Raw genomic sequence first — 71,259 nt, forward strand, 5'->3', positions numbered from 1 at the left:
AGGCATGTGATTTCCTTGAAGATAGAAGAGTTAAAAAGAATCCTTTGTATGCCCTGGAGTATTTTGCTAGAACTACTATTTGCCTGGTAACCCCAGGGATTTTATTTTTAGGTAGCCATGGGATAAAAAATAATTAGCTAGATCTAGTTCCACCCCCCCCCCCCCGTTTTTATCCTCTGTGATGCATCACAAATGAAATTTTATCTGCATTGAACCATACCAGCTTAATAGGCTTTCAAATAGTTCCAAAATGTCCCACACCCAAGGTGTTAGAGACAGATTTTTTTTCTCTTGAAACTCATAGTAGGATCCTTTAATGCTGTTCTTCTTAGAACTGAAGTGTTTGCCATCATACCAGATGATGGTGTGTGTCTGCAGCAGGATGTTAAACCCTTTTAGAATAGTAAAATGAAATTAGTCTGTTTTAAAGACCACTGTAATAAAATGTCCGTATCTACCCATAGGATAGCTATCTAAACATTAAGCAGTTCATCTGCTGAATATCCAGTGGCATCTGGATTTGAAAGGAGATCCAGGTCTGCAAAAATGTTGAACAATGTTGATACAGCTTTGATAGAATTCTAGACAGCTAGAAAAAAAAAAAGATCGGCTAATGTTTGTTGTTAAATACAATAAGATATTTCTAAATAATAAAATATTTAGATTGACTTCAGGATATATCTGTAGACAAACAAAAAAATTACTGAAGTATGTTCTTGTCTTAACAAACTAGAAGTGCTGGCTTGTCTTTAATTGATTGTTCCATTCAATGAAGTGGTAGATGGAGCTACTTCACATGCTGAATGAAACTCAAAGAGTGTTTCAGATCATCTAGAACTGGGGTCTTAATGAAGTACAAACTTGGTGTTTCATACAAAAAGTATTTCATAATCCAGCAGAACGCAGTCTGCTTCAACAATGTTTTCTCCATCCTTCAGCCTGAGTTCCATTACATGAGACTGGGCACAGCCAGTGTCAAATGCTGTTGGATAGGAGTGTTTATATTATTTTTTTCCCCCTTCTCTTACTGGCATGTTTTCTGGCAGCGGTCGGACTTAGAGCATGCAAAGTAAAGAACAAATTCTCTCTCTGAGCCAAGAGTGTGGTACTGCTGGCTAGCACTGCAGTGTAGTGCTTGCACTGGGAAGTGTCAAATGTGACTGACCTCTGAAAGAGAGAAAAATGAATTTGTGGGAGCCTACAAGATCCATAGGACACAAGGTCATATATTGATTCATTTTTCCATTGCAAATTCAAATATTATCACTTTTGCTAATAACTTTTTGGAAAGTAGTGAATTGGATGTCAACTGCAAGATTAAGATGCTGTAAAATATGAGCTATTTGATTCAGTACAAGGCACTGGCTACCCTGTGGTGGCTCAGTTATTATAAGTTAGTACTTATGCCAGTTGTTTGAATTTTCTTTCCTTTGAGCAGCTTAAGGAGATAATATCTACTGGGGCATTATGAAGTGCATCAGCTATTATCCATTTCTGAGTTTATTGTACTACTGAACACTACATATTTGACATTATAAAACATGATTTACAAGACCTATGATTATTGTAAGAATTAGAAATGGTGGTTCTGTTCTTTTTTTTTTTTTTTTTGTGGCTGAAGTACTGATGGAGATTTGAGGAACACTAGATCTGCATTTATTGCATACAAGACAATTGCACCTAAATTTTAAAATTACTTTTTTTTTAGTGGATTTACTGGAAAGTCTACAAGAATTCAGCTTGATCTACTCAGTCCAAGCCTATTTATGATTCTTACTTTCTTTGTCTAGCAAAAGCAACTTGGTTGAGTATTTTAAAATATATGTTGGAAGAGTATGCACTCAAAATATAAAATTCTGAACCCAATACTTAATGTATTTTCACTTTGCTGGCTGATCTCCTCAATGCTGAAAGAATCAGGACTTAGTAAGGGATCCGGATTCCAGGAATATTATCCTGATATACTGAGAATTGACTAATTGTATTCTTTCAATTTTCTAGTTGCCAAAACACAACAGAATTTTACTCCCTTCAGTTTTCTAGTTGTCTCCTCTCCTGCAAGACTTAGCAATATGTAAAGTAGGACAGTGGGATGTAATGTCTTTGTGTAAACTTATTCAGAAAACTGTATCATAACCTACTTTCAAGATGAAAAACTAATTTCTGTAAGTAGTGAACTTTTCATTTGGTTGCTGCTAGATTTCAATTGGCATTTCTTAAATGAGTGCATGTTCTCATTTGAAAGTCCAGGGTCTGCAGAAATTTATTCATGCTTTGGAGTAACTGATTCTACAGGTGGCACAGAAGCTTGTTGGCCACTATAAGAGGGCAGAGCCAAGCTTTTCCTCTTCGTAGATGTGTTGGGACTTCTAAAGCTGTAGCTGGATTGATTCATCCTAACACTGCTTGTGGCTAATATATTAATTACCCAGCTGTTCTTCTCTTTTGCAGGAGGTTGTCCTGCATGTGCCTCTGACTGGGGAGCATTTGAAAATGTGTGCTACTATCTTAGGCTGAATGACTCCTGGTCTTACAGGCTGAAACACTCCCTCCTCCTTTTCCTGTTGCAGCAGTTTGTGTGGAAAATGTTAATGTTGTTTTCACGTTTCAGGACAGAAGAGCTGGGTTTTTCAATCCATCTCAGCTAGAGGAGAGGAATGGTGGTTGATACAGAATCACAGAATACACGGAGCTGGAAGGGACCACAAGGATCACTGAGTTTGACTCCTGGCCCTGCACAGCACCATCCCCAAATGTCACACCCTGTGCCTGAGAGCATTGTCCAAACACTTCCTGAGCTCTGTCAGGCTTGGTGCTGTGACCACTTCCCTGGGGAGCCTGTTCCAGTGCTCAGCCACCCTCTGGGTGAAGAACCTTTCTCTAACATCCAACCTAAACCTCCCCTGCCCCAGCTTCAGGCCATTCCCTCTGGTGCTGTCCCTGGTCACCACAGAGCAGAGATCAGTGCCTGCCCCTCCTGTTCCCCTCACAAGGATGCTGTGACTGCAGTGGGGTCTCCTTCAGTCTCCTCCACACTGAACAGACCAAGTGACCCCAAAACTGTGATCCTTCTGCACATACTTCTAGGTGATGTCTAGGTCAGCCCTATGGTATATAATTAGGCTGATCTCATGGAAAAGCTGTTCCACCTACCCTCTCTTCTGAAGAATAATAGTAAGAAATGTCAAAAAATAGCTTTGAGTACAGGTGCTACAGGCAATTTTTCTTGCAGCCTTTTTCTTTTACTTTTTTTTTTCTTCTCTCTTTTCCATTTCTTCATAGAACTTCTGTATTCTGCATTTCTGGAACAACTCCTGAAATAAAAGTAGGCTTGAGATTTTGAGCTCTTTTTCAGTTTTTTCAATACTGCCAAAAGGGCTGAAAATTAAAGCCAGGAGGCCAGAAGAAATTCTCTAATATGTAGGCATGGGCGGGTCAGCTCCATCATAATTTGTTATATAATTATATAAAAGATAGATGACAAAGTATTCGGAGTAGTATTGTTTAAAGGTTACATCATTCTTGCAAAAATTGGGTGTTGTATTTCAGAAAGTTCTTTTAAAAAGGATAAAGAGACATTTGACTTTGAGTCTCCATTGTTTGTAATATCCTCTTTCAGCATGAAAATATGTTCTGTTCCCATCAGTTTTTTTTTCTTTGTTTGGCAAACATGAATATTTTTCCTGAACTGTGAGTAGAATGAAAAATTGTTATTTTTATTGGCTTGAAGACATTGTAGCTTCCCCCTCCAAACAGACTGGCAGATTTATTTTTAGAGTTCTTGTTCCAATACATCTTATACAGTTATTTAATGAAAGTAGATTAGACAGGACCAAAGAATAGGTTTCGTTTAGGCCTTGCCTGCAATATTTGAGGGTGAGCTGTATGTGACAGAGAATGGGTTCCTTCTATCTGTGAATATGCAGTAAGTTTTACTCCATGGTTACACAGCTATCTGCTCAGTGCTCTTGGCTGTCTCCATCTCCCTCTAATCCAGCTCCAAAGGGACTACTTTTGACATTCCAAACTGCTGAGCAGCTTTCCGACAGCTGCTATTGAAATCTTGAATAAAAACAAAACTGTTTTCTTTGCCTTCCTCCCAGATGGGGATCAGGTGAAAAATGGAGCCAATTTCTTGTGTGTGCCAACTCTACCCCAGTGCTGCACCACCAGTGCAGGGGTGGTCACCTCTGATATACTTCAAAGACAGAATTGGGTTGCACTTAGACAGGATAAACAATAAATTGTAAGGGCTGGAGATGTGAGCCCTATGTACAGAGGGGCCTGCTTGGCACTGTGAGTGAGGTGGCCCAAGATAAAGAGCAATCATGGGTGACCCCATCACCATAGTCCTGGACCTTCAAACTAACATTTGATCTACAGGAAAACTATCTTAGGTATCTTAGGTGTTTCAAGGGTTTAATAATCTAGGTGTTAACTTTCCTGCTCCTGGTAATACAGTTAGTTGGGTAAAAGATTAGACACACTGTAAAATACGTGCTGAGAATGGAAAAAAGAAATAAAATTAAAGACTGCAAGTTGAAGAAGATTAGAGATTAGTCTTTTTTTAGTTGAGGGGTTTTTTTTTCAAGAATTCTGGGAAGCAGCTATTTCCTTTCTAATGAAACATTTACAGAATGTTTATGATTCTTCTAGAATGCAGTTTATTTTTTGTGCTTGTTGCTTACTGATATTTCTGGAAATGTCATCTTTCTCCTCTCCACATTCTTCACTGGGGTTGCTTAAGGGAGGTTTCTGTAATGCCTAGGAAAAGGTCTTTGAGAAAGAAAGAACACATTGACCTCTTGTTCCATCGCTCCAATTTATTGATTCTTCCAGTGCAAGATGTGTAATGATGATGTTCTCTCAAGTTTCTGCTTGTAAAAATAGTTTCAATAATGTGTTTAGAAACAGTTACGGAAATTCTGGTTATACTTCATAACCCTGGGACTGTTTGTATTTCCTCAGGAAGTTGATGGTATGCCAAAGTTTTGGTCACGCTTAAGAAGATTCCATTTTCTAAGTTACAATGCTGTACAGCCATGTACTAATGTCATTGGGTTTCTTAATTCTATAAAAATACTTTCATAGATGGAATTTTAAAAAACAATATGACCAGGGAGGTTTAGAAGAGGAAAAAGTGAGGGTGAAGGAGAAGAAATGTTCTGCATTTCTGTATACTTTGGCAAATTACCATGGGGAATGACCTTGAGTGTGCTGAATTCATCAAATCTCCTTTTCTGAAACTTTGCACCTGTAAGAAAGCCACTCTCTTAGTATAGAAGAAATTTGCCTCCTTGCATGAGAATGATACAGATGGAAGTCCACAGGCTGTTCAAGGGCTTTGGACATGAGCATCTAGTTTACAGAATCCCAGGCAAAGAATTCACTGAACTAGTTTAAAACTGGCTGCTAGTTGCATTTTGTTTAACTGTCTGGTTCTACAGTATGTGGATCTCAAAGAGTTGGCTTCCTATTTGATTAACTTAAAAAAAAGCTTCATCCGAAGCTTGAAAATACAATCCAGTTTTATGGGCACTTCTTCATAAAGCTTCACATATTCTAAAATTGAAAAATTCACTGCTGAGCATGCAGCTCTCATGTCCAGGTACTTGTGCCTGTACTTTTTGGATAGAAGGATAACTGGAATATTTGGGGTGAATGAGCATAGAAACTATTTGCTTGGAGGAAGACAAGGAATTAGGGCTTAGCCTTTCCCTGTGTTGCTTCCCAGAAGTCTCTACAGAATTCTTAATGTTTTATTTAAGTTGAAAATGAATTTTTAAAGACTAAAGTTACATTTGTTCTTTTTAGGTTGGGAAAGATGAGTAAACTGTGCAAGACTGCAGTTTAGGAGAGGTCATTCCTGCAGACAAAGGCATCAGGTCCACACCTACCATGGGAAGATGCAGACTCAAATCATGGGGACTTGGCAAGGGCAGGTGAGCAGGAGGGCTCTGGATAGAGCAGATATCTGATAGATTGACAGGGAATGTGACAGCAAGTAAGAGTTGGTGCCTTAATGCAGGTTCACCCTCTGGCCTGTGCCCCTTCAGCTTCTCCACCTCAGATTTGGTAACCCTTCCTTTCTCCCTTCCTCATCCAAACCTCTGGAAGCTGGAACATGCAAAGGCAAAAGAAGGTCACTCTTTGACTCTTACTGTACAGTATACTTACTACTTACAACAGTTTCTGATTAGAGAATCTGTGAATTTAAAACAACTTGGAATAAGTCCCAGTCCTACAGATCTCTATTGTTTTGAAGTTTTTTGTGCTTATATGATGTAATCATGTCTATTGAAAGGTAGAAGTACTGGAGAGTAATTATTACCTCTTCACTTCCTGTAAGTGAAAACTGGGGAATAAAGATAATCTTTTACAGTAACTAGCAGTAGATGTGCAGTTTTGGCTTAGATCCATTTTATTTTGCAGAGTCTTAACTGAGCGCTTTGCATATAATTACACTGTCATTCTGGGGGTGAGTGTTTCATGCAGAAAAGAGAAAAGTTATCCTTCCCCCTTTTGTTTGCTCAGAAGAAAGCACTTAGGGTAATTGCTGGAGGAACAGAAGATGGAGGAGCAGCTTTTGGAAGGCAAGTGTTTACATGAGTAAGGAAGTTGTTGCAAGGTTTCTCTTATGGTGACTTGTTCATGGTGATAAGCACATTCTTCAGTTCTAATAACAAATATAGAGAACAACAGGGGTTTTTTCTCCAGCTGTGGAGAGGATTTGTTTAGTACTATTTTGTTTGCTGAGCTCACTCTTGAGATTCAATTAATACCTTAGTATGTACTTCAGCTACTGGTGACATGTCTTTGCATCCACTTAAATCACGGTGAACTTGTTGGCAACACGTACTTCCTGCAGTGCAGACAGTACTTGTATGGATCAGTGAATGTTTACTTTTTGGAATTCCCCATTTTGCTTGCTCTTGTCAGGAATACAACTTGTGGGATTTATCTTTTCATCCACATCATTGCTTCTTTCTACTTTGTGCCAGAGGGTATCAAATACTGTTGTTTCATGGCAGAATGTTGGTAGTTCCTGCCAAAGGTGAAACAAAGGACAATGTAAATGTAAAAGAAGCAAAAATATAAAAATGTGCAAGAGTGCAAGCGAGCGGAAAGAGGGAAATGTGGGAGAAGTAGATTTGCTGTAATTACAAAATAGTAAAAATTAGGACTTTAGTCTGCTTGTTTTTCAGCTTTCGCAAGCTGCCCCTCACTGCCTTTTAACCACACATCAAGAACAGTAATAAATGCTAAGATAGAAGGTGGAACATAAAGTTGATTTTCTGCCGTTCTATGCCTTGAAGTGTAGAAGTACTAGAGGTGCATGTTCCATAACTGCAGCTCAGAATTTACAGCAGTAACAGGAACCTGTTTGCATGCTTGTGGACATCAAAACACTGCAAAAACCAACTTGGCCAATGCCAATTCTTTAACCTGGAAATCCCAGCATTCTGAATATAAACAGAACTAAAATGTCATCCAGTAATGACTCCTCTGCTCTTGCCAACTCACAGTAGGGGAAGGATCTGGTTTTGGGAGCAAGGTGTGTATCTATCTACCTAGCAGTTGCATTGAACTTGCCTTCCCTTCAATCTGTTGATGAAGATGTCCAAGAACAGCTGGAATGTGTACCAGCAGCTGTTGCAGTTGGGCCCTGGAGCAGTGAGATCCCTCCCACAGAACGGTGCAGGGCTTTGCCAAGCGTCCGCCTATGGGGCTGGACTTTGGCATTTGTGAGTTTGCATTAGCAATGGTTCTGAGGTGCTCGTGTAGCCAAGTCTGAGCAGGAGAAGGGTGTGTGGGAAAGACAGAGCAGGCACGCAGCCTGAGCTGGGGAGCAGAGGGGCAGGGCTCCCGTGTATCACCCCATCTTCAGCCCCTGCGCGCGTACGTGACGGACATCAGAGTTTAGCAAAGTGGTTTTCTCTTTGGGTATGAAATGGCTTCTGCTTTTGGCACGTGTCCCCCCAACTACTGCAATGATACCTTCATATGAATTAGCAGTGTATTCACTTGAATGAATGGGGACTACTAAAAAAATAAAATTGAAAACCTTGTCCTTGACATCTGTCCTTTTTTTTCTAGATTCACTTGCATTATAATCTGCCTGAGACATTGCTAGGAGCCCTAGCTCAATTTCTTCCTCAGATATGGCTATTAAAAAAAGTAATTGAGAAGTAAAATGTGTAGCAATTCCAATTTACTGACAAATTTTGTTATGAGAGCTCTGAGGGTGGCAGAACCAGCACACTGTTCCAAATTGCTGAAATGCATAAGACAACCAGTTTTTGACAACGTGTGCAGTTAGATGTGGGGTACCTGGGGGTGGGGGTGAGTGAATGTAAAAAACAAGTCACTACTGTACATGTCAGACTTGATATGGAACAATGGTGAAATGATAGGCATTGGGATGAAAAAAATGTTTAAAGGGTACATAGGCATGCTACGAAGGAAGATAAATGTCAAATGTTTTACCATATTATTAGAAATGGTGGGGTTTGCTGGGTTTCTACTAAAATGTACGTAACTGAACTCTGGGATTTAAGAAGATTCCCACTAATGTTTCCAGGAATTTTATAAGGTAAATTTTCTGTTCTTTTTCTTAGACTTACAGAAGCTTAGAAAAAAATTATAATATCTCAATAAATTTATATGCAAATTACAGTATATATCTAAATAATTCCAAAAATAACACAAAATGCAGAAAGATAAAAATAAATGAGAAACCACTTGTGTATATGATTTTATGTATATGTTGTTAAGTATTTTAAGGTAAGTTTGATTAAAGTTTTTGAAATTCTCATTGTGAACAGCAGTTTAAAAGGCTATGCTATTGTAATGGAATTTTAAATACTAGTTTCCAACCCATTTTCTATAAATACATATCTGTATATATTTTAATATATCTGTAAAATATTGACTTTACTATCCCAAGGTCGTTTTGGTGGTGATTTTTTTAATGCTTGAGAGGTAAAGGTGCAATGAAAAGGGAATTTATTTTCCACAATCTTTCCATGTTAGTTGTCATTTTACACTGTATAATTTATAAAGACTATCACATGAGCTCTTAGATATTATTATGCTGGCATTTATTTTTTTTTAATTTGAAAGACACAAAATCTTTTAATCCATAATTACTGCTTTTCAGTATAATGTGCTATTGAAGTTTTCAAGCATTATAAAATTCTTTCTTTGTTACAATTACAGCTTTTGTAATAGGCCCTGCAAAGCATAATTAGATTGAATATTTAACAGAGGACTTCTTTTGGTTGTGAAAATGCAGCCTTAATGTGTTTTGAAATGAAATCTCAAACCTAATCTCTCTGGTCAGTCCCAAGCAGTGACTAACCCAGGACACCATAAATGTTTTAATGTACCCTGATGTTATATACCATATAAATATACATCTAGAGTGAGAGAGGTTGTATATCCCTGATGTTACATATTCAGTACTGATTTAAATAACAAGAATGCTAAAAAGGAGAAAAGAAAGAACGTGAAACTAGGAGAAACTTTTTGCTGTATACTGTACCATAAAGTCCCCATCAGTATTCTAGTAGTGAAGTATCTACTACTTAGCAGTAGATATCTGTACAGGCCATTTGAATGGGAGAACATTAAAAAGATAACACTTTTTAGAAGGAAATTGTCAATTTATTATTTTGTGGACATAATCAGTTCTACTATTATATAAGCATGTAAATGAGCAGTACGAAGGTAAAACTAGACAATTTAAAATATAGAAGTATTCTTTTATCTCATAGCAGTCAGGCTTTCCAGCAACACAAAGAACAGGAGCAAGAGGGGAACCAAACTATTCACACATGCTGAGTGCTACTTATGGACAGTTTCTGAAGTGCAAGCAAGACAAAAAGTCATAGAAGGGTGCTGGTCCAAGCTCCTTGTGCCTTTCACCAAGAGTAACGATGAGCACAGACAGGAGGGAGGATTAGCTCCTGGAGAATGGGTGCTGGCTTCAGCCCCAGCTGTGCACAGCTCTGGCTGTGGGCAGTGGTTCCTCCCAGGGCCCTGCTGGTGCTGCAGGGCTGATGGCAGGGCCAGGGCTGCATCAGAGCATCAGCTGTGCTTGCTTTTAACTCGTCCCTGTTCTTCAGGGGCTCGGGAATTCCTCTCAGGGTGGGGGGGAACTCACAGCACAGGCGTGCACAGTCAGTGTCAATGACAGAAAGGTGTGCCAAAGGTGAATGCTGCGGCTGCCACGGCCCTGCTGTCACAAGGGGCTTAGAAATGCATGTAGGAAGAGAAATACGATGACATGGCATTGGGAACCCCGAGTGTCTGCCATACTGGAGTGTTAGCCCAAAAGTCTATTTAAAAACAGGGAGGTTTTGCCTTCTTGATCTTGATGCTCCTGTGAGGAATAAGAAACTAGATAGTCAGCTTATAAAACAAGGACTGGGTAGCAAAATAAGGAGAGTAAATGGCAAAAAGATAGTCCTGCAGGGGGAAACAAAAAATGTTTGTTTCTCTCCAACTTTTTTTAAATAGCAGCCCTACAAACTGTTGCATCACAAATTATAAAAAATAAATACGGAAGGATGGTAGGAAATGGCAAAAGCTATCCTTGAGCTAGCTAAGTGAAATTATTGCCTTCAAATATGTCAGCCAAGGTATAAGAGATTACAATTCAGATATCCCAAAAGTGAAAATGTTTTTCAGTTGCTGTACTATACTGCAGCAGGCTAAGAAAATATTATAAATAGAGATTTCTTTCATTAAGACAGACTTCTCTGGAGTATAGTGTTATTCTCAACAATGATGTGGTCAGATTTGTCTCATAATCATCTGCTTACATGTAGCAAGCAATACCTATAGATACTGCAGAGGTTCAGAATGGTGTGTGATAGGATAGTACACAGCTTGGAAACTGCTCTCCTGGCAAAAGTCATGGCTGCTTTTTAACAGGACCATTTGGACTTGCACATTTGAATCACAGCAGCCTAGAGACTGGAAAGCTGGAGTAGGGAAACTGTAGTGTCCTCATCTTCTCATCTTTGGTGAGTTCATGCTGGATTCTGTGGCACCAGTACTGTACTGAACATCTGTTGTTTTGATTCCTTTGTTTAAATAGATTGAATTAGAAGGGGAGGGGAAAACCATCATCTCCTCCCCCTCACCATTCTGTCCAAAGCTTAGTTACTATGAAGACAAATCTTATTTGTTTCCTGTCAGAAAAGGCTTCACTGACATGGAGCATTTGATTTTTGGAGACTGGTTCTGACTCATTTTTCAGCTACATTAAGATGTAAGATCTAATTATTGTAAATTGCATGCAGGTAGTCTGCATGTAAGCTCCTCTGTAAATCTGTAATAATGCCATTGATTTGGGTAGGCTTCACTGCATTACCTGATATGCTCTGGAATTAGAGGAGGTTAACTGAAACCAAGATCTGTTTAAATTTGTGCTGTTTAGATCTAGGAAACACTTGATTTAGTATTGCTGCTGCAGGAGATAAGTACTGTTTTCTGAGAAGCAGCAGAGAGTATCCATTGAAGGACTCTGTATATTCTTAAACCTAAAGGCAAAACATTTATAATTGTTAAATCCATTATTCTTTCATATCCTATACTTATATCAAGAGGATGTAATGGATACAACCATTTGCATGTTGATGTAAGATGAAAACAAGATCTTTTCTGTAACATCAAAATTACTCTTGATTTCTACTCCCAAGTATTAAAAACCTACTGCCAGTGAATTCTAACACCTCATCCTATGTTCAGAATCCACCAAAATAACAAACACCAATCCGAGACCGTGAGATAAGATCCCTCCAGTGGAACTCAGAGAAATTCTGTCAGATTTTGACCTTTTTCTTTTAAGATCAAAAATTTTTGCAGATTTGCACAAACCTCTGCACATTTTGGCTAAAGTTTATGCGAAACCTGAGAGGAAAAGAATGGGAGAGAGATGGAAATTTGTGCTCTTTAAATTAGAAAACAAATTACTGGCTTTAACAGGGGACATTAGAAAACATGTTTGTTGTGAATCCTAAGCATCACGGTATGAACAGCAGTTTCCACTAACACACACCCACACCATACCTTTCAGACTTTGGTGCAGCCCATGCTTTGAGCAGATGGCTCTGGGTGTCCACATCCCCTGTTCAGTCAGCAGGCTGCCTAAGACTTGGAGCCACACCAAGAGGGAATTTGTGTTACCCAGTAGCCTTCAACGCTGCGAGTATTTTAAAAAAGGAGAGTGTAGCTTATTTGTTGTTGTCATCCTCCTGACCCCCAAACAAGTCCACATGCCAAAGAATTCTCAGCCTGACTGTCAGACTCTGTGGTAACACTTTGGTTACTGCAGCAAACTCAAACCTGCTAAGCTGTTCCACCAAATGTGTGTGCAGGGATGTGTGCACAGATATGGTGGTGGCACTGCTGAGAGGGGAAAACAGCTTCAGATTCTCTTCCCCTCTGGTGCTGAACAGCTTCAGAAAACAATAATGTCATTCTAACACTTGCTACTATTTTTTGGGCATTTCAAGTGATACAGGCAGCTGAGGGTGCCCTGTTGTTGAAAGTAACTACTACATGTTATTGGCAGGGAGAATGAGCCATTTCCATGTGTTCATATTCTAACTCAATTCATACTGACTCTCTTCGTGGTTTATAGGTTTATCACTAATTTGGCACCCAGCTCTGCATCAGATGTTACCACATAGTCATCTTCATTTTTTAGTGAATGTTTCAATTTCCTGTATTTCTTCTGTGCTTTGTCAGCTGTTTTTTTTGACCTGTCTTGGGAGCAGAAATCCGTGAGAGACTTCTGGTTTGTGCATGTGTGTGTAACAGATTTGAATAGTTTTCAAGAACTGGGATGGAGAGAGAGTTAGAGGAGAGGAATGAATTCATTCAGCATTTCCTGGAGGCTCATCCAAGGAATTTCAGCTGTCTTTCGCATGCAGTTTAGAACAGCTGTGGTCTGACTGAAGATCAGTACTTCCCTTTTCTAAATTTGTAGACCATAGACAGTAAGAAGTGTGATGGGGGAACTCTTTTTGGATAAGCAATATAGATTATTTGGCTGTTTTGCAATAACTGGCTTATCATTTTTCTACATAGAGCTTTCTGTGAGTTCTGGTTTGCATCCAGAGGTCATTTCAAACGTGTGAAGAAATTTCTTTGCTTAAATTATGCATTATAAGCTGAAAGTGTAAGTACTAATCACAGACCATTTGTTTCAATGTCTATTTAGTTCTACGGTGCTCTTCCACCGAGATGCCCTGTTGGTCACAGGCTGCTAGTTTTCCAATGGAATAAACTGCAAAGACTTAGATAATCAACATTTTGAAGTTTCAAGTATGAATATTTTTGAAATTGCTACATGAATTTGCATGTTTGTGGCTTGAGTTACATTTTCAGCATTCCCTAAGTATATGTCTTGATTTGGATGGCTAGACAGACTCACCCAGACTGAGCAGCTGTCTTTCCTAGACCAGGCTTAGCCAGATTCACACTGGCAGCTGAAAAGCCACTTATTTCGTGCAATTTACAGGACAATTTAAATTGGTTTTCTTGACAATTAATTTCAACCCAAGTTTTGCCTGTAATTTGAGATCTCTGCCAATGAGATTACATCAGACAAAACTGGCGATTCAAACTTGACTGGACTTTTTTTTTTGACATAATAAATTGCAATGTAAGCTACTACAATTTGTCATTAGCCAGTGAAGTATCTGCAGGTCACTGGAGCCTTGTGCCTCTCAAATTCAGGCAGGGTGTTAATGAAGAAATTGCCTTTACCCCTGGACTGGGGTGTGTCAGGGCCAGTCTGGCAGCCCCATTCTGACACAGTAATCTGAAGTGTGTTGGCCTAGTTCTCATGAAGTTTTATTCTGATAAAACCTCGTGCCTTCCCCACAGCAGGGGAAAAGAGCAGATGGTGAAATTTCAGAGAGGCCATGGAACAGATCAACTTAAATCACATCTACCACTTGTTTGGGACTTTTGTTTGTTTATTGTTGTTTGGAGGGATTGTTTGCTTTTTTAAAAATCATGTTTATCATCACACAATTTTGGAGATAATTTGTACCCTTCATTAATTCAGTAATGAGGAAAACCTTAAAAATTCTGGAGTTCTTCAAGTTATATCTACATTTAAGTAACAAGTTGATAATTAACAAGATGTAAATCAATCTGTTAGATCTAAGTTAGATGCTTCCTAAGGTATGCATGCTAAAAATTTAGAGGAGTATGTTGAGTTTATTCTGGAAATTTATCAGTCTATACAAAACCAATTAAAACTTCAGTAAGTTTATCTTCACTAAGGACAAACTCACCCTGGGCTCTGGAATGTAGGTTGAAAGGGACAGGCAGAGCAGCACTGGCTGGAGATCTCCATTGCTGGCCCAAACTCATATATTCACATTATCCACATGCACCCCTTCAGGTGGTGTGTCACTGGAATATTCACTGTTTCCTTCCCCCTTCCCTGGTTTTTAATTCAATCTCCTAGTTGAGAGAAGACTGGGATTCAAAAAATTAACCAAATGCCAACAAGAGAGAAAAGTAGTGCTCTGCCAGGGCTGGCTGTACGGAAGGGATGGCAGGCATCCAGAAGCAAAGACGAAGTTCTCGAAGCAAGAAGAAAGCTGAAAGAAGCAGCTGGGTAAAAGGAAACACATGAACAGAAAATGCAAGTGTGACACTAAGCCAGGGACCAAGCAGGTGAACCCTCGTCCTGAATTAATGCTTTTAATGTGTGTGTTTAATGCAGGGTGGTGTTTGAACCGTGTTTAGAGGCAGCACATGTGCTGGTGGCCAGTCTATGCCAGGTGTCAGTGAAGAATGAAAAGACAAAAAGAGAACTGTGTGTATTGCACAGCCTCTCAAAAACAAACCAACCCCCACCTCCCATTGAAAAAAACCCCAAATGTAGGTCAATCGTGCAGTAGATCATTATTGTCTTTATTCCCCTCACTTCTAGTATCACTTTTATGTTTATGGAAAATTGGCAATTAGTACATAAAAATTATTTTTGTGTTATGCTACTGGGGCACTAGGAATATGCAGAAATGGTTTTTAGGGGAGAAAAAAAATTATTTTTTGTGAGTAGAGTCACCATCAGCACCTTGATTCTGGATTACCATGTTTTTGACTCAGCTCTTCTGCAGTTTTAAAATCAACTCATGTTGACCATTGTAATTTCATTATTATTTTAAATGGAAGAACTGCATGTTTGAAAGGATAGCCTTATTAAAACATTTAAGATTACAGCTTATCCAAAGAACTGTCAGCCAAATGTAAAAAGTATTGGTTTCAGGATAATTTATGGATGGTTGTAATACAGATATATTCCAAAAATACATTGTATTTACACGGGTATCACTTCATGTTAATGGTTTACTTAGATCCTTCTTTGTCTGTTCCTTTGGCACAGTACTTTTCCAGACAAGAGGGTATAAAAATGCTCCTGCTTTTCACAGTGGTCTGTCAAAATCTTACCTTCTTAAGACACATTCTGTGTATTTATTACAGGTGATGGTACAGCTGGTGGATTCGCCGTTTGAAACTGAAACAAATAATGCCAGCTGGGTTTTCTGAGTCTAAATATTACTCTAAGAGAACCTGACACTTCAAGTGACATGATTGTTGGGGGTTGGTTCTCTCCCTTTTCCCTCTGTGGAATTTTCCCCATTGTCATGCTAAGATACCTGGTGACTGGGCCCTGGTGACAAGGGGGAGGAGAGAGGAGAGGGAAACCCCTCGATATCCAAACATCCAGAAGAGGAAGAGGAAGTTTCTGTCTCTCCCCATTTTCCCCCCTTTGGAGTTTTGCCACCTCAGCCCCATCGCTGCCATCCCATCGCCGGGAGCCATCCTCACTGCTGTGGGACCCTGCCCTGCTCCCTTCTCACTGTAACCTGCCCTCATCCAGCACTCTGCTGATCACCGGGACCCACACCGTGAGCGGAGAGCTCTCTCTCCATCTCTCTCTCCCCCTGGGACAGCGCTGCCATCACCCCCAGCCCTCCTGCAGCTCTGCGGGACCTGCCCGCCCCCAGCACCGGGAACTGCAGCTCAGGGAAAAGGTGCCTGCAGCCAAAAAACACTGGGACTGAGTTACTGTTCTGTTTGTGGGTAATTCCATAGCTGCTGTTGTTCTTGTTTGTCTTGTTAGATATACTAGTAAACAACTGTTATTCCTACCCCCATATCTTTGCCTGAGAGCTCCCTTCATTTCAAAATCATAATAATCTGTAGGAAGGAAGGATCACATTTTTCAGTTCAAAGAGAAGCTTCTGCTTTCCTTAGCAAACACCTGTCTTTCAAACCAGGACAATGATCTTTTTAAAAAGTGTTTTGAAAATCTTTCTGGAAAGGCAAGAAAACCATTTAAGGTTGCTTACCTTACATTCAGGAGTCTTTAGACAAAGGCATGCACGTTTTTAGTTGCAGTACTTCACTTGCAGAGCAAAGGCATCCTTCCCTTGTTCTTTGCCATTTTCACCAGTTTTGCTCTTTGATATTTCTTAAAACTCCTTACTCAGAACTACATATATAGTGTATATATATATGTATGTCTCTATTATAAACCTGGAAGTCAGAGATCTCTCTAAGAAACATTAATTTAAGCATTTCACTAGTTAGTGCTGTACAGGTGTTACACTAGTAGAAAACCAAGACATTGGTGAGGATATTCATGTGTGGTCTCCACACAGTTTAACAGTGCTGGTTTAACATCACATGTATGTAAGCTAACAAGCTGCAGTAATAGCTTTTTCATTTGAATGCTCAACTCAAAGCAAAACCAACAGAGAAATTGAGCATGTTTGAATAGTGCTTATCCTCTATCGAGCTAAAAGATATTGCAACTTTTTGTATCTGTAACTTCTAACAACAGATTACTTCTACTTTTGCCTTCTCTGTGTGATCCACTATTGTTTCTACACCTCTGCTTTTAGGACCAAGATCCCACATTAGTGCTACTGCAACACAAGTACTGTGGTACATGGCTGGCATTCTCATAATCTACAGCCCTAATTTATGAGCTACTGAAATATGCAATTTCACCTGCCACTAAATCTGCCAAGTTCCTCTATATCATGCTGTTTACTCTGCACACATACCAAGTCTTCATCCCAGAAAGAAGCCTGGGTTCTTAATTAAGGGCCAAATCATAAGGACTGCCAACAGCCAGACTGAGAGGAAAGCTGAAATCTCATGTTTATCTGAAATGACACACTAAACCAATGAACTGTTAATAAAAGCTTTAATTTTTTTTCCAACAGAAAGCAGGTAAACTCAAAAAATAATTTAGTCGGTGAGTAGTTTTTCTGTAAGTATCAGCAAACAGTTTACTTCTTATTAAAAGGGCTATACAAATAGTAATTTAAAAAGATGTTAATTCAAAGCCATCAAAAAGGGAGGAAATGACATTTGCTTTGTTTCACATGAATCCCATTTGGGCTTTGCTGTTTTTCTGTGACAAATATGGATATGGGTTACCACCAGAAAACCAGGAACAGCTCTCTGAGCAACCAACCAGTTCCTCCTTTCTTTGGAAGTTGATTGTGTAGAGATGCTAAAAGAGAGCAACTTAGGCAGCAATCTTTGTTTTTAAAGTCTTCTGGTTGTTGACCTTCATGCCCCAACATCAGAGGCTGTAGCTGGGTATCTGTAGCAATACAGTTTGTTGTCTGCTCCTCCACTCAGTAACAACTGATGAGAGAAGGAAACTGATTAATATCAGAACTAAGCAAAGTAAGTACTCAAAAGGACTCAATTTTTCTTTCCTTTATAAAAAGTAGTAGCGAATAATGAACTGTTAATGCATGACTAAAACCTGGAATCAAAGTGCAGAAGCAACTTTGTCTCTCACTCTCCTCTTAAAATTGTGAGAAGTTGTATAGGAAAGTTGCCAAGGCTTCTCCTGACTTTTACAGTGAACAGAAGCCCCACTGAGCATCTTGGACCATTCACAGAATGGTGAAAAACGTGTACCACTACAGTAGCAGAACAGCTTGCTATAAAGGATTATATGGTTTCCCCCACCTACATGTACTGCCACACCCCAGCTTTACTTCATGCTGCTGCTTTAGTCCCAGTAGCAGAAGACTACCTTGGAACATGTGTTTTCTGAGTAAGGTGCAGTGCTGTTCTCATCCCTCCTTGTTTGGAGTATCCCTCAGTTAATCATGCTCTGTTAAAACCACAGAGCTTCTGCTCCCATCATTCCCTTTGCAGAGTGTGGGGACATACTGCAGTGCCTGTGCCACCACCACCCAGACATCAACCATAAACACAGCACAACTACAACTGCCTGTTCTCTTCTGGCTTTTAGCTCTCTTCCAAAACACCACGTGTATAAATCATGTAATTTGCTCTTCAGATTCTTACCCCTGCTTCTGTCCAGTCCACACACAAAACCTTGTCTTCATGAGCAGCCAAGTCATACAGAGGAGCTTTGCAACTAGTGAAAAACAGGTTTGAAGTTATGTGAGCAGTCACATACAACAACTGGTCCCAGGGAGAAATGCTATCCCAACCAAACGTGATCAAGCAGTTACATAAACTTTGAGACTCAGAGTTCAGACATCAACCATCTGTGATGCTTCCTCTGCTTTCCCCAGAGCCAATCACATTAATATTATCCTCTCCTACATCCCCAAAAAGCAGCAACATTTTTTATCTGCTTGCAAACAACCTCAAGACTGAAATTCAATTAGCTGTTAGGTAGAATTTATTATAGCTTCCTTCTTCCATGTGTAGATGCTGCTCAACAGCACATCTTCCAGCCCTGTGGTAGACTACAAGTATTCTTCTCCCTTTTATTATATGCTTAACTTCCAAAACCTAGAGGGTTTTCACAAATGCCACAGGTGTTTCCAGTGAATGTCTCTGACTGCTTTTGCCATTTCATGAGGGGTAGCTCACCCTGTAAGCTTACATACCTTTGAACATCAACCAACACAGGTTTATTTTACCTCCTTGTGTCCCAAAGCTTCACAATGTTGTCCAGAGAACCAGAGATCAGCTGATGCTCGTGGGTAGGTGACCACTTCACAGATGTCACCCAGCCTGTGTGAGAAGTCAGAGACAGGAGAACCAAGGAGCCATCTGAATAGAAAGAGGAACAAACAGAGACAGCAGCAGATGCTGAAACCAGCACTTTGAAGATGTGTACAAAATCCAGTGCGATGCAGTTCAAGTTAAGTGTTAACTGAACTTTATTTAAAGTGAACAAAAATGTAAGGCACACGAGTTCTGGGGAAGAAAAAAAAAAACCCAAGAAATAAACCAAACTGAACAAAAAATAAACCAACCCAAAACCCCTTAAAATATATTTTCTTGCCACTAAATTTCCTTTACAAAATTTTTTTCTTTAAGGCAAGCAAAAAAATTTGATTTTATTAACAACATGTAATATGCTAGTGAGCTTTGGATCAGATTTACAGAAACTAAACAAGTAAATGTTATTTACTATTTGTGGCTTTCCAGTACTGAAACAGCCTACAAAAAAGATGTTTTCAAGGCCAGGCTGGGTGGGGCCCTGAGCAATCTCCTCTGGTGGAAGGAGTCCCGGCCCAGGACAGGAGGGTTGGAACCAGATGATCTTTAAGGTCCCTTCCAACCCAGACCATTCTAGGAAATGTGTCTATGAAAATAAATCTGGTAGGCTCAGTCATAATATCTGTAATTTCATCTGTTTATGAAATATAGTACCATGTCCAAGTGACTACTGTTTCACTATTATGATTATCAGATCAGCCTCAGCCTGAACCTTTAAAAAAAAATCCATTCAGCAAGTGCACAGTTGAACATTCATTAGTAAGTTTAAAAAAAGGAGAATAATTTCTGAATTATCAGGTAAGAAATTCAAACAAGTCTTGCACCAGAATACAGAAAATAGATGTAAGCTTTGTATTTAATTAAAAGCCCCCAAATGGCTGGTTTTTTCAAGCAGAGGGACCAGAAAAGTTTGTGAAATGTCTCTTGATAGGACCAAGTTCTGATTTTGAAGAACCTCTTTAAGGCCATGCATGTTTAAGCTCACCTTTGCTGCGAGGATCCCATAGTCTTATATGTCTGTCAGTGCTCCCTGATGCAAGACGTCGACACAGGGGTGAGTAGGAGACAGAATTAAACACTTTGTTTCCAGTCTGTAGGTAAAGAAAATAATAACTTTAAGAGAGGAGCTACTATTTTACACAGCTTTTTCTCTGAGGTGGACTTCAGCTGAACCTACAGCCAGAATATAGTGATCTCACCAAAGTTGATTTGAGCTCTCCAGTCTCAGCATCCCAGAGTTTAATGGTGTGGTCCCATGATGCGCTGCAAATTTCTTCAGCATCTGACCACAGCACAGAGGAGATGGCTTCTGTGTGGCCAGAGAGGGTTGCCAGGGGAGTCTAGAATTTAATAGTGACACATTGAACAAGTTTGGGAAAAAAAAAAAAAAATCTATTATTTCAACAAGTAAAAAAGTCGGATTATCCTGAGATATACCAGCGGAAGTTTTAAAGTCACTTTCAGCAAACAGGAATTATTTGTTGCGGCTACAATTCTAAAGAAAAATCCTGGTCAAACCCAGAGCTCATCTTACCCTTGTTAGTCCCAGCTGTTCAGTTTTCTGCTTTTTCCGTGGTCTGTTAGCTGCTTCTTCCATTTCATCCTCTTCATCTGTAGGTACTAGCACAGAAGACAGGCAGACTTGAGCTACAGGTGCTTTAATTCCCATCTCCATGTAAGAAATTAAGCAAATATTTATGGTGTCTGCAACCATCATGCAGGTGATAAGAAGATCTGATATCGTGGAATTATCTAAACCAGTAACTCAGATAGTGATGTATAGCCTTACAAACTTACATCTTACCTGCAGACCAGATCTTTAACATCTTATCCCAGGACCCACTGCAGAACTGCACGAACAGAAACATTTTGTTAAATGTTGATCCACACAGACCTTGGAAGAGAAACCTGCTTGAAAAACTAACCAATGGGTTATAACACACAAATAACAGTGATGGGCTCCTAAATTTCCCCCCAAAATTTTTGGCATACATCAAATTATTCTTTTTACTTCCTTTGTAGGAAGAATACCTACAAAATATCTACTTCCTTCATCACCAAAAAGTCTGACTTTAACCTATATGATATTGAGTCAAGCAATAACTCCACCTTTGGTGGGAGTGCTCATAACTGCTGAATTCCTGGGTGAAGGGAAAGAAGAAACCTGCTTTTTCCAAGAACCCTGGAAATCTTTTTCCCGCCAAAACCGCCAGGAAAATTTACACCAAATTTGAAAAAAGTTCATTATGGCACAAAATTCTCATGCATTTAAAGTAAAATACACTTTAAAATTTAACTTGTTTTCTAAATTAAATGATTTTGCGATTCTATGACTTAGCGCTGACGTAACACTCCTAATTTCCAACAACCACCACTAACAACAAGACTGAAAAAAATATCACTGCGCTCTAAAATCGTGATGATGAATACCCACACAAGGACAAAAAAAGGATTTTTGAGGTGCAGCCTGCTAAAGCCCAAAACACAAAGGTTTCTTTCCAAAAGTCACTCACTTTGGTTCTTGTACAATCAACAGCCACGGACTCAACACTGCCAGCGTGTCCCCTGCAGCAGTGAAGGGCTTTCACTTTGTTTTTCTCCACGTTCCACTCCCAGAGCAGGACAGTTTGGTCCATGGAAGCACTGAGTAACAGGCACGATAAACTATCTGAGGAAGAAAAAAGTTACACTCATGCCCAACTCAGCTTTCCAAAGTCTTTATAAATAACAATTCTAATCCTAGGAGAAACAGCAGATAGACAGAAACTCATGTGTTTCATGTTACCCTGCAAGTACAATTAATGTAACTACTTATACACTAGTATTTGCTAATGGAGACTGCAAGGTGGATAGACAACAATCCTCTTAAAGTAACTATACTCATTATTGTCAAATGACTATTTTATGCAAGCCACGACTTCATTTCTTACACCACTGACAGAGAATGAAATAATTACATTTAGATAATTAAACATTCACAGTTAAGGAATGCTAATGTTCCTCCCCCAGTAAATCAAACTACTGCTATTCCCCTGCTATGTGTACTGACCTTGCTTCACCCACGCCACATCCTTCACTACTTCTGTGTGCCCAGCTATTGTTGTGATGGCTTTTCCTTCCACAGACCAGATCCGAGCAGTCTGATCGTAGCAGCCAGTTAATATCCTACACAGCATTGGAAACATCATTGCCTTTAACACCAACAAATGTTTTTATGAAATAAAGCCTCAACCATAAACTTGGAAAACTATTAGCATGGTAACTGGTTTAAAAGAAATAGCTTGAAAGAGGGGAAAAAAAAATCTTTTTGCTACAGAGGCTTTAATTAAAGCCTTGCAACTGAGAGGCCAAGAGTACAGGCTAGAAAGACAAGCAGTGAGAGAGTAGTGCATGTTCTGGCTGATGGGACTTAAGATCCCTTATATAATTTACATAATTCAAAACTTAATTTTTTAGTTTTATCATGTCACCAAAGGTTTTCAAAGCATTTTCAAATCTCTACTTAATATATGAATGTTACCTAGCTGATTGGGAAATGAATGTGAAAATACAGTAGAAAAAGGCCTCCAATTATGCCTCTTTGGCTTTTTTTCAGGAAAATCTCTGTAGAAAGGGATGCTATTCTCTTTGTTGCTAATGGTTGTCACGTTGGAAGACAAGGGTTTAAGCAAAAAAAAAAAGAGAGATTATGAAAACTTGCTTTCCTTTAAGAAAAAGGATACTAAACCGCATTTGTTTCGTTCATCTGTAGAAGCAGTTTCTCAATTTCAGTGTCTATCTGTTTTCTACCTGTGTTAAAGCCACTGTCATGTGACAGTGTAACCAGAGAACTGCTTACAAAAGCAAGTAGCTGACTGACTTGACAGGTTAAAAAAAACAAAAATAAAGCAAAGAGAGGGGGAAAAAAAACCCACCCAAGGGATTATTAAAGAGAGAATACTGCTCTATTTGATATCATGGAGGAACATGAATAAACAAGACAAAACTGAGAACTGGTTTAGTGAGCTACCATTCTTCAGTGGCTTGAACAGAACTGATCCAGTCATCATGGAAGATGCATTCTTCTGGCTGAGGGGCCATGTATTTCTCCACATACTCTATTTCCACCACTTCTTCCTGAGTTAACAGACAAAATATTTATTTAGCAATGTAGCATGGTTTTGGGTTTTTTTAATCACTAACAGTAAAATTTAACAGTAGTGTGGCACAAATATACAAGTTTATTGAGCAAAGGTTTTGGTAGTCAAGTCCTTCGCCACATCAGTAGAACTGAAGGATTTAGAAAAAAAGTGTGAATTACATTGCTTTCGTATTTTTTATCAAATTACTATTAATACCTTGCTGGAAGCAAAAGCAAGTGACTTCACTCTTCTCACATTCCTCCTCTTCTATATTTACTAATACAAAACTGGCACCTAAAACACTTTGCAACGTTTTCTAGAGGTAATATTAAACCAAAAATATTTTTATCGACAAAAAAAATATTAATATTAAAAATATTAATCCCCATTATCCCCCACCGTAAGAGGCAAAAATGTATTCATGACTAAGTGAATAAGAGAAGAATTTCCCCTCTAACAGTACAGGGACAACAGATTGGACAACATTCCTTGCACTGCTCTGTCTGTAGTCTGTAAGCACTGCAGTTCATAATGGATTTAAAAATATAGGGAATTCTCATGGGAAAGTCAGAAAATACGTGAAACTAAGCAAGGAAATCTACCTAGCTGACTAGTGCAGTATTTAAATCCAACTGAAGTAAACTGGCTAAGCCTGTTCTGCTGTCCAAGAAGGGGAGACACTGAGTATGACTTACTGTGGAAATATTTTCCATCTCCATGTGTGTGACCAGTGGCAATCGCAAGAACTGGCCATTGATAAGGAAGTCAAATTCCACATACTTGTGATCCTCTGAAACAAATTGAAAAAAAAATCAGTGTTCAGGTGTCACTATTTATTTGATACCACCAAGAATGGCATCATTTTGTGACTGGTTCAGGAAAATGGAGCCAGGAAGTGTTTAAAAAAGACCTAAACATACACAACCCCCCAAAACCAAACCAAACCACCAAAACCCCAAAACAAATGACAACAAGAACAAAAACCCCAACCAATTACTTTTTTCTCCCAGTTTTAAGTGGGCAGCCCATTACTTCCACTGGATTATTTAAATTAAGAGGAAGGAAAATTTGCTGTTGGGGTTCAAAGAGTTGTTTGCCTCTTAAATTTTAATTTCTCTGTAGCTACATGTGATCAAATCCCAGCGGTGCTTCCTGACTGTTCTGTATGGATCTTGCCACTCGTTACCAGCAGCTAGAGCCCTGCATTTCTGGCAGCAGTAGGAAAACCCTAAGAACTTTTCGTTCATATTTCTCCCTTTGTAATGGCATAAATGACAAAGGTTCTGCATTTTGGCAGAACCGCTGCACTGTGCAATAGTTTTCTGGTTCAAGATTGTTTGCAATGTCACGGGTGAAAAGCAACCTGCAGAAGGCTGAAGAAGCAAGGACCCAGTTTCTTATAGAAAATGGGATCTTCCAGCAACATTGGACAAGCGGCTTTCCCCGGATAAGCTTTTAAGTCGGTCGGCCCATTTCAGCGCTGACAGAACAGCTGAGGTTTTCTTATAGGCTGTTACAAAAACCAGACCTCTGTTTTCATCAGTTCGCGTGCCAGGTTTTGGGCAACGCTTCCCTTCCCGTCTGTGGCAGCCTGGCGCGCGGCGCCGGGCACACACACGCTATTATTATCCCAGCCTTTCTCCCGGGGATGCCCAAGTTCCAGCAGTGCCTCCGTGCGGGCAGCAGCGGGGCAGGACCGGCTCGGGCTGCCGGCGGTGACAGCCCCGCGGGGCCCGGCCCGGGGACGCGAGGGCCGCCCCGCCGCGGCACCTACCGTGCGCTGCCGCCAGCAGCTTGTTGATGAGCTGGCTGAGGCCGGCGGTCTCGGAGGTCGCGGGCACCGAGAAGGGCACATCCTCCACGGCGAACCTGCGGGCACAGCGCTCCGTTACCGCCTGCTGCGCCGCCCGCTCCCGCTCCCGGCCCCACCCCCGGCCCCGGAGGGGAGGCCGCTCACCTGCGGTTCTCGGTGCGGAACCGCGCCGTCAGCTGCGCCGTGGCCGCCATGGCCGATCCCCGCCCGAGCCCCCCGCGTGCCGCGCGCCCGCCGCGCTCCCGAGAGGCCGCGCGCCGCCGCCGCCTTCCCGGCGCCCCCCGCGCGCCCCCGCCCCGCCGAGGGCGGGCGCGCGTGCGCGGAGCGGAGGCGCGCATGGCGGCGGGGCTGCGGCGGCCGAGCCCAGGTGGAGTAACGCGCCTCCGGCATCTCCCTCCCGGGCCGCCCCGACGGGACCTCGCCCGGCGCCTTCCGCCGCTCCCGCCGCGGGGCTGCGGTGCAGAGGGGCGCGGCGGGCGCGTTGCGGGCCCCTGGCAGGTGCGGGAGCGGCTCCCGTCGCTGTGCCGGGCCGGGCAGCGCCCCGTGCGGTGCCCGGGGTCGCCGGAGCGGTGGTCTCCTCTTGGAGTCACTCGGGTTGTGTTTCCCTGCGTGTCGAGCGACACACCCGCAATAAACTGCCTGCTAGGAGTAATAAAGCAACGCGCGGCGGACTTTAAAAGGAGCTGTAAGTGAGTTTGGTGCTTTGGGAGAAGGCTGCTTGCGGTGTGCATACATTTCCCCCCACACACCTTTCTGACAGTTCTCCGTGGCCTCTGGGGAACTGCTGCGGTTTCCCCGAGTGTGGACTCGGGTTCTGGTGGCTCCGCTCGTTGGAGCGGGCGGGTGTGGAGTGTTTGCTGTTTCGTGGGACTCTGAAGTCTCATCTGTTTCTTAAGCGTACTGCGGAGACCTGGCGCTGTTTGTCAGCGAAATTGGCACAGGTGCGTTTTCCAGTTACCGGTGCTGGCTACAAAAAACTGACTTGGGGAAACCTTTTAAGTGTGAGTCCCCAGATGATATCTGTAGTCTTACCAGCATCTGCCTCCTCTTCCGTGATAGAGAGATAATGCTAAATCCCAAGCGTGGTACAAGTTGACAAAACTAATTGTAACTTCTTTACTGGGGAGTATCACTATGCCCTAATTTCCTCCCTGATATGTTTTACTGTAATTCGTGCCCTTGTGAATTTGTGCCACTGTGAATGGTTGTAGAGAAATGCCCTCAGAGGGAGCTTTTTCAGACAATATTTGGATTGCTGTAAGCTATGCAGTTATCTGAAGTCTTCTTATAAAACCGCTGCAAGATTTTGCAGAAAATCCAAGAGAGACTGATGGTGAAGCGTTCTCTGGCTGCTTGCTGTCTGTGTAGAGGTGACCCAAGGACAACAATGGCCCTAAATTTCCCTTTATTTGAGAAAAGCGCTTCCCAAATGGAAGCAGGGTGAAGGAAATGGACCTGTGGCGTTAGAACACACTAACCCATGTGTTGGAGGTGGCGCTGGGGTGCTGGACTCGGGAAGCAGCCTATAAAGTGGTGGGGGTGGAGTTGCGTTGAGGCTACAGAGAATGAATGGCCTGTGTGCTTTGAGGATGCAGCTCATGTTCCCACAGCCCACTGACATTGAACTTCCACATTCCTCCTTCAGCTGACTGTTAAATGTGTGATACGGTGGTGTCACAGCGGGAGTCTCTGTGGTGCTCAATGTTTGTGAAGAGATAAGCGTTATTTACACGTTCATGGCAAAAGATCCGTACGTGTACATAAATGTACAGGATTTAACTCTCCTGTTTGGGGAATTGGTCAGCAATATTTATACAACTATAAAATCTATTAACTGTGTATGTACTTGCATACCTCTGTAGAAGAGTATTTCTTTAAGACAAAAAATAATAATCTTTGTGATTGCATGCAAACACTTAGGTTAATGAAACCTGCGTGGTTAAACCATGAAGTCGATTTTCCAAGTGATGCACATACCAATGGTTTGCCTGGGTTACAACAGTGATTAGACAAAATCATGGGGCAAAATTGTACCGCAGGGATTATTCTGAACACAAATATAAAACTTCAGGTATTCCTGGGCTGCTTATGAAAGGAAGCGGGGTAAATATCATGGTGTATTTGCCCTGCTGCTGGATTTGTTTCCCTGAGCTTTGTTATTAACTATTGCTAAATGGAGGATGTGGAGCTGCCTGGGTCACTGGTCTGTCCCCATCGAGCTGTCCTTGTGTTCTGTTGTTGGGTTCCAGCATGCTCAGAATACGTGTCATCAGTGTCTCTGGGACAAACTCAGTTTATCTCAAAGAACTGAATGTGCTGCTCTTGCAAAACTGCCATCTCTTCTTTACTTCTTTGAACGGAGAGGAAATGGTTGAGTGATGATGAAATCTAGCTTTCTGGGTTTGTGGTTTTTTTTTGTTTTTTTTTTTTTTTTTTTTTTTTTTGGTTTTGTTTTTTTTTTTTCATTTGCTGCTAAGATACTTCAGACATTGTAACTGAAACATCTCGTAATTGCTCTCAGATCCAAAGCTCAAAAATATTTGGTAAACATGAGGTAACTTAATTGGAACTTGGTCTGGAGTGTCATCACTTGAAAATTGAATGGAAAAATAAATCTGCTTTAGATTAAAGTATTAATATATTGAGCATATGAGCAGCTTAACTTCTCAATGTTGTTTGTATCAGCAGGATGCTTTATTCAGCTTCAAAAGCCAAGGAGATGTGGATTTACTTTGCCTGTGTCCTTTATACCTTTGCAAAGGAGAATAAATCTGTGCTTTAAGAGTTGTACAGTTCTTTTTGAAGCTACTCTCTGGCCTGTTGCAGTCTCCTTACAAAAGCTGTAAACAGTTGAAATACCACAGCCAAGAAGGTCCATCTTGGGGAATTTACTTGCGTGGTGTGGTGAAGAAGATGCAGCTGGTAGGAGTCATGTGCTAATGTAATGCAGCCTGCCTTTAAAATAAGTACTGAAGGGAAAAACCATGACTCCCCTTCTCCCTCCTTAACCCAAGCTACAGGAGTTTTCTTCTGTTCAGTTGGGTGTGTTGTGTGTGTAGTCTCATGTATGTATACTCTTGCTAGGTAAGGGCCAAGTTAATTTCCATTTTGTCCTGTTGCTTGTGAATGTTTGGAACTGATCACTGCTTTAAAGGGTGTGCTGTGTGCATGAGAGCATTATCCTGTGGATATGGCAATTCACTGTCCAATATTACCTGTCTGTTTGAAGGTTTGTAATGGGTAACTGAGTATCTTGAAGCTTACTTTGAGATAGGAGATAGATCTCTGAAGTGCTGGGAGCTTTGTCTTTTTGTCTTTCACCATGTGATTAATGCCAAATTTTGTTCTACGTGTCTGGTGGGTTTTTTTTCTGCCCAAAGTATACCACTGTAGACTAACAATAGTAATTTTATTTCATTTAGATGCTGCTTTATAAGCCGTTAAAACAAATCTATTTACTTCAAGATGTCTGCATGACAGAGTTGCATAATGCAAATTCTGTCTGGTGATTATGGAAGAAGGTGACTAATGTATTTATAAAGCACTGCTGGCATGTGCTTAAATATCAAGTGTTCTCTAGATGTGTGTGGTTGTTAGTTCAGTGCTTTTGGACATATTCAGATGAAAATGGTGGGAGGGTGTATGTGTGTATTGAATCTGTGTATGCAGTGACAAATCAAGCAAATTGTCTCATATAAAATGCTAAGCTGTACTGGAGCAACACACTGGAATTTTTCTGCAGTGAGTAATGAAGTGGTAAGGAGGCAAGGGTTTCTTGAGAACTGTGCTGTTGTCTTGCAACAGTATTAGAGCTTGTAGCACTAAATTTGTAAGATCTGAAGGCAACACCTGCTGCAATCTCCTGCAAAAGGCTAAAATGAACTTTTATAACCTTTTCAGGTCACCTTGTAATGGAAGAAAGTGGAGCTGATGATGATGTTGCTATGGAAGGATCTAACGATTTGTTCATAGGCAGCTGTAATGGTGCAGGAGAGTCAGAAACAAATGATCAGGTTTTTCAGGTGAGGTGTGAATGCTTTGTCCTTGTAGATGCTTCCTTTACATCCACTCTGCTGAGTTCAAAATATGCTATTTCATCAATGCAGGCATTTTTTTTCTTGCCTTTAGAGTAGTAAATCGTGTCTTTTAGGAATGTACATCCTTTCCTTGGATTCCTGTGCCATTCAGTTTTGAACTGATGAATATACAGATGTTACATGTAATGACAACCTTTATTAATGATGTGCTGCTACAGTGCTGAAGAAATACATATTTTATTTTGTTAACCCTTTACAAAAAGAATACTTTATGACATGCACTGGAGTAGGAGAGGTTCAGAACAGGTAAAAATGAGGTGGCATTGCTTAGTGACCAAATGTGACAAATAAAGAGTCCAGGGACTCAGGACACCTGTGTATTTATTGAGGGAGAAGAGTCTTTCGTGTATTTTTAAATCAGATATTTCCAGATCTTATTTGGGGAGGTTTCTGTGTGTTAATGCTCTTCTGCAGAATGTTCTTCTAACATGAAATGTCATTCAGACAGTGATTTACTTGCACTTGTGGTCTCTGCACAATGTCTTTAACACAACAGGTGCCATTTGTCTGTTGTTGCTTTTCTGCTGTAGTTCACAGTAGACAGTTTCAGCACAGAAGATTTATACCTGCAGTATTTTTGATGAGGTTGTGTAGGTAAATTCTGACTTTTATGTAAAATTTAGAAACGCTTTTCCTCATTCTTTGATTTGTAGTTTATTAATTTTTGTCGCAAAAACACCAGAGTTGTTTGTGCAGTTGCTGCAAGAGATACAACAAATTGCAGCCCTTCTTGCATTGCCCAAATGACAACTTGATATGTTACTGTACACAAGGACTCCCTATTTTTCTGTTATTTTTACATGCTTAATGTTTGTCTTGTCAGAGTTTCAACAAGTATTTGTGCCTATGGACTTAAATTTAATGCAAATGGGATGTACTCTTAAGAGTTCAGTTCTGCAAACTTGATGAAGATACACTCTGTTTTTTAAAAGATTTTGAAAATCTGATTCTTGGCCTTGAATTAGAGGCTGTGTTGCTTGTGTTTCTTCTGTGATAAACAAGTTTTAAAGTGTGGAGGGATTTTTTTGCTTCATAGCTAAATGCACGTATAGAAAGGCCAAGTGGAGTAGTAGTATGTAGGATTTCTTCTGAAGTCAAGTTGGTGGATATTTTACAATTTTGGTTTTGGTGTAAGTCTTCTCAGTTTCTGGGCAGACTTGAGATGTTTTAAAATGGTAAGTGTTTTTGGGGAGGAGATTTTAAGCAAAAGTGATTTTCTTTTGCCTTAGTAGAGAGACTTCAATCTAGGAAACAGGAATATGAATGCTTTTTCAGCTCGGAAATAGAAAACAAAAGCAGAACTGCTAGTGTTGGCCTCTTGATCCAGAAGGACAAGAGCTCCTCCGAGTATACGGAATAGCGGACTGCTTTTAAACGTTCTTTTTCTTGTTGTTTTGTTTTGTTTTGTTTTTTCTTCGTAGAAGTTGCTACTGAAAGTACATTTTACCGTTTTTCCTCTGTGAAAGCAACTAACGTGCATGGATTCCAGGGATCCATTGTTCGGCCAGAGCGACTCTCCCCCAGCGCTGCCCATCGCAGTCCCCCCTTCGGGCAGTCCTCTGTCTCCGGCCGTGCCGGCGCGGCCGCGGTCCCGCTCTGCAGAGGAGTTTCACCCGGCACAGCAGCCCAGGCAGCCCCTGTGCGAGCTGCAGCCCCTGGGAGCTCCCAGTGCACCCATGGTGAGTGTGTCTGCAGGCGGGGCCGTGCTCACAGATGAGGGAGCTCTTTGAAGAACTCTTTCGTGGTGGTTTGTTGTAGCAACAGCTGATTCAGACTTTATCTCTAGCAACAAGGTGGAGCTGTTCAGTGGTACAGTTCATGCTCCAGTTGCTCTTCTTCAGGTAGGCAAATCCTGTATGCAGCCACTACTAATTTTATTAAACAACTGATGTCTTTTGTTAGTATCAAGCCTGGATGCTGTAGTGTGATAAGATCCTGTATTTCTACTGCTGCTGCTGCTTTCTCTATGTTCCCTGGATAAATCTCTGTATTTTTTGGATGGAATCAGAACATTAGCAGTAAGCTAAGTCCTTATGTCTCACCTTTCCCACAGCCCTCAATTAATTTTCTTAAAATGCTGCTTTGTAATTTGTAACATCTATTTTGTAAAAAAGGTAACTCTCTCACCCAGAGTCCTTTGTAATTATGGGTAAATATACCATAAGGAGTTGTTCAAGTTTTTCAGAATCCCAGGTGATTTAATTTGCATTGTTTTTTTAAGCCCTGGAGCTTTTCTTCTCTCTGCTTTTGCATGAAATGCTGCCCAGAGAGGTCAGTTTCTTAGAAGTAAAGGTCACCATTTTTATATTACTATTAGTTCTGCTAGTCCATTAATGGAGTTAGTGAATCCAACTATGAATGGCTTTCAGGTGTTTGATAGCTTTAATAACAGAGTTGTCTGTTTCAAATAAATGTGTCATTCATTGTACAATCGGATAAAGTAGTGGGTTTTTTTTTTTTTCTTTCCTTAGTTAAAGGCCTATTTTAAAAGGGGAAAGTAATTTTAAGAAATTGACAATAAAGAGACAGTTTTTTATCATGTAAAGTCAGGTGAATAGACAGGCCCTAACTCTAAGCAAAATATTTCCTTTTGTGGTAATAATCAAACCCAGTTGTGCTGCATGATCACCATATAAACTAGAGCCATTCATGCTTCTGTGTGACTGCCTTACAGATGATTGTTGCCAGTCAGTCAGAAAATGGGCAGGTGCTGCATGTCATTCCTTCTACCCAGCCAGGAGTGACCCAGGTGATTATTCCTCCAGGTCAGCTTCTGGATGTGACCAGCACCCAGGGTGAGTTTAATCTGTGGGACCTGGGGGTTTGTGCTCCTGTGACTAAGCTCATCCTCCATTTTTAAGCACCTTGTTTCCTTTTTTTATTCAGTTATAAGACAAAATATGCACTGAATCTGCTTTCTGATTGTGAATCTGGCACCTCACACACCACTTTTTTTTTGTTGGGCAAAAGCTTTGTGAAAGCTTATGAGAGCTATTATGCCCCCTTTCTGAAGGGTATGTGATGTGTAGATTGACATACCAAGCAGAGAGTTGTTTCTTGCCTTACTTACCTTTAATAAGGATATTTGTGCCTTCAGGTGTACCGCTTCAAATTTTCTCTATTTGTTTACTTCATTGTGAATGAAGTAGTTAATTCCTTTAGTGCAGATGGCCCAGAAGAACATTAAATCTTCTGTTCCAGAGATCACTGGTGATGATGCATCTTCTGTGAAGCCAGAAGTGAATCACTTAGGTAGAAATTCAGTTCCCAGTCAAGGAGAGTGAGATGTAACTTTCCATTCATTGGAATGTGTTGTCACTTTTTGAGCATGTGCTGAGATACACAACTAGAAGCACAGATTTTAAGGTTTTCTCTAGAAAATGGACATGCTGAAATCTGAAAGCATTGACTGTTTATCTGCAGTCCTTGCTGGATGGCAAAACACTGTGTACTAATTTGCATTCACAGAGTGAGGCTGAGAACAAGGTGGTCCCATTTTGTTAAACTCTCAAATGCTTTTTAAACTGGGTTGTTTTCTTCATTCTCTCTATAAAATTCCCAAGATTTGAGCACTGGATAAGTGTTCCTGTGGGATGATAGCTCAGAGTAAGAATAGAGTCCTGGTGCTGGGTGGATAGAAGAAAGATTGAGATTCAAGTAATGATCTAGCCCTTTTCACTTTGGGTTGCAATATGGTTTCCTGACCTTGCATTGAAAGACTTTTTCCTACCCTAATGCTCAAGCTTCCCTCCCTCTCCAGCTTTAGCAGGGGTAAAACTAGGTTTGGTTACAGCAGAGTCTTACATTACTTTAAAGCCAGCTGGGAGCCTTTAGGTACAAAATAATTGCTGCTACTCATTGTAAGCATTAAGTTGAAATACTAAATAGTAGTTTTGCATTTCCATTCTTCGTTCAACGTGGGGCTTGGTGTCATAGTATTGGAATACGTGTTCTACAGCAGTGCTACAGATGTCATTTGTGGGGTTTTTTTGTTTGTTTTTATTTTCTAGAGACTTACTGTGTAAAAGACTTTGTAGTGATTTGTCTTTAGAAGACAGTTAGGGAGACTTGTGGAGGTGAAAGAGAATGGAGAATGGCCTGTCAGCTCCTGAGTTTCACTTGTTTGCACATGGTGGTAGTGCATGGAATGGTGCAGACTTCAGAGTAGCCTGCACTACTGCCTGTAGTGTCTTAAGGGCACATCTCTGTTGGAGGAACCAGTGCTTGAAGCCAGAGTGGTGTTAATCCAAGTGCACATTTATGAATCTTCTTATGGAGCTTTGTGTGGATCCATTTCTGTACTGTGTCAATAGCTTACTGCTCTCTCTGGATCAGGAAAAGAAGCTTTCATAACTGAAGGGCAAAAATCCCTCATCTGAAGAGACCTTGTATGTTTATGTTGAGACAAAAATATTGAATGTCTGCTTTTACAGTTTTCCTTTATGTTTTTTGTTTGACTGTACACACAGGCTTCAATCTAAGAGTAGTTTTTGGCTTGTGTATTTCTCCATATTACCAAGAAAGGCTAAAACATTTGTTCTAACAGCATGTCAGATTCAATTACAAGTGGCCTGTTTTTCTTGTTTAAGTGTTCTTTTCTAAGTACTAAGCAGTATCATTACCTCATTTCTTTTTCTTGTTTTAAAAGCAACCAGTATGGGACTTGCAGTTGAACAAAATACTTTGTGCAATCCTATATAGATTTCTGGAAGCAGAGTAATTTGCAAGTTGTTCTGATTATTTGCCTTGTTGTGGAAGGATTTGTAAGCAGTAGCACAATTACTAAAGTCCTTAAATATAAACAGCCTTATCAAGTGTATCTTCCTATGTGTGCCAGGAGTTCAAGCACTAATTCACAACTGTTAGACTACTTTATCATCTAGAAAACTTCATTCCTATGTCAAAAGGCTTGCTTTAACAACACACGTTTAGTCATAGCTTGTTGTTCCCCATTCTACATTCAGTTATTAACCAAGAAGCTGCCTTTTTTTTTTTTTTTTTTGTAAAGATATTTCAGAAGAGAAGTGTGGTGATGGGAGTCTGCAGACTGTGGTGGTGGCTTCTATAGCAGACAGTGCAAGCAGTTACATTCTACATCCACAGGCATCTCTCACCATATCAAAGAAAACAAGCACCAGGTAGGTCAGGGGTGAAAGGGATGAACAATCACTTTGATCCACTTTTAGCACTGCCTTTTTTTCTTACAGTTTGTTTTTGCAATGGTTGTCACAAAATTACCAAACAGAAGTTATGAACCTACAGTGTACTGAATGCTTGGAGGACTTGAATGTAGAAACCAGTGGGGTTTTAAAATACTTTTATTCACTGTAAATTATTTTAATAATTAAAAAGAATATGAAGAAAATGAAGCACAGGTTTTTAAGGCATGTTGATACAATATCCATAGTTTGATCATATATTCTAGGGTTATACATAATACACTAATTTGATTTTGCCTGTAGTTTAGACTAAACTGTTGCTTTTCTGAATGTCTGTATAGACTTGTATTTTTTTATTTCAGGGTAGAGGAAGATTCTTTTCCCATCCCTCTTCAGCCATTGCCACTAAATACACCTGCATGGGCGCGGCGTCTCAGGAACTGTGAGGTGTGCCACAAAGAATTCTGACTTAATGCTTTATCATCCAGCTCTGAGAAAGTGTTTCTATTCCTTGAAAGGAATAATTCATAGCTGTAGAAGTGTTCAAGCTTCCTGGTATGTAGCACTTGTACTGCTAGCACAGTTAAACACATAAAATGCTGTGAAATCCCTTTCTTTTTTGAGAATTTTAGAATAACTGACCATCAACAGCTCCTGAAGTAAAGGAGGTGCTACTGAAAACCTGGTACCTTGTAGTGCTGGGAAGAGGCATTGTGTGCCATGTTAGAGTTTGCTGTTGAACAACAGCGCAAACTTCGCTGACTTCTGCAACTGTTCATGTGGTTTGTGTTATCACATAGAAATCAGAATCCGTGTGATCAGCCAGTGTGAAGTCTGAGAGTTTACTCACCCTAATATCAGTATTTCACTAAGGATTCCTATTTTAGATATTCTTTCTGTTTTTGGTTTTTTTTTTTTTTTTTTGTCCCAGCAATTTAGGTTACTTGTGCTTGTTTTCTCTTTTGTTAAAAATTGGTCCATCTTTATGTTCTGTGATGGCTTTTGACCTAAACAGAACTCTTCCTTTTTTGCATATTGGTAGATGTTTGCAGAACTGTCCTGATGACTAGGATGCTATCAGCAGCTAGAATGCATCCTAAGTCCCTTTAAAGGAAGGGAGGGGAGTTGAGAGATCGACTACCCCTTCCTCCTTACTTTCTCTTAATACTTTTAAAAAGGAAAGCTCAAACTCTGTAGCTGCCTAATCTCTTTAGATATTTCTACCACATTTTTCTTTTCCTGTTGGCTTGGCCTCTGATAACTAGAAGTTGCAGTTTGAGGGACCTAGAAATCAAATTTCTTTCTGTATCTGCTTAGAAACAATTTTTAAATTAAATATATTCATCTATTCCTTTTGTGTTATGCCATTTATTTAGCACAAATGGTACTAGTCTTACATCCACTCTTACACCCACATAAATGCTAAGAAGTCAGAAAATTAAAAGTGTGAATTCTTCCATGGTGAAGATACACTTTTTATAGGATCAGTTTCTTAATTCAGCTGGCCAGTTAGTTCCTAAGGTTCACTGTGTTTTTAGCACTGTGTGGTATATTCTTTCCTGTCTTAACCTCCATGTAGCTTATCTGAATTATTTATTGTTGGTATGATATTATCAGAAGACTTACGATCTGCTTTGTCTCTCTATTGCAAGAAATGTCACCTGCTGTGTTCAGAATTCACACTGGCATTTCTAGAAAAGTTCTTATTTTTAAAGAAAATGAAATAGAAATAATGTCTATTTTAATATGTTCTGTAGGCACAAACATCTCCCTCTGCTGTTGCTTGTATGCCTTAATCCTCCCTGAGCCACTGGAGAGTGCTGGGAAGTGCCTTTTTATTGGGCAGAGACTAGAGACACTGGGATTTTGAGGTGTCACTTATCTTTCAGGAGTCAAAATGCTTTGTTACTAGCGACAGAGTTGAAAGGTCCTACTGAAATTTGGAGATTCAGTTTGGAGAGATGCTGGCAAATACGTCAGCTCACAACTCCCCTCTTTCAGTTGTCTGCCAGAATTGAAACAACCTTAAACCAGTGTTGCGTTCTCTGTGACTGGCACAAGATGTCAGTGGGTGAAGCCACTGAACTGCAAAGGGCACGGACTCCTTTGGCAGTTGGTACTGTGGGCAAACACAGAGCAGTACAAATTGACTGCCTTGAAATGTTCAGCTTACACTTGCTGTTTCTGGACTGCAAAGTGCCTCTGGTACCCTGCTGCTGTGAGTTTCCTCGAGGAAAACTGCAGTCTTGGTGTGTGTACTTTAGGGTAAGCTTTTATGTACTTTGCTGAGGCAAGGCCTGGGGAGAAAGAGGGAATCTCTCAATTTTTTGGCTTGAACTTTGGAGTTAAAAGAACTGAAGAGCCTGTGATTACTTCAAGGTAATTACATTGTTACAGAGTTAATTTAAAAACAGTTCCTTTCAATAACTTATATTTAGTTTTCAGTGGTCTGATTGGAATGCATTTCCTGCATGTATCAGCCTACTGAAATAAAATGTAATTGAAAACTGCATTAATTAACTCTACAAAATTAAGTTAATTTATTTGTCTGAAGAATGTAGGTCTCATTTGTCCATTTTTTTTTTCCTACTTGTGAAGCCAGTAGAAAGCAGGGATCTTACATGTTATATAATTTCTTCTCATCCTCCTCCTCCCCTCCACCAGTTTAGGGAAAATTATCTAACTTGTGCAAAATTAAAGCTATAATAGGACAGAGTGCCTTAACTGGTTTTGCTACTTTTCTGGCACAACAGTTTTATCAGTCTTCTCATCTCTCTAGAATAAGGTCAATGACCTATTTTTAGTGACAGGTATAAGATATGGAAAAAAAAACCTTTTGCAAAGGTACAAAAAAAACCCAACTATGCAAAAAAGCTGGTTTTGCAGCATTTGTTGTGTGGTGGTGTAATCTCTCTCCTGAAAGGCAGCATCCTAGATTTCTGGAAAGAAAGAAGTTCTGGTTCTTCTCAGGCTACTTTGCTTCTCCTGATTTTTTTTTTTTCAGATCAGGTTTTGTTCGGAAGTATTATTTATAACTTCTAGTTAAACAAGTGCCAGGGTCTCTTGCTCCCCACAGCCGTGTGAGTGCAGGCAGTGCAGACCTGGTTAGCTGCTGCAGCAGTGCCTGCAGAGCAGTGAGCTCTGAGGTCTGAGCAGCTCGTGTCTCACTGCCTCTCACCCAGTGCTCACACAGCCCTCGGTGTCTGGCCTTGCATTAGGAGCAGCACTGTGCTGTTCACAGTTCGTTCAAGAGATCTTCATTGGTTCATTGTTGATTTTAGGTCTTGATAACCACAGACATTCTGTTTCTCCTAGATGAGTGTGAGGCAGGTTTTAAGCAGTTGTCTAAAATATCTGTGTAATAATCTTGGAGAGACACTGCTGCTCTTTTGCTGTCGGTATTATTTAAACATCTAGCTGTTCTGTCACTGAAGGTGGCAAAACAAATCTATCAGACCTTAGTACTCATTCACCCTGTGTTTGTCCCACAGATGCACTTTAAGACTGAGGTGGCAGACTACACCAGCTGTTAGAGCTGGTTTGCCAGCCTGACCCTGAGCTGCATGCAACCGTTTGGATGAGAAGTTCTTCTCTGTCCCAGTAATTTTGTTGCTTGCTGTCTGACCTTTGCAGGCCAGCACTGAACGAACCGTGATGGCACTGAGTAGCTGGATAACTACTTTGAGTTAAGTTAGATGCAGTTTTTGTGGAGCTGCCCAGGCATTAGCAGAGTTCATTGAAACCATCATCAGTTTGCATATGGCAAATCTGGTATAGCATGTTTCTGTGTAATGCTGAGAATCAAGAGTGCATCGAAGGTTGGGAGGGATGCTGTGTGAAACTTTCAGTTCAGTTAGTGCACTAAGTAGTTGAGACAGTTACTGGTGGTGTGGGCAGGTACATTCTACTCCAGCCCAGTGCAGCATGTTTGCAGTAGATGCGAAGACAATTATTAGTGATTCAGAGATTCTCTGTGGCAGTCAAGTGAAAAACTTCATCTAATACTAATTTGTCTAATCAGTGACTGCAGCTGAAGTGTGTGTTGGGGGTAAACCACAGGAGTGAAGTTGTCCTCTGGGAATCAGAGTTGGCAGTGACTGTAACCTTTTCAGGGTTTCTTGGTATTTTTAGTCTTGGATGGCTGACAAACTCCTAACCTCAGTGGGGGCTGCTCTTCTGTTAGATCCTATGATAAATCTCTTTATGAGGATACTACTGTGGGGACAGAAAACACAGAATGCCAAAAATCTGGGCCTATGTTCTCACCTGCTGGAGTCCCTGCCTGCTTTTGTTTTCCATGTGTGACTGTGCAGCAGTCAGATGGGTGAATAATCCTATTATTTCCCATCCTTTCCACGCAGAGAATTGGGGACTCGTACCGCGGCTATTGCGTGAGCGAGACAGAGTTAGAGAGCGTTCTCACGCTCCACAAGCAGCAGACACAGAGCGTGTGGGGGACACGCCAGTCTCCAAGCCCAGCCAAACCCGCCACGCGGTTGATGTGGAAATCTCAGTATGTCCCATATGATGGGATCCCCTTTGTCAATGCAGGTAACTAACTTTTATTTTAAGAACTGCTTTCAGAATTTCAAGGTCGCCTCTCAAATGGCCATAAAGAAGAACCTTTGTGTTGTTCCTTAGTTTTGATAAGGTCTAGACACAAACATAAAAAATGGAGCAGCTTTCATACTGCTGTGAGAGTCTGAAGGAGCTTGTTTCCTTTTTTGTGTTTTGCTGTGATTATTTCCTTTTGTCCTTTAGAGATTAGCTAAGTACCATTTGATGGGGGTTCTTGTGATGAGGTCCTTAGGTGGAGGTCCTATCTGCTCTGTCAGGGCATGAAAGTTCTCCTAAGGGTAAGAGCTTGTTCGATTATTCTTGCCTAACTTGAAGATCTTTAGATGAGTTTTTTCCACAGGAGTCAATAAACTATTTAAATTGCAAACAATAAAATAATAAATAAATTCAAAATTCCAAACAAGCAAGCAAGATAAACATAGACAGACATCAGCAGAGAGACTTGTGACGTTTGGGATTTTTTTTGAAATGTACATGCAGATTTCACAGCTTGGTAATTACATATTTAGCTCACGCAGTACCTATGTGAAATTACTGAGAGTTTAATTGGGATATGAAATGAACAGGCTTTACTTGCTACGTAGAGAAGATGAGTGACAGGAATGTAGGTTATATTTAGGGGTTTTTCTTTTTTTTTTCCCTGAAAGTTACTGAAAAAGGGAAATGTTAGCACCAGTTTTAAAGCTTCGGCCACAAACTGTGATATAAAAGAATATGAAGAATAAAATCAAAGCAATTTAGCCTTTTTTCCCCCAACATGCATATGAGGCATCTTTAGTTTCATCTAGATCATTTGGTATCTTGTGGAAACACATTATGTTGCTGTTACAATACTTCAAAAGTTTCTGGGTATATTACTTGTGCCATAGGCAGCTCCTTGCCTGCATATCAGAGTACATAAACTATAAATAAAAGATAACTAAACTTGATGTGGAAGGAATTTGGAAGATGTTTCTTTCTTGATCACTTTAATGCTTAGCTTGTCAATCCCTTTTGTTAGAGGCCTGTTTGGAAGAAGTCACTTAATTTGAGTTTAGAGCACAGCAGTATTTGCTTGAGCCTGTCTGGTTTTGTGTGGGTGTGCTGTGCTGAAACTGTGTTATTTAGGAGTTAAGATTTCTTAACTGCAAGGCTGAGCTTTGGTGGGACAGCATGGTCTGAAGTGTTGATTTAAGCCAGGAGGCTGAAAATGGCTGCTGACCTTGTCTTGTGGTTTGACCCCAGCTGGAAATCACGACAGAGCCCCTCACTCATTCCCCCAGTGGGATGGGGGAGAGAATCAGAAAGGTAAAAGTGAGAAAACTCATGGGCTGAGATAGAAACTGTTTAAAAGGTAAAGGAAAATCCACACACAAAGGCAAAGCAATGTAAGGAATTAATTCACAACTTCCCATCCCCAGGACAGCAGGACACCATCATTTGTAGTGGTTACTTGGGAAGACAAACACTCTAACTTTGAATGTCCCCCTCACTTCCTGCTGCTTCCCACAGATCTATACACTGCACATGGTGCCATATGGTATGGAATATGACTTTGGTCATTTTGGGTCAGCTGTCCCAGCTGTGTCCCTCCCAGTTTCTTGTGTCCCTCAGCCTCCTCATTAGTGGGGTGGGGTGAGAGGCAGAAAAGACCTTGACTCTGTGTAGGTCCTGCTCTGTAGTAACTGCTCTGCAGTAACTAAACATCCCTGTGTTATCAGCACTGTTCCCAGCACAAATCCAAAGCACAGCCTCACACTGGCTACTCTGAAGAAAGTTAACTCTATCCTAGTCAAAACCATCAAACCTGTGATTTCAGCTGGAGATTTTCTCCATTGTTTTGGGGGGTTCAGGCTTTTTATGTTTAATACCAGTATTGTGTTCCTTTGGTAGTTTGCAAGACTTCTCATCCTGTAAAGTATTGGTGCTCATTAGGGCAAAGTCCAATATTTTTCCTTCACGTATGTTGAGGAGTGCTGTGAGAAATGGTTTAAAGTTCTCTTGTTCTTATATGCTGGGAGAGAAGCATTTGCATTGTATTTGCTTGCTATACCTGAGGGTTCTGCCTTCTGAAGAATCTGACAGCAAACAGAAATAACTGCTTCAGAACTCTCATTTCTTCTGTGGTTAGTATTTTACTCTAATGAATTCAGTGATTGCTTGAACAGAGTGCATTACTTTCTGCTTCCAGGAAGCAGAGCCATTGTAATGGAGTGCCAATATGGGCCAAGGAGGAAAGGATTTCAGCCCAAAAAAGCTGGTGAGCAGGAAAGCACCTCTGGCCAGCTGTACAAAGCCACTTGTCCAGCAAGGTAAGAATTATCTAGAAAGCTGAAAGAGTGACTGGGCATCCTAAGAAAGCATTCTTTCTGTGAGCCATAACAGAGCACTTGTTTGGGGTGGTAGCTGATACTCACTGTAGCTCTTAGCTTTATCTCCTTGTTAAGTCAAGACTGATACTCATTTAGAGGTAAAGAGGAAATGCTGTTCTGTTGGACTGAATATGTCTGAAATTTGATAGGTTCCCTGAGTGCAAAGTAGCAGTACATCACTCTATGAAGTACAAGAGGGATTCATTATCTACCTGAGCATTCACGAGTTACTGTGGTGTCCTTTAGTGACTATTGCTGCTCCAAAAACTTTGTCATCTTATTTATTGTTTCTTCTTCAGGCTTTTAATTGCACTGATACCAGTCAGTCATCCTAGTTTAGCACACATATCCTGTGTGCTAAAGGAGTTACAGTTCCTCCTGTTCCTGGGGGTTTTCTCCTTCTTCAACACTAATGGTTTTTTCCTCACCCTTGAGCATTCTCCCGGGTGCTTGTTCAGTTTTTACTGAGCTAAGAGTGTGTTTGATGAATAGTTGCAGCTAGGTCTGTATGTGCTCTATTCTGCATAGCTAGGTGAACTGCAGCCTGTTCACAATTGGACTTGTGCTTTTTCTATACTGAGGGACAAGGGCTTTTGCTGAGGAGTAAAATCACTCTGAGTGGCTTCCAGCTCAGAACAGAAGTGTGTCTGTCTGCATCTATATCCATTAAAGAATTTCACAGTTCTTTTAGAGACTTCTCACACCCTACATCACTCTGCTTGAACTTTTTTTATATTAATGCCTGATACGAAGTAAGTGAAATTTTTGCCTTCCTAAGGACAAAGTATACTGACGGAGAATTTTTTTTATTCCTCCTTGGAAGGATCTATATTAAAAAGGTTCAAAAGTTTCCAGAATACAGGGTTCCTACTGACCCTAAAATTGACAAGAAAATCATAAGAATGGAGCAGGAGAAAGCATTCAACATGCTGAAGAAGAACCTGATAGATGCTGGTGGTGTCCTCAGGTGAAACTTCCACTTTTTTCTTTATTTTCATGAATGAAGCAGAAAAGAGCAATATTTTACTTGGGTTTTGTTGTTGTTTTTACTTATTCGCTTATTAATAATAAAAAAATCCACACTGTCTGTAAGATTTCTGTGGCACTGAATTGTCAAAATTTGGTAAATATGTTAAGCACTAATCTATGTAACTTCAGCAGGTGTTTTCCATGCCGGGTATTGATAGAAATAGTTGTACAGTTTTGGGTTTGATCTAGTTTGTTTTGCATTGAAAGGTGAGAGGGTCCTGAGTTCTGAAAGACATCTTCTTGCTCAGAGGCTGTAGAAACTTCTCACACTGACTAGGTTGTTGGTAGTTCTCAGACTGTTCCCCCAAGACATCAATTCTTTGCTTTTGTTTGAGAATTGCGTGTATAAACTCTCTCCTCCTTGCCAGGTGGTACATACAGTTACCTACTCAGCAAGCCCACCAATATCATGAAATGGAGACATCCTGCTTCCCTCCTTCACCATCCCATCTTTCTATGTCTCCTCCTGAGGAGGAGGAGGAAGTCATTAGAGATGAGAACAGTACGCTGCCTTCTCGACTTCATCCTCAAGTGGCAGACAAGATCCGAGAGCTGGTGTCTCAGGGAGTAGAGCAGGTCTATGCAGTGAGGAAGCAACTGAGGTACAGAGCTGTCTGCAGTGCTCTCAGTCTGTAGTGCTGTATCTACTTTTGTATTTGATTCATTTGCTTTGCAGCTAAAGGGAAGTGCTGGTGCATTACTGAATCTAATTCCCAGATGTCATGAGTCAGTTTGTCCCAGCTTTTGATATCTTTTCCTATCATTGTAGATAGCCACTAAGAGATGCTGTACTCTTTAAAGTTACTTGAATAAATGGGGGTTTTAAATTCCAGACTCTGTAGCAGATGCACAGGGAACTGGCTCAGAAGATCATCTAGTTTGCTTTTGTCTTGTCATTGCAACAAGGGAAAGGAGAAGGTAGCAGTGTCTCTTAGCAATGGGAAATAGCAGAATATATTTGAGTATGCTAATAAATGTCCTTTAACATATGACAGAAAGTATGTGGAAAGAGAATTGTTCACACCTGATGAAGTGCCAGAAAGACATAACCTGTCCTTCTTCCCCACTGTGAATGACATCAAGAACCACATTCATGAAGTGCAGAAGTCCCTAAGGAATGGAGAGATGGTGTATAGTTCAGAAAGTATCCCAGCAACGGTATGTTGGCCTTTTTGTTTCCTTCTGATTTTTGGAGTTAAATACTAGAAATCTTTATTTTTACCACTTAGCTGTATTTCATCCAGAATTCTCTGACTTTATATTTCCAGCAGCAATATTTTCAGTGGAATCTCTGTCTGAGCAAGATTGGATTAAATGTGAATAAAACCTTCTGACCTTATTTGGTATTTATCTCATCAGCATTAGGTTGCTGCTGGTTGGTTGACAAATTACACAGTATTAGCACTTCTTGATGACTGCATGAACTGGAAGCCATGGGTGTAGAAAAGTTGACATGTGGCATAAAATTTTATTCATGGCTTTGTCACTGTCTATGTTTTGAAGAAGTTACTACAACTTTCCAGTAGCTGAAAAAATGGGGATGAAGTGTGTCTCAGGTGCAGTCTAAACTAGGACTTAATAAACATTTTTAATGTATAAATAGTAATAAATGTACTTTATAGTAAGTGCAATGAGCTTGGAGTTGAATCTTCCAAATGCTCAGTAACTCTTAAATCTTGTTCCTTTTAAATAAAGGGCATAGTGATCCTAGTTTTCTGAGTTTTGAGACTATCTGCTAAGAAATGGCTGATTTAAAATCAGCTTTGACAAACAGTACTGTTAAATCATGCTGTGTCATCAGTTTTTTCCCCTCTCCCTACACAGGTGTAGCCCAGGTGAGTGAGTGTGCTTGTTAGTCAAATGGTTTGACTATTTCCTATTTTAAACTCCTTAAACTGTCATGAGCAGATAAGGCAGATAACTTTACTGATAGATACGCAGTGCATGTTTAAAAATCTTTTACGGTACCTTTTTTTTTTTTTTTTGTGAATCAAGAGGTCCTAAAATGCATAATTACACAAAAGTAAGAAAATGTAGTTTTAGACACTGTTTTCCTATCAGACCTGTATTGAACCTGTAGACAAGCATGCATCCTTTCTGAGTACTGAGTTCTTTTTTTGTTTCAGCTGCAGTGGACCACAGACAGTGGGAATGTCCTCACAGAAACAGTGACTGTTGCATTTGCCTCACCACCTTCAGATGGTAGGGCTGCATATATAACCTGTCTGTCTCCAAAAGTGTTTTATTAACTATGTCACAGAAGTTCACTTTCCTTCCAGGAAGGTTGCTGTCATGTTCTGTCAGTCAGGTGAACTTAAGAAGGATTATTTTGCTGTAACTATTTTGGTTTACTTTTTTTTTTTTTTCTATCTGACTGTATGTGTGTAAAAAATATGCGTAGTCATAATGGTGTTGGCAGAAGTATTAAAATTATAAACTTGGCTTTTATTTAGCATCTTCAGGCAAACAAAAATTTTAATGGGATGGTTGTCTGGAAATGAACGTTTTACCTTGGATGAAGGTGTTAATAATACCTGTTTAGAGAGAATTAAGTTGCTACTGAACAGATATGTCTGTCAGGGGATACAGTCCACAGGATCCATCAGGGTTCTTGAGTTTCCAGGTGCTTTGTGCTTCTCATATGTTTAAATGTCTTGCTGAAAGGGATTTCAATGCACATTGAGGCTCCTGCTTCTCAGAAGTCATTGGCCTGATGAGTTCCAGTGCTAGGATCAGGCACTGAACAACAAGACTATATTTCTGTTTTTGGAATTGAGAGCAGTCTTTTCTATTTTTCCTTGATGCTTAGAACAGAAATAGAAACACAGGTGTTAAGTGGCAGAAGGGCTGAGAGATGTTTCTTCAGTTCTTTGTCGTATAACTTCTTTATTAATGTGGCCCCCAAGTATCATCTCTTCCCAGTGGTGTTGAGACACAAAGTGTTAAACTTCTTCCCAGTCTGTTTCAAAACTAGAGTGTAAATGTGGTAGATTTCTATACAAACTTACTTTTATGCATTCTTGTTTGAATGACTGGGGTTTTTTTGAAGTTGTTATGCTGATTTTCCTTCGTTGGAAGTGGGTTCCTACTACTATTACTTCAACCTCAAAACATGTGCTAAGGCAAAATACAGGTGTTTGTAACTAGATTTACTTGCTACCCACACAGCTAAAATTACACATAGGCTAAGATGTTCTGTTGGATAATGGTGACTGGTAGTAATTTTAAAATTAGATTATTCTGCCCTTCCCACCCTTGTTTCAAGAATATTTTGTCTAGTGTGTTACCAAAAGAACTTTTCCTCATGTTTGTAGATGCTTCCCCCGTCGTCTGTTTAATAGGGTTGATGTGAAACTCATCAGAACTATCCCTGGTTTTTAGCAGGGATGTGATTGAAGTGAGATGGAAGAGCCTCATTGTTTGCACATTTTTACACACAGTTGTTCAGATCACGCTGCAGACTTCACAGATGTTTTTCATCTCAGTAGCAGAACCAGCTGGTTTCCCCATGTAACTGAAGCATGGTGATGGGTACATTTTGTTCTAGACAGCTGATAGAGAAGGCTACAGGGACTAAAGGGGCACTGCCACAGTTGTCATGTTCAGGATTTACTGGTGTCAACAGTTATCCTGTGGTTCTTGCCTGAAGAAGTCTGATGTGTGTGTCCCTTTCCCCTTAGGTCAGGGAGTGATGTGGGCCAATTTCTTATTTGTAGTAGCAGGAAATATAAACCCCCAGAGGCTTGGATCACTGCATGAGTTCTCCTCAACGACTTGGTGAACCTGATTTATGTGAAGCAGTTTCATGAAGCATACCAGTGCATTTACTGTTAAAAAAGGCAAAGGTTGGGCTGTGCTTCGCTTGGGATTTTTTTACTTATTTTGGCTGTTGTTGCAGTGGATTAATTTGAACATAATGGTGAAAAGCATTATGTATGCTTGGTGCTTTTAGGGAAGAATTCCAGTGTTTACAACTGTGAGAGAACAAGAGGTTAATTTTTAGACTCAGCTTGAACAGTGTTCCTCTTTTTTAAAGAAGTTCTTGTTTTAGGAAAAAAGGAAACTTGCAACGTGAACAGACTTACTGTGCTTAAGCTTGCATGCCTGTGTTAATATTGCCATTACTGTATTTTTATGGAGAGACACAGGATAGTGGTGCCTTCAACAGCCGTTGAGCTGTAGAGTTCAGCAGGGATGCTGGAGAACACTCAGAAAGAGAACAATTTCTGCTTTCTTTGTTTTACACAGAATTTTCTAAGACAGAGTAGCCTATCAAATGTTTTAAACATCCACCCAGTGACACACTGAACTTTTCAGGAAGCAAAAGTATGGCATTTGTTTAGTTTTCTGCACATTTGAACCAGCTCAGTGAATATAAGCAGAAACTCTTAATTGCAACATACCTTGTCTTCATTTATATGTGTGGGTATGTGTTTGTACACATTTCAACATGTTTATAACTGTATTACAAAAAAGAAGCCTAACTTCCTAAAAATGAGCTTTCATTAATGTTTGTGAAATGGTAGCAAGGAATAACAACATTGACTTTTCAGACTACTCTTTGTATATGCATTTTTTTAAAATTCCAATTGTGCCAAATGGAGACAACTGTTTAAGAAACTGGGCAGTAACAGAACTTGTTTGTGCAGAACTCCCTATCTCCATGTGATACGACTTTCTTTGTAATGAGTAGAGGAGGAGTTGAACTGTTACCTTTTTTCCCAGGGGTGTTGCTGTAGAGTACAACCCAGGGAGAGAACTACTATCTCTTCCTGCCTGTGAACATTCATGTATGCATATGGGTTCTTTGTATAATGTTCAAAAGAGTCTAAATATTTGAAGTACTTGTGTTCAAGAAGATTCTTAGATTTGTACGTATCTTCCAGTCAGTTATGATGGTTAAGAGCCTGCATGTCATTATATATGTTGAAAAATCTACTTCCACTCACATTGCTGGAAACTTTTCTTATGATTTTCTGATAGAAAATGTTTTGCAATTGACCATTCTCAATTTTCTTGCATTCACCAGACTAATCTGCATTCACAGGGCAAGTTCTTCTTTTACCCTCATAACAGTGGAACTCAGAAATTAGAAGCTGAGCAATGTCTGCTTGTGTCTGCATAAAGCATAACCAAAATGTTCTAGGTGCCTCAAGCAGGAAATGGAATGATCTCATGAGAAGTGTTCTTGTAGAAATTGTTATCAGTGAACCTCAGTTTTTGCAAAACTTCAGGAAATGAAGTCTATCATTCTTTCATTAAATAAGAATTTTGAGGATATGGTATAATCTGTAGGCTAAAAGACCTCCAGATAAATAGACTTTGGATGATATTGCATAGAAGTTATGCTAATTTCACAAAGATGGGAAGGGAGTGGTGAGACAGAAAATTTCCTGTGTAGATTTTTATTTTGAAAGACAACCCTTTCTTTTGATACTTGTGTATTTTTAAGCCCCTACTGAGATATAAATATTGTCAAATTATTTGCTGCTTTGCTAGGAATGTTTCACAGATTTATTGGTGCCTCTGGCTTTTGCTCTGTACAGATGCATACAAACTTCCTGCAGTGTTGTCTCTTTGTCATACCCAGTCTTTCTTTAGCATCCAAATTCTGCAAAGAGAGCAGCATGTACATACGTGTATATATATGTCTTCTGTATGTCTGTATTGAGATTGAAAGGAGTTTGTTTGGTTCACAGGGGAGGCTTTATTAAACAGGAGAAGAGATTTGTCATAACTGTCTGCTTCCTCACTTTGGCACTGTAGGGAGCTCAGGAGTGGAGTCAGTCATCACCAAAGCAGAATCCAACCAGAGTGGGGAGCCCTTGGTACCAGAAACAGCTCAGCTGTTGTCTTCACTCTCTTCGCTTCAACCCAAGATATTTGCACAACTTCAGGTACAATCAGATCATTTACAGAACACCAACCATGCTGTGCTGGAATTGCTGAAGGAGCTGATTGCTGCTGGTTCCCTCTCAGCTGATCCCAAACATAGCTGGGTAACATGGACTTTGAAGTAGCTGTCAGCTCTTACTCTGGTTGCTCTTGCATGTCACATTTAGCATATAGCTGTGGTGCAGGGGACCCCACTACTGTCTTTTGACACTTTGAAGTTAGGGTCTCTTGTGAAGACAAAAACAAGGGGATAAAGGCAGTGGGATCTATCTCAAACCAAGTACCTCTTCATTTTCCACATTTTCCAGTAATTTTGTAATGAAAATGCTGCAAAACTGCAGAGAGATAAGACAGTCTTGTTTATTCCTTTAAATCCTTCTCTAGCCTCTTAAGATATTAAAATCCTGAAGCTGCTCCTAGTTCAGAGCTGTAAACTTGCAGGTTGAAAGGCTGTAGGAGAGATAAGAATGTCATGCTAAAAGAGCTTCTTCTAAAGCTCATCTCCCTTCAAAGCTGTCTCTCTTACCCTTTTTCCTTAACTTTTTTGAAAATCCGCCCTTCATATTTCCTGAACCCCAACGAAATGCATGATCTTTTCCCTAGAAATACAATCTGTATTAAGATTCTCTTCTACTTGCTGTTTCCTCTCTCTCTGAGGACAGCCTGGCTCCACCTCACATCATTTTATTTAAAGCACTGTGCTTAGCTTGTAGTGCCCACCTCTTGTGGGAATGGGCAGTACTGGGGATTGATCTGAAACTGAATATCAACCCAAAATTATGTCATAAGCAGTCTTCTAAATGGCTGCTGAATTCCATTGTACTAATTGTTTTCAAGTACTTTTTGAGCCTAGATTTGCTGGGATGGAGTGTTCAGAAGAGTTAATGAGTAGGAAGTCAGAAGCTATCTAGTCAATACAGGCTGTTAAATGCAAACTCCTTCTGCTGTAAATGCTGCTCTGTTGGTACTTCTGCCTTCTCTTCCACAGGGATTACAGCTGCAGTCAACATTTTCCTCAACAAATGGATCAACAGCCCTGCTAGCTGTAAATAACCATTCCCCTCCCAGCCCTGCAAGTCTCCTGGATTCCCTGGGAAGTGCAGTAAGCAGCCATTCTCTAGCACTGAGTCAGGGGCACGTTCTGCAAGCAGCTGCTGGCCTAACACAGGACAGTTCTGCTGAGCCTGTTTTTGGGACTCTGCCTGGTTCTGATCACAGTCTGGTTGCCGTGGGCCAGCTGGTACCAGCTGAAGGGGTGGATGACTCCAGAAGCCTGGAAGGAGGGGTGCATCAGGTTCTCCTGGGAGATGTACAGACTGTTCCAGTACGGATTGTGGACAGCCAGCCAGCAGTCAGTAAGTTTCAGTTTTCTCAATAATATGTGAATATAGAAAATACAGCAGAATTTGTTCTGTGCGCCTTGAAGAAAGGACACGCAGAACAAAATGTGTTGGTAGTGGGGAACTCCAAGGCAGATTTCTTTCAACCAATTCAAATTAGTTTCTTTATTTTTCCATGGTAAAGAGGAAAGACGTTTTGTGTGCAAGTGATTTGGTATCTCCAGACATTTTATTTTTTTATAAATTGGTTTAAATATTGTTACTCGAGGGGAGCCTTACTGCAGTAAGTTCATGTCAACTTGCAATGTTTTAGAGCGCAGTAGGTGACATATCTGGCTGTCAAGTTAAAAAGCAGTAAACTTCATATGTGCCTTAACTATTAGCTTGAGTTCCTGAAATATTTTTCTTTTAAATGCACAGTTACTGGGGTTGAAACGTTGTCAATGGAGTTTGAACTTCACTGTTTGATTTTTGTTTTGTTTTTAAGCTGAAGAAAATACAGAGGGTATTGTTATCTGTGTGAGCCAAGTTAAACAAGAACCAAGAGAAAAAGCATTGTCTATGGAGACAGATAAAATCAGAGACTGCCACAGTTCCTCACCATAGTTCTTCACCTTCACCTGTGAAGCCTGGAAGGATTTTTCAAATTAGAGAACTCCAAATGTCTTGAAAGGAAAGGCAGGTGCTCTCAAAGTACTGCCATTCTTTTAAAATTGTATTATGACATTCAGACTAAGTGTATTTTAGAGTACTTCTGACAGAAAGCTGTTTTGGTTTGACTGATGTGGCTCACTGCCAGCTCCAGTTGCCCTGGTGGAACACCATCTCTCTCTTCTGTTTTCAAGTTTCGAGTAATTTGGATTCTATCCAAATGGCACATTTTGTTCATTGTTTCTGAAGGTCTTCCACAATTTAATTCCTTAGCTTTAGAATCTGGATCACATGGCTGGGTTCACATTTTCTCCTTGAGACCCTTGACTCTTATTGCACTACAGAGACCATAGAATCTGCCAGCTCCAAGATCACAGAATCCAACGGCAAAGTGGATCAGTATGACAATGGTTTTGTGACAAAAGGAAGGTCCAGGATGCTAAACTTGCAAGTGATAAAGGACATGGATGCTTAAGAAAATGCAACTTTGACCTGATCATAAGGTTAATGATGTGAAGATCAAGGAGAGGAAAAAGGTGAGGTTGCCAGGTGAATGTAAGGTTGGATGATAAAGGAAAGTGTGTGAATTGTAGTGGTGAATGTTTTTGACTTGACAGCTTAGAACTTAAGTTCTGGCATTATAATGAGCTTCACTGATGCATTCAGCCTTCCTTTGCAGCACAACTGTGTTTGCAGTTGGTCATAACAATGCAGGAGTCTTTCTCATGGAAAATGATTGATGCTGCCATTTTAGCTTACCCACCTCTTGCTTTGTGCACTTAAAGCTATCAGCTCAGACAAATGTGATTTAACCTGCTGTTGTTTGGTATGTAGGGCTTGTGGATACAATTCCTAACAAAGAGAAGGCAAGAAAACAAAGGACGTAATCAAAGCAATATATCCAAGTATGCTGTCACCACAGCATTCAGAAAACAAGCTCTTCTTTTTCAAAAGTGACATATTCTAAGACTTAAGTGGTCCATACAATTAAAATAATTACCAGGAATCTTTAGAAAATTGAATGGGATAAAAATTAAGGTTTAGTGATATTTGAGTTAAAGCCATAGTAAGTGACAAGCACCGAGCTGTGTAATATGTGACAGATGTTTCCTGAAGAAAGAAAAATTGCACCTGCAAGTAGCTTGGAATCAGTTGAAAGCTGTAAATTAACTGATGCCAACATAGATACCAAGTTAAGGAATTGCATTGTTTGCTTCAGATGTTGAATTCCTAGAGCAACATTCAGAGTAGTTTATATACAGCAATAGGAGCCTTTCTGGTTTTAGTTCCTATTAAGTGGTTGAGAGCTTGATCATAAAATCAGAGTTTCTTTCCTGCATACTGTGTAAGAATTTAGTGTGAGGACTTACTGTTTTTCAGACTTGAAAACAAAGAACCCCAGGAAAATTATTAGTTGATTTATGTAGAAGAGAAAGTGCTGTGACTATCATATGAACCAAAATACTAACATTTTATGTTGTTACATTTAACTTGCATTCAAGCATTCACAAACATCTTCTAAATAGTGGCCATTTAATATTATTTTTCATTTTCTTTTGAGTATTTAAAACTAAAACTTTCAGAAGTCTTATTTTGAACTTGTGTTCCAAATGCCTTTATTTGCAACATCTGTTTGTTAGGTGCTATATCTTAGACTTAATGTACATTAACTTCTCTGAGGATGATGTTGTAAACACTGTTTGTTTAAAGCTAATGTTTATGGGTTAGCTCCCATTAGAATTTTCCAAGGGGATCATGCTCTGATTAAACTAATTTAATTTAAAGCCAGTATTTTATCATGCAGGTGCATAAAACATTCTCCAGTTTGTTTGGAGCCTCTAATATTTAGTATCTATACTGACTTGTTTTATGGTATGCTTTACTCATTTCTGGCTGGAAAAAATCCCACAAGATTCACCTATGGGGTTTATTTATTTGGTTGAGGTTTTTTTATTTTGTTCTATTTATTTGTTGGTTGGTTTTTTTGGTAGGTTGTTTTGCTAATTGTCAGAATATCTCCCAGATGGATGTTCTCTGCTGCAGTGTTAGTTCTGGAGCACTCTGCCAGCAGTCCCCTTGACTTTTCCAGCTCAAAAACTGCATACTGAAATGGGCACCTCCTTCCATGTTGCTGTAATCAGTAATTCTATCACAGCCAGTTTTTCTTAAAGTTTAAACTAACGCATTCCACCCTATATTCTCTTTCCCTATATTGCTCTTTTTTTGATAATTTTTCCTCATAGTTGAGAATGCTTCTTTTCAAAAGAATAAATTGCAGCTACAGATTACCAGCAAGAGGTTATTTCAGTTTTAGTTCTCTTCAAAGCAGACAATACATTTGTGATTGGAGTAAAAGCTTGAGGGAAGATAAGTTACATTTCCATCAGTTCTTGCTTAGTTCCCTCATTAAGAGTTCTGGTTTTAACACCATCCTTTCCACCATGAGCTACAGTCTCATCCTGTGCTGCACAGTATTTCTGACAGTATTTCTGGTTTTGACCTAGTGCTCACAGGTGGAGAAAACACTCCTTTAACCCATCTTGAATTGCAGGCTCTGAAATGAATTTTGTGTTCTATCCTAATTTGTATGGTACTCTGAAAACAATAGAAGAAAAAGTTGGAAGAATTTTAAAGAAGCAATAAAGAATTAGCTGTTTTTAAAAACTGGGGATTAGACTTGCAGTTCTGTTTATTGGAAGATTTATTTCAAATTATTCTTCAGCCAATACTCGTATTTTTGTCTTTAGCTTTCTTGATTTTCACAGAAATTCAGTTCTTTGTCTTCCAAATGCATATTTCTGTTTATTACTGTGTTGTTTTTTTTTAATTTAATGTAATCTTTCTTTTTTGAAGTGTGTTTTACATTTTTTTTGTACATGTTGCTAAAGAACTTATCCCCTATGTCCAGTCTCTAGATTCTATGTAATGCCTTTGTTCACTAATATCCACCTAAATTTTACAGAGGAGACTGCTATGTATTTGAAAAAATCAGAAGTAAATGTTGCCACATTCAGTGGTTAAAGTTGTTTAAGTAGAATATGCAAGGCTGATTTTTCAGAGTAATCTGTGTAGCTTGATGCAAAATAGTTGGTTATTACTTTGTGTTGGAATTGTAGATGTTTTTCTGATGTTTACCTTGTTTTCCTGTGGTTTTTGTGTGCAAGCACTTATTTTGCAAACCTAGAATTCCTGACCTTCAACAGTACTGTAAATGAACAACTGATTCTCTAGTTATCCTTGTTGCTGGTTGTCTGTAAGAGTGATTGGTTGCTTTACAAGAAGAGACGTGCTTCTCTGTGTGCATGCAAAAAGAACCTTTTGGTAAAATGTAGAGGAGGTGTAAAAAGGTGTACATCCATAGCTCTTGTTCAAAGCTGGAGGCCTCTTGGATGGAAACCAGTACTGATAACAAGTGCTTTTTGTGGTACAAAATTACCATGCATTTTTTTTTCCAATATAAGCTCTTACATCTTAGTATCCCATTCCATTTCTGATGCACGTGACAAATGACATGTTTATTTTCTGAAGGGATTTGAAGTGTTTTCTGGAGACTCTTTAAAGGAGTGATCATAAATAATACTGCTGTATTATACAAACTACTAGTACATGTTTGTCAACTAGGACCCCATTCTGTTCTTGTTCAGAAAGGGTTTTAAAAGCATGGAAAGCTTTATGAGGACAAGTACTGAGTGTCTTTGTCCTAATGAGTCTTCCCTGGACAGGAAAATAGGAGCTGTGGGAGTAATTCTCATCAGTAGTCTGGTAGCCTCTGATAGATAGAATAAACCTTGCAAAAAGCATGTATATGATAGCCAGTTACACAAGTTACCTTTGGATGCTTCATAGTTCTAAAATACATATGCAGACATGTACAGATGTATGTACCTCAAAATGAAATGGTGACATGACTATAGTTGTTTGCACATAGTTCTTTAATACCATTTTAATTGCACTTTTCTGCAGTTAAATAATGCAGATATTTTAGGGCATATGTAATCAGATCTTTTAATATGGGTAATTGGAATTCATGTTTTTACTACAACCATCCTTTGCTCTCTGCAGCGCAGCTCAGTTGGTCATTTGGCATGTACTGGCTTCTGTTAATGACATTGTGCCTGTTTAAACAAGAGCATGCTGTTCTAAGCAAATTAAATTTCTCACTCTTCCTGATCATTTTTTTAATAGGGATTGATAAGGCTCATCATGAAAATCTCTTTGTAGTATAAGAGTTGATTTTTGGGTCCTCACTAGGAAGGAACTAGACAACAAAAGCTTATATACTATTGGATCTGCCACTTGGACATTTGTCTAATGTTCTTGGATTTCTATATGAGGGCAGTGTCAATACAGCATAAATTGCCACTGAAATACTGTAAAACTTTCAACTCTCTCACTTGGTCAAATGTTGACAGCTCAGTGGCTCCAGGAAAGATCATAGGAATGCTTCTGCTCTTCAGAGAACATTTTCTGTCTGTAGATAATATTTAAAACATAATTAGGTGTGGCAATCAGGTGGCAGTAGGAGAGCCAGAAGCAGAGAGGTGTGTGTTGGCAGATAAGTGAGAGGGGGAGAAGTTCAGTCCCAGTGTCCTTGTGCCAGACTTAACATTCTCTGTGCTAGTCCTGAAAGCCCCCTTGAAAAACAGTGATTGTCTTTGTGTGCTGACGTAGCTGTTCTTTCTGCTTGCCCACTCAAGACGTTCTACAAGCCTTCAAGGGGCATGGAGAGCATGAAGGTGTGTAAGATCTTTATGAGAGGACCTGCAGGAATGAAACAGAGGAGATTAAAGTTTGATAATATGACTTCTATGTAATGCACTTTCTTTTGTGGGAGGAAGAGGATTTTCCAGTAGAGAATAAAAGTATATCTTCCTTTTCAGAATATTAGTATCACTGCTGATTCTCTCTGGTCTGCTCAACAAGACATCTAGTGTTTGGACAGATCTCAATGTTTTGTGTCCCAAATTGTTAATGAATACCCATTCATACATTGCCATTTTTGCATGTCATACTGCAACTGTAGGCCAGTGGCATCTCCTGATCTTTTTATTATCTCGGTGCATTTTCTTAAAGTAAACGAAAGCTTGTTTTATAAAACAGCAGAGAGCTTTTATCCAGAGTCCTTTCATATATATACTTTTCATAGAGTAAGCTTTAACTTAATAATGTTGTATATTTCTAACCCTTTAATGACCTAAAATAACCAAAGCCTTTTCACTTTTTTTCTTTTTATCCAGAACATGAAGCATTCCAAACTACCCTTCACAACCACCATGATCAGAGCCTGAAAGATTTGGCACTTTTCTTCCTCTGTAGGTGATCTTTCATCTGTGATGTGTTCAGTGTCTGCATAAAACACTGGAATCCATAGTTAACACCTATCCCATCACATGAGGGCACTTTTTCATTTGCATAATCTACCTGGTCACTTGACAGAATGTCAGTAACAATATCTGCAAACCACAGTTTGTTGATTAACATCTGTCACATCAGTTCTAGATGTGGTGAATTTTCTTTGTGCATGGGATTTGCATTGGTTTAGTGAAACCAATATGGTGTCAAAAATGGTCAAGTCTCATGAACTGAGAGTTTTCTGTTGTGAATTTGATCTTAATCTGAGCTCTGTATGAGCTAGGGACAAACTCTAATGCTATGCCCCTGTGTTCTGAAGTGCTTGTTAAGCAGAAGAAAAACCTTCCACCTCCCAAGAATAGCTGCATTTGTGTTTCTGCCTGATGAAAAGCTACTCATAATTATCTCTTGAAGGATGGCTCATGGAATTCTACTTTTCAGCTTAAGGGAAGATAAAGTCTCTGTGTATGAAAACTTGATGGAGAATGTGCAGAGAGTTGGGAGTACCTAGAACAGTCACCCTCAAGTGTACTTAATTTAGGAATAGAAGGAAGGTAGAAGGAATAAGCAACTGAAGAATGTGATGATAAAAGCAGGCATTCTTGCTCTTTACATAGCACTGCCCTTACACAATACTTTTTCTTAAGTATGTTCTTGACAAACACTGATCAGCAGTGAGAAGAAAACAAATCTCAATTTCTCCCTACTGCCAGTTTGTAGCTTAACAGTGCTTCTGCAAATTAATCACAAGTCAGGCCTAAAATTCTGTCCTAGATCTAAGTTCAGGATTGCTCTGTCAGATCACTGTTAAGTCACATAAACTTAACTTATTCACATAGCCATTTCTTTTAAAGCTGAAATTAAATATGAGATAGAATTAGAAATGTTGTTTCTTACAGAGAACACTTCAGTTCTCTGAAGTGTGCAGGTGTTTCCCCCTTGTCTCCACTTTTATCTCTTAGTTCACTATGTATTGGCTGTTTTCTCAGGATCATTTACCTTTGAAAGTACTCCAGGTAAGAGTACCAGAGAGAGAACCAGAAGAGACCAGAGCAGAGAACAGAAGAGGAAGAGAAATTTGCAAAAAGCTGCCTGCAGGAAATAAGAAGGCTCTCAAAGTTACAGCTGAAGATTGCAATTTCTTATGGCTGAAATGGCTCATTTTAGATGGTAAATGTTTTTTTAATATGCTACTTTTTAATTGTTGATTTTGTTGCTATTTATGCTCTGAGCTTGTGTCTAATAAATGCTAGAATGGTTATTGTGTATTTTTCTTTTATCTTCAGTGCACTAGTTACCTTCTGAATGCAAACTGGTCTGATAACTCCATGTTTCTGGCTGCTGACAAAGGTGTTAGCACATCTGAGGTCTTCTGTACATGGAAGCAGATGGAGGAGATGGGAACCTTCTTGACCTTACTTCTGCTGAGAAAAGATGATCTGTAGAAAGAGGGCTTTACCAGTTAAAATCAATATCCTCACAATAATTTGGTGGGTGTACAGGTTTTTCATGTCAGGTGCTAGTGCATGTCTAACTTTGTACATAATATAAGCCATAAAATTACGTCTCACTGGCCTAGCCATATTTTTGTTGTCTCCTACCACTGTACTCAATGCTTTTTGGGAGTGGGGAAATTGTTTTAACATGTTCTCATTTTCCACTTTTCTGCCTTTCTCCTGTTGCCTCTTTCTCATACTCAGAGCAGCACAGAAACAAATTTATCCTTTTAAAAAAACTTCTCTATATTCAGTTTTCCATGTTTTGGGGTTTCCTCTTTGCTTTTTTTATGCTGGAGTTTGATTTCTTACATGACTAAAATGTAAGATATAACTGCATCTTGCTTAAAGAGTGGGAAGTACTGGGGTGAGCTTCACTGCAGAACTCCTCAGAGCAAACACCTGGCACAGGTTCTGCTCCTGCACCTGCATCTCCACACAGGCCAGCACAAACACAGAACTGTGCTGATGACAGCAGCGTCTTGCACTTTGTGTACCAGCACGTTACCAGGACAAAATTATTCCTGTGAATCCAGATCAGTCTGTGGGTCTGCTCCACTGTGTCCCAAAAATGACTCTTCAGGCACAGCTTGAAGGAGAGCACAGGAGACAGCCAGGAAATTCTTAATGTTCAACTTTTAGTTTGTGCTTCTGTATTGAGTTCAGGTGCCCTGGTGTGTGTGGCCCTGTGCAGGACACAGCTGATCCCAGGTAGCTCAGTAAGGAGCCCACCACAGGACACAGCTGAGCACATTGGTGAAGCTGGGGCACCTCTGTGGAGGTGTCTGTAAGGAAGGGAAAAATGCTGCATGGCAGAGAAGAGTGAGGAAGAAGGGGAAACAATCCTCTGAACACCAAGGTCAGAGAAGAGGGAGGAATTGCTTCAGGTGCTGGAGGTGGTGTTTTCCCTGCAGACCACAGAGCCATGAGCAGGTGCAAGTTTTTCTGAAGGAACTGTGGTCCGTGGAGAGGAGCCATGCCAGAACAGGCTTCTGCTGAAGGACTGCAGCCTGTGGAGAGGACCTATGATGGAGCAGCAGAAAAAAGCTGTTACAGACTGGCTGCAATGCCCATATTCCACTTTGCCCTGTGCTGCCTTGGACAAGGGGAGACAGAGAAATTGCGGGTTCAAAGTGTGAAGTTGAGCTTGAGGAAAGAGGGCAACAGGAAGGGAATGTGCTGTTTTAATTTGCTTTTGTTTCTCAGTGATTTAATCTGTTTTAATTGGCAATAAATTAAATTTTCAAATATTGAAATTTACATCTGGACACAAGTCATGGTGAAAAAACCTGATTTCTGTTTGATCACTGCAGGTCTCTATTGCCTTTAATTTTTTAAGTAATCGCATTTTAATTTTTATGAATTCGTTCTGTGTGAAGGAAGTAATGTATCTTGTCTGAATCAGGAATTGCATTTCTGGATGTATTCTAGTTGGGCCTTTCAAGTTCAGCATACCTCTTCACCAGAGTAGATCTCAGGTGGAGAATTAACTCAGGAACATGTCTAATCCATTATATTTCAGCTGGAAAAGAATACCAGCATGGAGGAGTGTACTCTGAGGAGAGGATGCTGCAGCAGTAGAGTCTACTTTATCTGCTCTGGTAAAGCTGTTCTTACAGGTGTTAAGGGTTTGGCATCTTCCCAGTGTTATGTCTAGCAGAGCTTCAGAACTGGGCAAAGTTTGTGGTGAGTGGCATCTTTGGTGAAAGTGCTGTTAACTTTGGGAAGATAAATAAGCAGAGTTTGGGAATGAGATTTATATTCTTGTGCTTTTCAGAGATTTTTTTTTCCTGAATAAGAAGGGAGCTTCCTTTAGAGGGTAAGTTTTATATGTATGTCCTTACACCACCTTTGGAAAATACCTGGCAGTGGACACCAAAGGTGTCTAGACAGGTTACTAGGTGACATGACATGTTTACTGGTTTATAATGGGTGCACTGGAATATAAAACTGATGGATAGCTTCCTAACATTAGCTAAAATATTTTTTTTTGTCCTCTCTATTCACATTTCACTATAAAGAGAAGAGTCTATGTTAAAGGGAACATGGTGGATTGTTAGTTGTCCATAAAACTGTTTATGAACAGTTGGATGAAAAGGACTTCTTTGATAATGTGTTAGATGAGCTTCAGAAAGAATTGCACTGTCATTGTAACTTCAAGTATTTTCTTCCAGTGATATCACTCACTATTGATTATTGTCTTACTGTTTGTTTTCTGTATAATTTATTTGTTAAGATTTTCTGGCCATGTCAGGGCCATGGAAATAATACATATGGCAGTTCACTTTTTTCTTGGAAGTTTTATAAAAGGAAAGGAATTCTTCATTTTGCATTTAGCCACCAGCTGCTCTGAAAAAGTCCATGATTATCTGTGTTCCATAGCTACCAAAAATCTTTTGTGCTGAAGCGTTCCATAAACTTGTGATTTTTCCTTGGATCAGGCAAAGTGAATTTGACATCTTTAAAAAAACTAAATAAAAGGCAAACTACACTGGAACCAAATTTAGCATCTTCAGGAGCTGTGACCTAGGGTTCATCAGTTGCAATTGTAAAAAGATTGATGTTTTCATAGTGAAATGTTTTTATTCATCTAGTTTAATCTATGTACAAAAGTTTCGCTGTTCCTCTTATTTCAGACTTCTGAACACCTTTGAAAAATGAGAGATTGCTAGTGAGATTAGCTAATAACTGCAAAAATGGAAAAGATTCACTGGGGACAGGTGCTAACAAAATGTACCATAAAGTCAGCCACCATAATTGACATTAGTAAGGTAAGATCCTTCAGAGATTAACTATAGGCTAATACTTCTGGTGGTTTTATTCTGAGGTTTTAAACTGATGTTTATTCTGGTCTTGCAAACAAAAGTAATGTTTATGAGCCACTGCAGAAAGAACTGGGAAATAAAGCATTTCATAAAACGCCAGTCTGAGTTGGTTTTGGTTTCTGTTGGCTTTGTCAAGCTTTTACTTGGTGTTCAGTCCTTTGTGTATCCATTGTAGGGTCTGTTTTATCTGATCTCTTATGTAGGGCAAGTTAAGTTAATACTTAGAGCAAAGGACACAAGTACTTCATGGCAAATTATGATATTTCATATATTTTCTAACAAATAGTAAAAGTTGAATATTCTTGATAATTATCAGAAGACATTTGAGAGAGACTTCACATGCTGTATTCACTCTTTTTATCTGTGTTTTGGAAAACATGAATTCCCATTTCTGTGAGAGTTGTCAGGAGATTTTAACAATGAAATTACTAATTTGAAGTGAACTGTAGGTTCCTGCCTGCTGTTAAAATGGTTTCAAGTATGGAAACCGGGTTTGTGTTTGATTTTGTATGGCCAGAATTTCAAAAAGAAGAGACACTGGAGCTGCCTCTGCACTCAGAAAAACACTACTTTTTGGGCATGATGTTACAAAGATCAACGAGGTTTCCAGAGAAGTTTGCCTGGCATGCTAGCCAAGGATAGCATGGTGTGGGGCAGTGATGCTGCCTGCTCTGAAATGCCTGGAATACTTCATGTTCATTATTCAGTGTCTTGCTGTTGACATACCAGTGAGATGGTAAAAAGAGGAGAGTCCATGAGAAATGTTTCATTTAAACCCAGAAACAGAGGCAACAGCTGGCATATTTAAAATTTTTACACAGGTGAGTGTCGTGAGATATTTGAGGAATGAAAAATTGTTGGCTCTCTCTCTCTCTCTCTCTCTCTCTCTAGCATTGTCTGGTAACAAAAGAAAATATGTTAAGCTTATTTGGAGAGTTTCCTAGGATCAAGGATCAGGTACTGCTAATGGTATTACAAACTGGTAATAGTGCTATTTGGGTGCTTTTTTCAGATTTCTAGTTGCTGTCACTTAATTTCTGCAGGGAATTTTTGTCAGTACATTTCAGTGGCATGCTGTCTCCACTATGTTGAAGTAGTATTGTTTACTAACTTAGAGGAATTTTTCTTTCCCATTACTGAGGTGATTTACAGGAAGGTTAGTAGAGCTGGCTGTCTAGATAAAACATAGTCTTCTGGAGATGGAATTATTTAAGACTGTTGAGATGGCAAAACTGGCATAAGATGTTGAGTACTGAGATGTTGAGGATCCAGGGGAACAGTTTTTTGATGTTACCACTGTTGAAGCATAACATTCACCAAGGCTGATACCTGAAGCAGAAATTCTTTTGCACAGAAGTGTACCATCCTTGCCCACAGAGTAAGAACTGAACTAGGTTGTTGACTACTTGACCAGCACTTACTCCAATTCCTTCTTGCTGTTTTACAATGAATGATTGAGTTTTGGCTACCTGAAAAGTGCAGTTTCACAACTGAATACTTGAGTTTTCTTCTAGGTGACAATGAGCAGTGTCAGAAAAAAGAGAAGCAGTGGAAAATACTGAAGGAAGATCTAGGAAAGTCTGTACCACAAAGAAAGTCTGCACCGAAACTAGCCCTTGTTTTTGAGAAGCCCATAGAATATGTTCTGAAATCCTGGAGCGTGACCCAAGCTGGCATTGTGGGCCTGAGTTGAGTGCAAGCTATCACAAACCCAAAACCCTCTCAGCAGCACACACACAGATTTGGTCCTGTCCAGAAAAGAAGTCTCTACTTAGGCTACATACCAAGTTAAAGTTAATACCACATCCCAGTTTAAATGGGTTGCTTGAGAAAGTGGTCTAAACACAATGATGCAGTCAAAAATTGAATCTCCAGGTTTTAAAAGTAGAAGCTGAAAAAATCAACCTGTGTTCAAATCTGTAATTCCTGTTTTCCATTAGAAGGGAAACAGAGGGCAAATAATATTTACCTGACTATTGCTACATAGTGTAATAGATAATAGTCTGATAAATTTGTGCCAGAAAGGAATGTTCATAATGCCTTGAAGCACTGGAACAAAAAATGCCATTCGCCTGGAATTTTTAATTAGTTTTAATTTTAGTTTTTCTATCTATATTTGTGTGAACAGATAGGTATATATTGTATGAAGAAAGGCATTTTTTTGTTTTGTTTGTTTCTGTGGTGGTTGGTTCTCATTGCTAATGCACATCTTGACATTCTAATCACTAATCCAAGTGATTTATAACACCACTTACTCAGGGACAAGCAGTGTCAGACAGTAGAGAATTAGCTCAGAATGAGGCATCCAAAACTACTTCTGCTGGCTTTTATAAGATTTTTGTTTGAGTGGCAGTAGATAACTGACAATAATAATTTAGAGCCCACTCTTTCCTTGGAAGGTCTGTTCCCTGCTGTGAATTTTTTGTCATTTACAGGATCAAGCAGAAGAGAGAGGCTGAGGGTTCTGCTGTTTGGAGAGCAATGACTGCAGAGTTATTGAGTGTGGGCAGGGGACACAGCCAACCATCTCTCTATCCAACAGATGAGAGAACAAGGAATGAAATAGAAGATGGATGTGAGCCCTGTTTTTTTTCTGGTGTTGCCATGTTAGATCAAAAGATTTCTGGGGGAATTAATGAGCAGTACTGCAAGAGAAAGCAGAGGTGGGAGTTGGTGATGGCATCTGTTTGAACTCCACTGAGTCATCCAGCTACTTCTGTAGCATTGGAAGTGAGAGGATTCTTTCCCAGTTCTCCTTCAGACTGTTTGGAAGGAGTATGTTCTATCCCAGGCTATCCATACCCTAGTTCTTGGCTTTGGAAGGGATGATGCCAGTTGGGCCAACAGGTTGTGAGAAGAGATGGATGTTGGCTAAGTGCACCCTGCTCAGGCAACAAACATTGGTAGCAGTTCTTGTAAACGTTGCCAGTTCTTTCTGCAGCAGGTTGCTCTGTACACTTCAAGAGATGGCAAATTTAAGAAGTAGCTCTACTTCTGGAGGCTGCAAAACCCCTGAGATTAGTGTGTGTGTGTGCAGCCTCATGCAGTGCACATACATGCGTAGCTATGTAATAATTTCATAGTAACTGCTACAAACAACTTGGCAGAAAGCCACTTTCAGTCATCCTATGAAAAGCAAAGAGCTTGTTTTCCTGTGACAGCTCATTAAGGCAAGAATCTTAGAAACTGTTTATAGAATGTACAGCAGTTTGACAAAGACAGTGATTTAAAAAAATCTTATTTTCTGAAGTGTAAGGTGGATTGCTTATGTGTTAAAAGAATTTTAAACATTTAGCATGGTTGTTACCACGTATTGCTGCTCCTGTGCTGAGCAGTCACTGAAGTCTATTATAATTACATACTCAGAAATTTGATTTTTTTAACCTTTGATTAGAGAATACAGTCTCCAAGCTGTTTTCAAGCTGGCATTATAGAAGACTTAGAGGGTTTATTCTAATTAGATATTGAAATTTAAGAAATGCAATAAAATCACTAGCAGCTGTAATCAATGGCAGTCTTCAGTGAATTGTAAAGTCAAACTCTTGGGAAGGTTCTGGATGGTTTGTGAATCATTAGTGACTCTGCTTTCTTCAGCTAACATCAAAAATCCATTTTCAGCTTCTGTCAGCCAGTATCCAGGCATTGCTTTGTTCTGCAAACAGGTGGAGAGGGAGGGATTGCAGTGGGTGGCCCATGCAATCATGGACAGGAGGCCTATGAGGTGGAGCATGTAAGACCTAAGAAAAAGTAGTACTGAATGAAGGGAGAGGCAGTGCCAAAGTTCTACATGTTATGATGAGCACTAAGCAATTATCAACATTACTAGGCACCAATTCTGGAGCATCAGCACTGATAGATATGTGGTTATCTCAGCCTGGCCTGACCTGGTTTTCCACATGAGCTGATTTCCCTGCACTTCACCCTTTGTGTCTTTTCCCCCTGCCCTGGAAGTAGGGAGGTGTGGCAGAGGGTGCAGTGTCCCTGCTCAGCACAATGCTGTTCTTTTCCTAAGAAGAGCCACAGCAGATCTGTTTTGTGTGTGGGTCACTGGGACTCTGGCTACAACATGAGTGCATGAAGTTATAACATCTCAGACTGTATGAAGGGAGGAGGAGAGGTTCCTGGACTTTTGGTGCTATTTATTCTGCAACTTGCAACGTGGAATGAAGTCTGTTGTCTTCCCAGCAACACTGGACCAGGTTGGATTTAACAGAGAAAGATTACTCTTCCATTAACAACAGCCTCTTCAAAACTGAAGCCTTGTAGGGAGTTTGAGTAGGTGCTTGATCTTTCTGGAATATTGGTAGCACTGGTGCATGTGTGATGTATATGAAAGACAAGACATAGATGTCAAAGACAGCAGACACTAGTGTGGAGGCATTGGGAATGTTACAAACAACTGAAATCTGCAATGCCTGCCTGCACCACGGAGTTGTGGCTTTCTTCTGGACATGGGAGAAGGAGCTCTCTTGACTCCTGAGCACTGGTCTAAAGGTTGGTGTTGCTTCTATGTACTAGTTTGGCATGCAGCTTTGGCTGGCAACTGCGTGTAGCAGCAAATCCATTTGACTTTTCCTCTTTTGTCAGGAGTTTTGCCTCACTCTCTTTGACATTCTTTGCTCTCTCTGTGTTTTGAGAGAATTGCTGTGCCATAGCAAGAGGCTTCCTGGGGCCTGGGCACAACAGAAATACTGTAGTCAGTGGAGCAGAGACATACAGGCTTTAACGTTTGTGCTTGTCACCTCTAAAACCACTCCCAAATGCTACCCAAAAGGATGTTGGCTACATCTCCTTTCTCTGGATCTGGGAAAGGAAACTTGCCAATGGAAGACTTAGACAATAGCAGGCAGAAGCCTTTCTCACTCAATTTACTCAAGGAACACCATTGAAGTACTCCTGGGGAAGGGGAACTCTAACACCACTGAAAAAAATCCTGTTTTGTTTCCAAATGCTATTAAATGGAAGGGAAGACTAGAGAATCTCTAAATGCCCAACCTGAATATTGTGGTCACTATTGAGGTTACTCTAAAGGATTATTTTACCTGCTTACTATCCAAGTTCATTCTCTTTTCTATTTTATTTCCTTTCTGGTAACAATGATCGTTTAAGCAATGAGCACATCTTCAAAGCCAGAATAAATCATCTTGACAATTTATACTGCTCTCCTGTGAAAGCTGAGAGACAGAGTGGATTTGTACAATCTGTACCCGTATTTCATGGATTAGGATGTAAACTAAGATCCTTCCTTTTCCTGTACTGTGAGTGTGTTTGCCTCATCATTCTTAGGGTGACAGTGTTTAGCTAGGTGCACGTAACTAACTTAAGGGATTTTTGTTTGTGGGTTTTTCTGGTTGTTTGGTTTGTGTTGTTCAGTTTTTTGGTTGGTTGGTATTTTGTTTGCTTTTGTTGTTGGGGTTTTGTATGGGGTTTTTTGTCGTTGTTTTTGTTTTGTTTTGGTGTGGTTTTTTTTGTCAAAAAAAGAATAATAGGGTCAGACTTCCTTCATCTTACTGATACTTCCTGATATTTTCTTTCTATTCCTTTAGGATAACAAAGGTACTGACTGCATTAATCCTTTTTTATGCTAGAGGGAGCTCATGGCTTGAGCAGTCAAAATGAATCATGATACCTTGTACAACTCTTGAGGAAACACAGATGGAAAGTAAAGTGCTATTGATGACTATAATGCACCTTTTTCCATCACTGGCAAAATTAGAAGGGCTGAATGTATCTGCTTAGGAAATTACACATGGCTTTCAGAGCCACTCAGATAATGAAATGCTGTAGCTGTAATTTCTTCTATGTCTGACCACCTCCCTGTTGTGACTGGATTTATCTTCCCAGCTTCTTCTGAGGAAATAAGTTGTCTCTCGTATCCTTATGAATACATGGGAACTGCAACATTGGGAGCACTCGTGTATATTTATATACACAAAGTAGTAGTCCAAGCAAAACTCTCCAAAACACCCAGGAGGAGACTTGAAAACACAAGGCAACATCACCAAACATATTGACTGACACTTTGACCATCTCTGTTGTCACTAGGGATCTGTCACTGTAACAGTGCAGTTGACAGCACATTGGCAACCAGAATGTAGGGTCTTTGGAGGCTGAAATGCAGCCACACTTGAACTGGCCTAGTTTAAACATATTAGCTAAGATAACTTATCCATTATCAGAACAAATTTTAATTTGCTTTACAACCATTTCATCATTCAGAGTTCTTGACATGTGGACCTCTAATCCTAGTGATCACCACCTCTATCTAGTCTGTTTAGTTATATTTCAGCAAATCCTTAGTCCTTCAGAAGAAGCTCGGCTGTCACTGTAATGCTCGGTGAGGTTACTTTAAGTGTCAGGGCAACAGCAAATGGACAATCATACTGCTCCAGTGCCTGAGGCAAAGCAAGCTTGCTTGTTGTGCAGGGCTTTGGCAAGCCGGGCTTGGCGTTCGTGCCGGGGCAGCGCTGCCCAGGAGAGGGCAGTGATGTCCGGCCATGTGCTCCAGCAGAGTAGCCATGGTGGGGAAAAATGTTACATATCGGGTAGGAATGTCTGTACAGACAGGTGAGTATGAGATATGACAAAAGATAATCGCTCTAATGGAAGTATTTCAGTGGCATTTTACTGCCAGAAACATGCTGTCCTGCTGGATATAGAACCTGTTAAAGAAGCCAGACAACAAGGGGGCTCTTGCAAAGGGCCAAAGATGGGAAAGCATTACAGTGACTGATTACTGACTTCATAGATAGCTATGCATCAGTTTTGATTTGCAAAACTACAGTTTTGATTTTGCAGCTCAGTCTTCAGATTTGTGGAATAGAAGATACTTCAGCCCTCTTCAGGGCATACTCAGATATAGAGTGCCTAAGCTTTTCTCCTTGTGACACAGTTGTCTACAGCTTGATTGCTTGGACTTTACTCTTACAGGATGCAGTAAGTACTAAAAACTGTTACTCTCTCATAGGTGACACTGTAGAGACTCCTCTGCCCAAGGCAATCTGATGTTCCTTTATCACATAAGAGGTTCATCTGCATGAATACCAACATAGCATTTTTATTTACTTGGATTTACTTTTTCCCTTCTTTTTATTTGTCCCCTAGCTTTAGAAGTTAAAATGGAAAAGGCTGAGACAACGCATACTGTTGAGGCTGACCATATTGTTGGATGTACTTTGAACATGAGTACCATGATGGATAGATGGAATAAAGAGGATTTTATGTCTCAAGATGGTATTTGTATAGCAGTTGTAGCTATGGGGAAATTATACCTCTGGGTCACATTTATGGTCTTGAGAGCTCTGGTCCTTATACCTGAGAGAAAAAGAGCCTTGAGGCTGCTCTAACTTCCATGGAACCTGCAGCTGCACCTGAAAGGCTAAAACATCAACCAGCACTCCCTGCTCTGCTCCTTGCTAATTAAATTAGCATTAAGATTAAGAGACACTGATGAAGAGAAGTACAGAGGCACACACTGAGGGTCTGGCTGTAAATTCATAGTAGAAAATGAAAGCAACTTGCTAGCAGCAACGATTATAAGCAGTCAGTTGTTGTAGACTTTTTTTTGAAAGGTAGAGTCAACAGATTATGTTTGTGAAAGCTTTGACATCTCAGACTTCTTTTAGATGGGATCTGGGTCAGGGCTCTTTATCCAAACCTTTCCAGGGGAATTGGGGTGGAAGTTATTGCTGTATAACATCTGTTCACTCATCTCACTCCATCCAGCTTCAGTGTTTCCTTCCCACAGCATTTGCATCCCAGCAAGGAGCTCACATAGGTTGTATCCACATTGAATGCAAGCTGTGTCTTGTGAGACATCCCTGAATTGTCTGGAGGCTCCACATGGTTGTGCTGCCATGCAGAGGGACTGGCTCTGGCTCTGGGTGCAGAATGGCTGCTCACAGGGTGCCAAGGGTAGGTGAGTGAAGCATTGCACAGCACTGAGGTGTCAGTGTTCCTCCCAGTCCCAAAGTTGGCAGGATTGGTGCTGGATAGGGGAATCTCTGCACTGGGCTGCCTCCCATGCTATAGATATTCCTCTCCTCTGCTGTATTAAAGACATCACAGGGCAAGTAAGCAATGTCCTGATACCAGTATAAGGTCAGTGCCTATGACTGGGAAGCTGGAGAAACCATGGACTGCACTAAAATGGGCCACAAAAGGCTAAGACACTGGGTGGGACCAGGACAAGGAGAGAGATGGGCTTGGAGCAAAGGTAAGCAGGGAGAGTTCATAGGCAGGTAGATCAGAGCAGAAGGTGTGTCAGGAAATGAGAGTACTGAACATTCAGCTGCATCCCTTAAAGCTGTGTATGCTTCCATAAGATGGGGAGGCTAAACATGGTGCAGGGATACAGAAGCCTCTCCTGGTCAGGACAGGAGTTCATGAAAATTTGACTTCTCAGTCCCTATCAGAGTTTAAGTATTCTCAAATATAGCCTTGCAGCAGCATTCCCCTTTCTGGACAGGGAAATGGAGATGGGGAGACTAAAGCAGCTTGCTTAAACTCACACAGGAAGCCCATGGCATACCAGAGGAGTAAAGGAAGAAAGTCACCACCCTAATCTGGCATTCCTGCCTGTAAACCTTTCCAAATGGGGCTGCACGGACTGGCAAAAATGTCACACGGTCACTACTGTCCCCCCTGTTCTAGTGGACCCTTGATCTACCAGGGTGCTGAGTGAGTGAGTGAGTGCTTCTCTGTGCCTCTCCTGTTATCCAGGAGAATGGTCTGCAGGAGTGAAAAGAAGGTGCAGGAAACACCAGCTGAGGGCATTAGAGGGACAGGTTTTTGCTCAGCTGGAAGAACAAGACCTGTTTAGTAGAGAAAGAAGCATTCTAAGGATACAAAGACAAAGCAGGGAAGTTGCATTGAATTAAACCAGGATGGCACTTGCAGAGATGAATAGCTGCTTCCCATCCCATATAATATGTCTTCTCCTTTCAAACATACACAAAGGATTTTCTGGAAATGCATACTTTACTCCTCCTTACTCCAGTCCAGTCTCCCCTGGGTTTGAACACACAGATGCAATTGAATAAATGGCTTAAGTCTACATTAAGTGAGATCAAACACAATTCGAGGTGAATCCAAAACTGCACAGCCAATGAAGGCCTTTTCATTGTTTTAGTAGGATTCAGATCAGATCCCAGTTACGTAGTTTATTTAAAGTGTAACGGGATAACAGCAGTAGAGTGAAGTAGAAAAACCTGGAGGAATCCAGTTAAACTCATTGTCTGTTAGCTTCAAATGCTAACAGAATTAATAATAATAAAAATAAATAAAGGAGGAGGGTGGTGAAAGAATTTATCTGTACTAAATTATAGGTGTTAATGAGCAAGTCTAAACCAGAACTGGCTTGATGAGATCTGATGTAGTCATTCTCTGCTCACTGCAGGAACTAGTTGTGGAGGAGAATAAATTGGACAAAGATTTGCAGACAAGATGGCTCTTAGACTGAAACTTTGCTTCCAAGACCTTTCTTGCTGAGTTTCCATCTCTTTTGTACCTGATGCCTCACCTTCAGCTCTCCTAGTCAGGCTGAAGTTCCAAGAAATAGATCCACCAGTTGCTCATTGCCCATCCTATCTCTGTCACGGGGAGATGGGATACTGTGAGCTCTTCTGCTTTCTGAAGGACCATCTCATTTCAGCCTGCCATGCACAAGCTGCTCACTGAGCTTTCCTTCATGCGGGGTCTCAAGACTCCCCCGTCTCATGACAAATCTCTGCCTTGACCATCCCTCCTTTACATGCTACAATTTCTTGTTTTGTGGTATCCATATCTTTTAAGCCATAAACCAACTTTTTTTTCCCCCACCTTTCTGTAATTTCTCCTTGCTTTGGATATCAATGAGATTTCAGTTCTTCCTTCTGAGTCACTGCTTTGTTTTTGTTCAAATACTGTTTTCATTTGCAACAAAGCTGGCAGTATTATCTGCTAGTGGCAAAGAAGAATGTTTTAAAGACACTTACAAAGCAGAACCCATGCCAGAGGCCAGATCCTGTGCTACTAGTAATCGTTGCTTTATGCATGTTTAATGACTATTCTTTTAAGAAGGAAAAAAAGGAAAATAAACAGAAACTGATTAACATGAAGAACGAAATGCTGAAAACAGGATGGATTTTCTGTATCAGGAATATGATCCTGAAGTGCGATTCAAAAGAGAGTGAAGGAATACCACTGATCTTGATACTCTGCAGTAAGACTGGAGAAAGAACTGTATTGGCTTCCTAGCTCTGCCATGACAAGAATGACCTCAGGTGTTATTTAATTTCACTGAGGCTTAGCTCTCCATGTAAAGGGTGATTGTTCTTTCTTTGACTTGTAAGATAGTTCTGAGATGTTTTGATCCTACAGAGATGGTATTCAGAGGAGCACCTCAGAGAGGTTTCTTTTGTTAGAAGAGATGCAGTTACTGGTGAAATGTTGAAAAGGCCAAAATCATGAAAAGTTTTAAGACTACCAAGCCCTGAGGAAACAAGGGTAAACTCCTTTGTGGAGGCTGTTTCTTCAAACCAGAGTCGTGGTTTAAGTGAGGAGTCTGTTTCCACATATCTTTCTTCCTGTTAGTGATAAACCTTTAGCACCAGGATATTTGCCTAAGTGGGGAGGACTGGGTGGGTGCCTGTGCAGAGAATTTTGTCATTCCACACCTCAGCTGAATGAAATAAATTATCATAACAAAAGAGTCTCAGCAGTGGGGTTGCCAAGACTGCTGCCTTGCACACCTACAGACACAAAGGCACTGCTTTGTAGTCCGTGGACTGGTTGTACAGCACAACCACCTACTTGACGGTGAGATGGAGTAGCGCAGTGTCCATAGCTTGGCTTCAGTAAAAGACCTTCCCAAGTACTGAGGGAATCATTCCCTTTTATTGTTCTTGAGATTCCTTATAGGCTAAAAATGAGTCTGGAAGTTCTCAACCTTGTATCCATATCATTGTATCCACACCTTGGAACAGGCTGTGTTGTTCAATATTTGTATCTGTGTGTACCATTACAGTTCTCTCTTTCGATGCTGTCTTTTGCAGAGACCTCCTGAGACCTCGTGGCCCTATTTCACTATTTCAGTGACCAGTATGCGTCTGACCCTGTAATACTGCAAATTGCCTCAAAAACTGGCCCCTTATAGCTGGTGCTTGAAGATGGAGGCAGTTTCGGAGCCCTCAGAAGAATTTTAGCTGCATGCTCCTGAAAGTGGCTCTGAAGAATGTCGGGATAGAGGTTCACACTTGATTTTTGCCTCAGTCCATCTCTTCATCGCCAGAGACTGCTCACAGCCAGAAGGTAGGAGACCTTGGTCCATGCTAAATCCCAGCCTGCCTTCTCCTGCAGTGTGGGAAGGGGAGGCTGCTTCAGTCGTGCCTTCCCAGCAGCATCTCCCAGTCACAGCTGCTGGCTAATGGACAGCAGCCCCAGGTTTTGCTGCGAGACCTTAATCTGCACCGTCGTCCCTCATTACTGCCACTCAGTGCCGTCGTGTCCAGCCACGAAGGGTCA

At 40.3% G+C, this 71,259-nt stretch overlaps 2 protein-coding genes across 3 annotated transcripts; one reads left to right on the plus strand and one right to left on the minus strand.

The window, feature by feature from the left end:
* Nucleotides 1-17,279: 17,279 nt before the first annotated feature.
* On the minus strand, nucleotides 17,280-25,184 carry WDR12 (WD repeat domain 12). The gene is made up of 13 exons (XM_062498179.1): nucleotides 25,129-25,184; nucleotides 24,946-25,040; nucleotides 23,867-23,961; nucleotides 23,060-23,166; nucleotides 22,100-22,215; nucleotides 21,564-21,718; nucleotides 20,855-20,900; nucleotides 20,585-20,670; nucleotides 20,250-20,390; nucleotides 20,036-20,141; nucleotides 18,966-19,098; nucleotides 18,379-18,451; nucleotides 17,280-17,700 (listed from the first exon to the last, which is right to left on the minus strand). The coding sequence occupies exons 1-13, from the start codon at nucleotides 25,176-25,178 to the stop codon at nucleotides 17,623-17,625; spliced, it is 1,281 nt and encodes a 426-aa protein (XP_062354163.1). The 5' UTR covers nucleotides 25,179-25,184; the 3' UTR covers nucleotides 17,280-17,622.
* A 3,714-nt stretch (nucleotides 25,185-28,898) lies between these two features.
* Nucleotides 28,899-50,051, plus strand: CARF (calcium responsive transcription factor). 2 transcript variants are annotated; one of them, XM_062498212.1, is made up of 14 exons: nucleotides 28,899-29,006; nucleotides 30,503-30,760; nucleotides 31,756-31,876; nucleotides 34,090-34,219; nucleotides 34,603-34,687; nucleotides 38,602-38,791; nucleotides 40,989-41,109; nucleotides 41,993-42,136; nucleotides 42,567-42,800; nucleotides 43,194-43,356; nucleotides 44,325-44,400; nucleotides 47,977-48,095; nucleotides 49,082-49,448; nucleotides 49,921-50,051. In XM_062498212.1, the coding sequence occupies exons 2-14, from the start codon at nucleotides 30,560-30,562 to the stop codon at nucleotides 50,037-50,039; spliced, it is 2,070 nt and encodes a 689-aa protein (XP_062354196.1). In that variant the 5' UTR covers nucleotides 28,899-29,006; nucleotides 30,503-30,559; the 3' UTR covers nucleotides 50,040-50,051. The 2 variants fall into 2 exon arrangements, with proteins under 2 accessions (XP_062354196.1, XP_062354197.1); XM_062498213.1 differs by lacking the exon at nucleotides 30,503-30,760 and having other exon boundaries at nucleotides 28,983-29,006.
* The last annotated feature ends 21,208 nt before the right edge of the window (nucleotides 50,052-71,259 follow it).

The sequence above is a fragment of the Cinclus cinclus genome, chromosome 9 (genome assembly GCF_963662255.1).
Source record: "Cinclus cinclus chromosome 9, bCinCin1.1, whole genome shotgun sequence".
Lineage (NCBI taxonomy): Eukaryota > Metazoa > Chordata > Aves > Passeriformes > Cinclidae > Cinclus > Cinclus cinclus.

What these genes read in the sequence shown, in the direction of transcription:
- CARF (XM_062498212.1), top strand. Translation starts at nt 30,560, where the DNA reads ATGGATTCCAGGGATCCATTGTTCGGCCAGAGCGACTCTCCCCCAGCG. An exon ending in AAAGCCACTTGTCCAGCAAG is followed by an intron (nt 41,110 to 41,992) that starts GTAAGAATTATC and finishes CCTCCTTGGAAG; the next exon opens with GATCTATATTAAAAAGGTTC. An exon ending in AGATATTTGCACAACTTCAG is followed by an intron (nt 48,096 to 49,081) that starts GTACAATCAGAT and finishes TCTCTTCCACAG; the next exon opens with GGATTACAGCTGCAGTCAAC.
- WDR12 (XM_062498179.1), bottom strand. Translation starts at nt 25,178, where the DNA reads ATGGCGGCCACGGCGCAGCTGACGGCGCGGTTCCGCACCGAGAACCGC. An exon ending in AGATGGAAAATATTTCCACA is followed by an intron (nt 23,167 to 23,866) that starts GTAAGTCATACT and finishes CTGTTAACTCAG; the next exon opens with GAAGAAGTGGTGGAAATAGA. An exon ending in TTGATTGTACAAGAACCAAA is followed by an intron (nt 20,901 to 21,563) that starts GTGAGTGACTTT and finishes CTGTTCGTGCAG; the next exon opens with TTCTGCAGTGGGTCCTGGGA.